This window comes from Vitis riparia, chromosome 19, assembly GCF_004353265.1.
Source record: "Vitis riparia cultivar Riparia Gloire de Montpellier isolate 1030 chromosome 19, EGFV_Vit.rip_1.0, whole genome shotgun sequence".
In the NCBI taxonomy this organism is placed as follows: Eukaryota; Viridiplantae; Streptophyta; class Magnoliopsida; order Vitales; family Vitaceae; genus Vitis; species Vitis riparia.
The window spans coordinates 22,257,329-22,329,417 of record NC_048449.1 but is presented as its reverse complement, the minus strand read 5'-3'; the positions used below and the strand labels follow the sequence as shown (position 1 = coordinate 22,329,417).

Here is a 72,089-nt window from a genome sequence, read left to right as displayed (position 1 = left end):
CCTTAAAAGGGTTCTTATTGATTTTGCCTTTGAAGCCTTTATCAAAGGATTCAATGGTATAAAGAATGACACATGATGAACTTAAGCTCAAAGTGTTGTACCACTCTTTCATCATTGTATACCAATTGAGTAAGAGTGATCTTACCCAATCCCCCAATACCTACAATACAATGGAAACAATAGAAAGATTTTCCTCATCGCTAGATGACACCAACAAGTTTACTATCTCCTTTTTATTTTCATCTCTCCCCACAATTTCAGATTTTAACACGAATGAGTGCGTATCTCTCCAGGTATTCTCTACCCGTGTGTGTATTGTGTCCCGTGGAATCAGATTTAACAGGCGGCTATCTTTTGCAATATCATCTACCCTTTCTTTGATATCCTCGAGTCTACGACTCATCTTAAAACGAAATGCAACTTGGTTTGAAGATGAGAAGAACTCACTCACCTGCCTTGCCAATCCTCCTCGCTGTAGATAATAGGTCGCATAGTCATCCAGCAAGTCATCTGCATCATGCACAACGCCTTTGAGCCTCTGGACCCAATCTTTGACTGCACGATTGTTCTGCTGCTGCTTCTCCTCGGTATCCAGAAGGACAGCTTTGATATATATATATATATATATATATATATATATATATATATATATATATATCAATTTCTTCAATAAAATAATTTCAAAATGTCTGTTGTTACTTCTTTTATTATTTTTTAGATTTTTTTTCCAATATTTTTATGAGTTTTGATCAATTTTCATCTTAATAATATTTTGTGTCAAAATATCCGTCAATATTTCCTGATAGATCTGTAAAATTGAGTTACTAATATATTCATCAAAACCGAGTTAATCCTTGTGTGGAAGCTTTGATACCACTTATTGGATATGCAAAAAGTTCTTATGCAAACAAATTAATAGAGAAGCATAAAAATAAAACAATCACACAAAAAGGTACACAAGGTTTTAGTGTGTTTCGACCAACTATGCTTACCTCCAAGGATGTGAGAAAAAATTATACTATATGATAGAAAATATTATGAAGGATAAAAATGGATACAACTAGAAAACATGAAATTAATTTTGAATATTTGGTAAATCTACGTTAATTTTGAATATTTGAAGTATGAAAAGTAATAAATAACTTTTTTATCATGTCTTTTTCAATAACCTTTTGTCCACATAGCTTCAATTGAGTGTTAATTTTGAATCATAATGCAAAGTGGTTATCATGCCCTAAATTCTAAAACTATGGTTCTAAAATATTATTAAAGACTAACCTACAATTTTAGTACTTGAGATGTGAATTAAGAAGGGAATTTTAGTGTTTGAGACCAAATTTTTCTCATTTAAAAGCTTTTTAAATAAAGCTTGTTGAGTTGGAAAAACATCAAGTCTTTCTTATTTATGGACTTAGTTGTGTTGAAAATTTGACTAAGTATGAGAAATATTTCATTTTTAAAAATTTCGCAATTTAAGATTAAAAAAAATGACAAATTTTATTGTTTTCATATTGGTGATACTCAAAATGAGTTTATGGGATTTTTATCTTCAACAATTTTACTTGGGAGAATTTTTTTTTGAAGAAAATTTGAAAAAAAAAAATTGTTAATTTGTAATTAAATTTTATTATTTTATCATTTATCTCTCCATTTACTTTAAGTTTTCAAATATAAATATAGTATAAAGGAAATAACCATGTTGAGGTAAAATAACTACATGTGCTAAGGTAAAACAGAGAGGTTCAATATAATTGCGCTAGGGTAAAAAGATAACTATGTTGAAGTAAAATAATTGTGTTAGGATAAAAAGATAACTATGTTGAAGTAAAATAGAGAGGTGTAATAACTATGCTAGGGTAAAACAACTATGTTAAGGTAAAAAAATAACCATTTTAAGGCAAAAGAGATAGGTGTGCCACTTAAGTTGTGCACCTATGGAACATAAGGGAAGAAAGGTGCATCAACCACAAGGGAAGAGAGGTGTGCCACTTAAATTACGCACCATTTAAGTTGCACACCTATAGAACACAAGGGAAGAGAGGCATGCCACTTAAGTTGTGTACCTCCAACACCTCCACTAGACCCCCTAAGATTTTCCCACTTTCATATTTTCTTCCTTTTTCAACATATCAAAACCTCTAAAACATCATTCTTAAATTTCCATAAATTTCAATTGAAAAATTATAAACACTAAAAACTCATTTACAATTGAAAATCTTGAGTTTATGCAATCAAAATCAAATTTTATTAACCTTAAAATAAAAACCTTCAACGTAGGTTCCTACACACAACTGTACAATACTTCACCAACTTCTAACTCTCATTTTCCTACCATGTACAACACCAAGTAGCTTTTAATATACATAGTTACAATAAAAAATTACAGTGAACACAAACGATAGAAAATCTTCAAGCTTTGCATAATACTTTAACTATTTTTTTTCTTCTTAATCCCTTAAGCTATGTTTGATATATAGACTTTTAAATAAAGGTAAGTCATAGCTTAGTAGAAAATGATTTGTTCACAAAATGGATCATACAAAATGTCATCTTCATGCTTTTTAGTAACACTAAACAAGAATTCATTCAAAAGTATGTATTATCACCCAAATAAATATATATTTTTAAAATCACTAATTTCTAGTTTATCATATGTCTTTCATAAGACTTTCATATATTGTTTAGGTAGCACATCATTTGTCTGTAGCCATGGGTACCTATATTTTAGGGACTCTCACTGAGGGATATACATCTATGCATGCCCCATATTATATCAACACATGGATCTTCCAAGGATCTTTTGAGTCTTTCACCCTAGGTTACTTTACAATGTTTCTTTTAAGGACTCTCACCTAGGGACCTTGCCCTCTATTACTTTTCATAAGGACACTTATTATGGTACTTTAAATATGAATTATAAGTGCTAGTAACACTCTCCATGTTGCTCATACTGCAAATTTCAATAAGTCTTAATAATAGAGAATATCACAACCAAGAACATATCTACTATTAGCAACAATTATCAATAGTTCAAACAATATTTCAACTAACTCATAGGATCATAATTACCCTAATTGTTGATGCTAGCAATTCCTTTACAAATAAAAAATAAAAAAAATTCACTACATTTAGTACATCTCTAAGCCACTTCACAACTAGTTTATCATCCTAAGTACATGGCTAATTATATCCCCAATTCATCTAAGAATTTCAACTACTATCTCGTTTATATTTATGAGAACATTAATTTCTCTTTAAAGAAACCCAAAAATTCTCTATCAAATTTAACTAACTCCAAACCTCCACCACCATCCCTATAGATCACTATCAGTGATAAATCATTAATTATCATTTTCTCATTCTGTGGCTAATCATTCTATTGATAAGATTATTAATCAAGTTATAAATCCTCAAATTTAGCTAGAACTTTTATACAAAATCTCTACTTCCAACTCTCATAATTTAACATACTAATATCAATGTTTTTAATATTTGTATATATTTTAATACTTCAAGGCTATTACAATTGTGTTTGTTGACAAACTTAAAATCTTGTAATCTTAAATACAACCAATCATAATGGGCTCCAGGCAAGATCACAATCTTTTGGTAGTCATATCATTTTCTCAAACTGCTTCAAAGAATGAGAGTCTCTTTTAGCATGACATAATCACCTTTTAACCCTTGATCAATATGATGTCGAAGGAATATTAAGGCTTTTACGTGATCTTGTAAGGGCATGTCATTTCTTTTCTTATAGGTTATCCCAAGGTTTATGATATCAAGGTGGATTTTAATATCTAATATCCATGACAAGTAGTTTTTTCTTAAGATATCAAGGGCGTCAAACTCCAGTTTGATGAGGTTTGACATTATCAGAGAACTATGTATGAAATATTGCAATAAGAAAATATTAAAAAAAAATAAACCCAAATTCATAGAAGAGTAATATAATTTAATATATATATATATATATATCATACAATAGCCAAAGCTAGATTAACTACAACATAAAATTAGCTTAAACCAATGTTATTGTAGATCAAAAGAGTGCATAAAAATGGTTCACCATATCCCATTTTATTAACCCCAAAATAAACATGTAAGCAACCTAGAATTACATATATTATTACTATAGTAAGTATCCAATGAATATGTTACATGATTTAGTAGGATTGTTTATAAGAATGTTATATTGTTAAACAAGCTTGAAGTTTCTAAAAAGAAAAGTACTAGAAAACCCCATGTAGGATGTTGATCCAACAAACATAGAAGTCCTCAAAAGAAGATTAATGCCTAAGACAAATTTAATTAACAATTGAAAAATCTCCTAGATAATGCTTTATATTTTTGAAAATAAAAATAAAATTATAAAAGTCTATCTAACAATGGATTTTTAATCCTCTACTGGTTTGAACTCGTTATGATAAATAAAAGAAATCACACCATTCAAAATAAATAAATAAATAATCCTAACTAGAGTAGCATGATTGGAAAAATTCAAGTAATGGCTTAGGTGGTTGAATAAGGTCAAACTAAACAAGCAATAAACCTTTTTTTTTCTAATGATTGCATAGGGTTAAAAATAAAAAATAAAAAATTCCTATACCCAAACCTTAATCTCAAGAACCATCCAAAAAATTTTTTAATGTAAGATAATAATAAAAAGTTTTCTTTTGGGTATAGTTTTCACAAAAATAAAATATTCATTTTCATTGATTCATTGAATTAGGAATATATATATTTTAGAATTCCCACTAATAGTTTTAAGTGTAAAATGAAAAAAAAAAAAACATAAAATAGAAGTATCATAATTCATACATAAAACTAGTGGCGGAGCTAGGAATATGCTCTAGGAGGGGCACAAATAAAAGAATTATTTCAGGAGGGAAAAATATGGAGAGATAATTATATATAGTGCAGTGGAAAGCATGTTTTCCCCTTAAATAGAAGATTAAGGGTGTTCAAAACCCTTATTATGATTTTAATTTTTAGGGGCGTTATGTGCCTTTCCTAGGCCTTGGCTGGCTCCACAAGTGCATAAAACTCATTCCAACTTGTATGCACATACGGTAAGCACAGATGTCAATAATTAATTAATTATAACTATTACCATTTTGATAGACATCATACAACAATGAAAAAAATTTAATACTTCCAAGCCACAATTTTTTTTTTTTTTTTTTTGACATAGTCTCTAGCTAATATAAACATTATAAATTAATATTCTCATATTTATAACTTCTTATTATGAATAATAATAATAATAATGCATTGACTATGTATACTAATATAATATTTTTCATATAGCTTTTGACTTCTCATAACTTCTAGTTATGAATAATATTAATAGTTACAGAACTTTTGGTTATCTATAAACACAATATTTTTCATATAGCTTTTTACTATATGAATTTAACAAATATTTTACATAACTTAAGACTATGAATAATTAAAATTTAAGTAACCTTCTATATCACACAAGACAATGAATAATTATAATGATCACAAAAAAAAAAAACTACATTATGAAATACCTTCTCATAATGTTTTATGTAGAAATCTTAGAAGGAAAAAAAAAATGATGTTTCAAACCAGTTGTTATAGGCTTGTGTTGATAACATGTAGAAAAGAAAGTAGAAAGAGAAGAAACTTAGAAAGGCGAAATAAAATGCTAACAAAGAAATTGAATAATATGTCATTATCAAGTCTCCTTTTATAGGAAATTAAGAGATGTGATAAAATGGGAATATTTTTTCCCATTCAATTTCTTTATATATATATACTTTCTAAGGCTAAAATCCTAATTGACCCTAGCAAATACTACAATTTCTTGAATCTGTTGACAACTCGGCAAGATGATTATCCCTAACTTCCTACGATATAATAAATTCTCATATTTTATAATAAAAATATGTTTAAATTTTCAATTATTTATATATTTTTAACTTTTTATAATTATTTTAATTTAAATAATATATAAGTTAAATATTTATGATGACATGATAGTTTGATTACAATTGAACCACTAGTTTTATTGGTTATGAACTATGAGCCAACAACTTTTTCAATGAACTAACCATCTTTATATATAATTGATTTGTAAGTCTATTATCATTAAGATTATAAAATCCAGCCATTGGATTGAGACTTATAGGTTTTAATGGATGAAAAATTTATATAACTAGGAAAAAAAATCTAAATTAACATGGTCGGTTTATACTTGAATCAAAATCAAACTAATCTTTTAGTGATGAATGAAAAACCCTCATTTCTTTTTTCCTTAGCTGTGGTGCACTGTGTTTTCAAAAGCTTCCTATAAATTGACTCCTATTTCAAGTTGTGCTACATCGACAATAAAATCAATCTTGTTTAAGGTCAATTTGATTCAATTTAGACAGTTGATTTCCTGTAAGTTAATTTAGGCTGTAAGAACAACTTGTTTTTTAAAGTAATTGAAATCAACTTGGGTTTGAAGTTGAAAATACATTTAAAATTTAATTTGCCTTTGTATAATAACAATATATTACCTTACCAGAGTATGCAAAATATACATAATAATAAATATTAAAATCTCCATATTTCAGAAACATAAAATTATAAAAGCAAAAGTCATAGATCATATCTCCAGCCATAGCAACCAAATTCACGATCTATAATATATATATATATATATGAGACAATTTTCACTAGTCTATCCGAGATCAAATATCAAATGGATAAAATTACATACTCACTTGTATAGTAGAGATCTCTTATCCCTCGGGTGTAATATTAGAGACGGATAAAATGACATACTCACTTGTAGACTAGAGAACCTTTACCCCTCAATTGTTCATATATTTTTCACTATCTAACATCTTCTTCCCATTAAAGAAGATAAATAAGATATGGATAGGTAATCTCTTCCTCCAGTATGTACACATAATATGATAAAAAATAATTGTTAGTGAGAAATTAAAATTTGAATTCTTTAGTGCTTAACATAGACATTAATTAGCAATAAGAGAGTTTTTTATTTTGTTCAATTTTTTTTTAAATATTGAATATTCAAGAAATGCATTTTTTTTCTCTAATAAATATTTTGCATGTTGTTTAATATTCTTAATCCAACTAATTTATCCATGGAAGAGAATACACATATATTACCTATATTATGAAAAGATAAGAAAAAAAAATCTATGGAATCTTTATCCCTTTTAAAAAACATTTAATTATTCCAATTTTTCTTTTATTTTTTTATTTTTTTCTTTTTCTTTTACATATTTAGATCATTTATAAGTCAAAGAGTATTTTTATTCATGTATATATCACAAACTTCCATATCCTTTAGGCCTATTATATATTATTGAAAACTCCAAAATATAATCATCTCAATATGTTATGCTCAATTAAGGGAACAATAAACAAAAAATAAAAATAAATAAATAAATGAGAATCATGGGATTTAATGAAAATACACTTATATCCATAGAGAGAGAAGATCAAAAGAGTTATTATAATCTCAAAACTCTTAAATCAGTACAAGAAAGTGGGTTTTTGGTAGTTGCCACTAACTGCGACTAAAAGAAAAATTAAGCCCAACTATAAGATATGGGTGCGAACAAAAGAGACACAACAAGGTGTGATCATATGGGGGTATAGAGAAATGTTATAGTTGCAGCCACATGTAAAAGTATGGCCATAAGTATTAAAACTATGACCACAACCTCAATTTACTTGCAACTAAAGGTAGTGTATAGTTGCAGTTAAGAGTGGCTGCAACTATAAGGTTGTAAAAATATAAAAAATTTGAGCCTATAATGCTTAAAAGTGTGAGTTAATTTTGGTCACAACCATATGTGCTAATATGGAGATGGATATGCTTTGGCTGCTACTATAAGTCTTGATATGGATGCAAATTTTTCTTTGTTGCTACTATAGGTTATCATGTGGACAAGGTAATGGCTAGGTGAAGAATGTTACTCAAACATAGCCTAGTAACCATTAAAATGATTATTGCTTTCATTGGTGAAAAATGATATGTTGAACAATAAATGGTCATGATATGACCCCTTTTTTATTAAATATAAGAATATACATGATCCATTTGAGCCTAATATAGAAGTTTAAGCTTAATTATGTTGTGCTGAATCAACTATGATGTTATTATTAGGCAAATGTCATTGCTACATTATATACAAAAAGTTGAATCAACAACATTAAGATAAATCACTCAACTACCACTCCATGCATCTCAAGCCCATCTAGCTTCTTGGGTCTTCTGTAACTGAGCTGCAAATAATACTAACTGAAGATGCTACCATGACATCTAAAGAAAAGAGCCCATTGACATCTGAAGCTTAAATGTAGTAATGTTGAGCAAAAGAAGTGCTTTCATCCTCATTAACATCTAAAGATTTTCTTTCTATATAAAAAAACTTCACATATTAGTATGATGCTCACACATCTAATAGAAATTGAACACCCACAATCAATATGATGTTTTTTCTTTAAAAGAGGAATTGGTGGAATTCTAGTTACGGTTGGTAAAATCTAAGAAAAGTAAATAGGGACTAACTCTAATTATAAAAAAATAAGCATCATTTAGAACACATATTATATTAAATGAAATTCATAAAATGTCATTCAGATATGTTACTTGAAACAACATTGAGAGTTGAAATGGATGGTCTATAATAACCCTAGATTGAATTGCAATAAGTTCTCTTACCAACTCAAGGCAAATGACTTAAGATTGTTTTATAATACAGTAGCATTAAATTTTTTCTAAATTGCTCTCTCAACCTCACCAAGCTCTTTTGACATGTCAAAGTCTTTGAATTAAAGGGCTCCCTACAAAATAAGAAAAGAGATTAAAATAATCAAATGGGATTGTAAATGAAAGAAATTTCATAGGATTGTTGAAGTCCAAATGAGGATGTTAGATTTTTGGCTTTTACAATTGTTACATGAAGGTAAATATCAAAACACACATTCCTAAACCTTCCCATGTTTGTGTATCATTATCCTTAAACACTGTTTTTGCAAATTCCAAACTTACAATGTAAGGTCTTGTATTGCTAAGTGGCCATTTTTCTATACTCATTACATAATACGATGTTATAGGGAATCCTAGATCTCTATGTTCCTTATCCTAAGCTCAGGTTGGGTACATGAATACTCTTTAGGGCATTTAAATCTTATACAATGAAAACAAAAATTACATTTTTAACAAAAAAAAAAAAAATCTAGATGTGTGCATTAGAAAACTTTACCTCTTATTTGGATGTTCCCAAATCAACTCTTTTGATGAAGAATAGTTTCGTAGTGTTGACATCTTAGATCTAAGTAATGGAAGCAATACCAATTTTTCAAAAAAAATTAACCTTTAGGGTTAAAATATTAACCTTTAGGTTTGGATGTTTCCAAACCTTGAATACAAGTATTGAAAAACCAAATCAAAGTCGTTGGAAGTATCATAGACCCATGATCTTCCACTCGATAACTCAACCTCATTTCTTTGCACACAAACAATAAGGAGCTTGGAATAGTAGAGGATATGACTTTCTCTTCTATCTAAATGGTGGAAGATAAAAAGTTATGGAAATCCTAATCCCTAGGAGGTATTTATAGGGTTCCTAACTAGGCTTAAGTAACTTGAACCCACATGAGCTTAAGTCACTTAATCTAGTCCAAAATTGGGTCATAATTGATTAATTAACCTAACGGGACCTACTAATTAATCAATTAACCCAATCTAGAAACCTTGTTCACTTACCCTTATGTAACTTTGCATAATTACCAAGACGTTCTTATACATAAAACTGAACCTAGAGTCAATTCAACCCTCATAACCCGTGCCAACAAGGTATATGTGCTTAGAGCGGGGACCATGGGGACCATAGTAGTACTGGCTCCCTTAGAATCTAATTCTTAAGTTGATCTAACATCCCATTACAGAGAATCAATTGCACTCTAGTATCCTATGTAAATAACAAAAAGACACTAAGTGTTCGGATCTGTGACCTGCTATTCATTACATTTACTCTCCCCGTGAAATGGCATCTATAATCTAACAAGGTGAAAGCTATCAACCTTTCAAGACTACCTCTACTATCCTTAAGTTACAAATCCTCCTATTGTGTGTTTAATTAACATATCTTAGCTCTTCAAAAGTTTATGTCAAGTTCCACTTAAGGAACTACTATGACCATAGTTTTCATGAACACGCCTCTTTAGGATCACCCAAGGGGACACTCTTATCTCAATCCTATGAGATATCATGGTACCTCTTTTGAGAATACTTATTGCTACGGGCTTAATCAACACTAACCCAATTCATAAGGAATATATGATTAGTTTACGATCTCACTCGTAGGTCAAAGTCACTACTAGCTTTAGCACAAACTCAATATTCTCTCAAGGTTGAGAGACAACACAATGAAGTAGCTTGGTGAAGTCATGACCACTTGATAACCTTACGTCATGACTCACCATAGGTCATGTCCAATGTGTAACCATACACACTAATGTACTCATCAGGGGAAACTCATCTCTATGGTCAAGACCAACCATCCCTTTAATTAGGATGTAGTATACTACAACCTCTAATGGATTATCTAAGTCCATGAACCGGTCATGAACAAGTAATCTACTTGTAAAAACAACCCATGACTTTGATCTTTTGTATAACTCCTAATGTACCTAAGTCATGTACAATTCAAGAGATGCTAGACAAGAATGCTTATAAAGTATAATGCCTGGAATAAAGATAGATAAAATTGAAACTAGAATATCACTAAATAAATAATGAATTCCTAAATTAGTTACATCATGTCATGCATTTAAGGGCTCTACCCTAACATGTAGTTGCAGGAAGTCTCATAAACCCTAGATCTTCCACTCGATGGCTCAAACTTAATCTTGGCACACAACCAATGGGGAGATTTGGGAAGATGAAGGCTATAGCTTTCTTTTCTCTCTAAAGGTGGAAGACAACTCATTGGAAATCCTAACCCCTAAAGGGGTATTTATAGGGTTCTCCAACTAGGCTTAAGTGACTTAAGTCTACCAAGGGTTTGGACTATTTAATCTAGCTCAAAATGGGTCCTAATTGATTAATTAACCTCATAGGATCATCCAATTAATTAATTAATTAGCCCAATCCAAAAACTTTGTTTGCTAACCCTTGTGCAACTTTGCATAATTACCAAAATGCCCTTATACATAAAAGTGAAGTTAGAGTTAATCCAATCCTCATAAACCGTGTCATCAAGGTATATGAGTTCAAACGAGGACCATTGGAACCCATAGGAGTATTGGCTTCCTCAAAATCCAATTTTGAAGCTGATACAATATCCCACTATAGAGAATCAATTGCATTTAATACCTTATGTAAATAACAACAAGATGAAGCTCAAGTTCGTGACCTACTATTCACAACATGTAGACTCCCCATGAAGTGGTATGTACAATCTAACAAGGTAGTGTTATTACCTATCAAGATCATCTCTACAATCATTAAGTTACAAATCTTATTATGTGATCAATTGACATACTCTAACTCCAAATAGCATATGTAAAAATTCCACTAAAGGAAATGTTATAGCTATAGTCTTTTAGATTACAAGCTCTTTGGATTATGCAAAGGGACACATTGTCTCAATACCATGAGATATCAGGTGCCTCCATTGGGAATACATGTTACCACCAACCTCCATCAACAGTGACCCAATCCATCGAGATATGTGACCACATTAGGATTTCACCGTAGGTCAAAGCCTCTTATTGACTTTGGTCCAAGCTCAATATTCTCTTTAAGGATAGGAGTCCATACAATATAGTAGTTTAATGAATCATGACAATCAATAACCTTACGTTATGATCCATCATAGATCTTGTCCAATTTGTAATCATACACACTAATGCACTCATATAATGAAAAACCCATCCCAATGACCAAGAGAAGTCATCTCTCTTATTTGGAGGTAATACACTACAATCTCTATTAGATTGTCCAAATGTATAAACTAACTATGAATAACTTATCTACTTATAAGGAACCCATGACTTGTATCATTTATACAACTCCTAATGCACTTAAGTTATGTACAGTGTGAGATATATAAGTATATATGCTCAGATAACAAATTAATGCAAATAAGATAATAAAGAGAAGCCAAAAAACATAAATAAATAAATTTATAAATGAATTTCAATCTATTACATCATGTCATACTTTTTAGGATTTAATCCCATCATATGTCGCTTTAAGAATTGAGTTTTTAACCTCATATAGTATGCCTTTGGCAGTTCTCATCTATGAGCCACCACACTTGATCAAGAAGTTGGTGTCTACCATTACTTATATCTTATTGTTTTCTAAATGATTGCTTCTATGTTTATTTTCATATTGTTTATGTAAGAGATAAGAGACTTACAGCTAGTGTGCATATTCTTATTGCATGAGAAGTTTCTCTGAAGACAATTCAATTCTGGCAAAAGACTACAAGCACAAAGAATAAGTATGTCTCAACAATTTTGGAATCTATTATGCTTCTCATCTATGCTATTCCTTGACTTAAATTATATTAAAGAGACTATAAGTCACCTTCTGCTTGAGCCATCAAATGTGAAGTTGTTGGCCACTAAATTCTTATATAATTTCCATGTAATGTTCAGTCAATGACAGTGGAAGTTATGCTCATAAAATATTCAAGTAAAGCCAATTCAATATCATTTTCATGTCAGAGAACCTGGTTTCAGAGACACAGATTCAACTACTACTAAAACTTGATTTGATCAAAATACATGCAACAAGAAAGCAAATGTTCATTCTTTGCTATTTTTTCGGGTCTAAACTAGAGCAGTCCAATGACAGTGAATATAAGTACAAGGTAACAATTATCCAATAAGAGCATAATTTAGCATAGTCAAACAATTTATTTCTCCATGGAGGAGGAATACATCAAAATCCTCTATAAAAAGATAAATTAGATAGGGTTATGAAAATATATATCAACATCTTGACTCCCAATAATGATGTGCATCTAATAATACCCTAGACTTACACATTTGCCCTATATAGCAGGCCTTATTGTCTCCCCCATGAATTTCTTGGTCAACCGATACTCAAAACACTTGCACTTTAATTAAGCAACATATTGTTCAAGTTTTATGTCAATATTAGTGGGATGTAATAAAGTTGAAGGTAACATGAGAAGTGGCTCTTGAAAAAACACTAGACAAAATTTGATACTAATGATGACAATGAATTTAGGATGTGAAGGATCTATTTAAGAATTTAAAATGTTATTAATCTATTTTCTATGTTTATATTTTCTAAAAATGTCTTTTATTGATAATGTTTTATTTTCAATCATTCTCTATATTTCTTACAAATTATTATAAATATTTTTTAAAACAATCTATGAAAAACAAGTGAAAACACCTAAAAACAATCAAAATTTGTTCTTAGGAAATACCCTATTTCTAGAACAAGTTCTCATAAAATTGTTTTTCATCAAAAAAAAATACAAAACATGTTTTTGAGTCTTGAAAACAATTTTCAGTTTTTAAGAATAGAAAACTATTTTAGAAACACCTCATTCTACAATAAATGGAAGGAGACATGTGGAGGTTGATGGCCAGTGGTTGGATAGGGTGGCTTAAAATTTAAAATTTAAAATTGAGTTTTGAACAAAAATAATATATTAAAAAAAATCTACAAAATAAATTTCTTATCAAAATAGTTTCCAAACTAATGCATCTAAATTAGCCACCTAGGCATCCATATGGTGGCCTAAGAATTTTTTATTTAATTTTTTGTACATCACAAAACCGTAATTAGTAACTACAATTTTAAATATTTTTAATTATTTTTAAAATCATTATCATTAACCACGGTTTTAAGTTTAAATTTAGAACTATAGTTGGTAACTATAGTTTTAACCATTTTAAAATAAATTTAAAACTGTAGTTATCAATTACGATTTTATGACATGGATATCCACATAGATGAGAAGTACTAGTTTAAGAATTATTTTGCAAGAGGATTTACTTTGTAGAATTTCAAAAAAAAAAAAAATTAGTTTTAGTCAAATTTGTAAGGTAAGAGAGCCTAGATAGCACATGATGTACTAATCTTGACACCCATCTCTTTCAACAAAACCAATTGCTACTACTGGGCCTTGGAAGTGGACTGACCCGAATTCAAGAAAACTTCTACCATATTGGTGATTTTGCCACTTTTGTCTCGGGACTTTCTCAACCTCATCCATGAATCCCAATAGGTGGAGTTTCTTTTTACTTTATTTTGTATTTTGTCTTTCTAAATTCATTTTTATGACCGATGAATTAATGTTGTTACCAACCCCTCCTTTCATTAACTAGGTACAACCCGGCATGTCTGCTCTTCTGATAAGGCAAGTTCCTTTTATGCTTCCTCTTTTTTGTTATATTAATGAAAAATTTGATAAAAAAAATATCGATAAAATAAAAATCAATTAAAACTTATAAAAATGTCAAAAAAAAAGAAAAAAGAAATGAGACTATAAAAATGTCAGAAAAAATATTTAAAAAATGAGACTATAATAAAATTTGGGATAATTGATAATAATATGTCAAACTTGAAAATAAAATAATTATCCATTTAATTCAAATATTTTTCATGATATAAAATAAATTATGATATATGATTTTTTTAATTAATATAGAAATAATATAAAGAAAAACTTCTTAAGAAAATTGTCATGATTTTTTATATTTTTTTATAATCAATTAAATGAAATTAAAAAATAAAATGATTAAAAATAAAGCTCCGGGGCGAATCCTTCTTCCACTCCCAAACGGCAGCAGAAGAAACCTGCTGGGGGAGAACTCGAGTGGGCTCTCCCAATAGTTTGGGTCCCTTCCCATAGCCCACACATTAACTAAGATCTCTGTGTTTGCAGGAATGTGATAATCCGCAACAGTGCAGTCTTGGGATGATTGTCTACTGAGTACAGTAAAGCCGGGGTGAAGCCTTAGTGTTTCCCTAACAATGGCTTGAATGTAAGGAAGGTTGGGAATGTCTGATTCTTCCACAAGCTACTGGTGTTGTGTGATTTGTTTTAAGTTTAACATCTGCTTTTTAAAATTGTTTTCATTTATTCATTAAAATAAGGATAACGTTAACAATTCCAAAATTGAAGTAAATAAGAATCTGCTTTCCATATCATATTTTAGGAAAAATGGGGGTCTCTTTAGGAAATGTAGGGTCTACTTTTGAGATTTCTATTTCAAACAGTCTAGAACTACGACCTTCAAACTCTCCTTTTAAGTGTTTAAGAAGCTTTCTCAAATAAAGCTTTATTCAAATGTTTTAGTGCAGGTTCTAGAATTGGTTTAACCCATTGGTCTTGCTAATTGCATTTGGGTATATGGGGGCATTAGTATTTAGGTATTTGCTATGAGTTCTACTAGACTCCTTAAGGCTTGAATTAGGTCAAGGAAAGTATGTGAAAAAGAAAATTGGGAGGAAAAAGAGAGAAATAAAATGTGAAGGGCAATACAAGAAACAAGTTCAAACCCAATAAAGTTACTCGCTTCGTCAAATTTATTTTTCTATCATAGAAAAACTAAAGAATTTGAACGTATAACGGTTTTAAGTAATTTCTACTATATTTTATTTTTCTTCATATTTTTCATGGTAAATCAAACAAGAGAATTTCATGTTTCTTCCTATCTTATTTCCTTTCCATAATATAGGCAATTCAAACTGAAGCTAAAAATTGGCATTGACATAATATTGAGGATGAATTAGCCTAACAAACATGAAAATAGTTCCTAAAGGCTCCATCAGAGTAGCATGTGCTGCATAAGTTATATGCTAATTGTTAATGGAGTTCTTTGGGTAACTAGGGGAGTTGGGGATTAGAGAGTTACTCAATGACCACTTTGGTTTAATAATAAGAGAATTCTCTATATACTCAAGTCAGAGTTTAGCCATTGAGGCAAAGATCCTAACCTTTTTAGAGAGTTAATTGCAAGCAAAAGCTTTAGGCCTCTCCAATCTCCTATTAATCTCCTATTAGAAGTAGCTTCTACCATTGTAATATCACGGATGACCAAGAAAAAAAGAACCCTAGAAGCTTGAGGGGTCATAACTCCAAATTATTGATATTAGATCAGAATTGATATGGCCATTTTGTTAGGTTCATTGCCAAAGCAATGGTGCAGGGAGTGTTAGCAAAGCCTGGAGTAATACATTCAGTTTCTTCTATAAGAGATTTTTTACCTTATGGATCTTTAGGGAGCATTGTCCAAACCAGTTTGGCCTATAAGATAAATTGATCTTTTTGGACTAGTATACACCTATTTTCATAAATATTGCACAAGGGTGTTTTATACTAATTGGGAAGATTTCTCATCTTGCTTTGTACCTACTATTTTAATATAATAAAATGGTTGTTTATGATGTTTAAAAAAAAAATTAAAAACTAAAATAAAAGGGAATACAACTGCAAAAGAGCAATTAATTACTATATTTAAGGTCAGGCATTGTTAAAATTATTCTTTCTAGTACATTTTCCTTATTTTCCTTGAAGTGTTTCTCCCATTAAAGCTGGTTTTGAATGCCTAATTTCCCAACTGTAACTAATTCAAACTCTTGTTGATAATTGTAAAATGTACAAGGTAGGAACAAAAAGAATAATAATAGAAAATGTCTATAAGGAGACTTACAAGAGAGATAGTAAAATTAGGTTGTCAGCATCAGAAATCTCATCTAAGAACAACCTTCAACTTGCTCTGCACTTGCTCCCTAACATTCCACTGCACCCAGAATCATAGCCAAATTTCAGGTTATTAGTCATTACCCGTAATCAAGACGAAATACTAATCACTTGTACAAATCCCCTAAACATGAAATACCTGCAACTCGTTTATCTCATCTGTAAGTGAACGCTCCATGGACCGGTATGCTATCTGATAACATTGACTGGTCATTCCTTTCTTGTTGGTGAAATTGTCGATCAATTGCACCTGGAAGTCAAAAATGAATCTCAGTTTAGAAAACTTCAGAATGGAGCTTCACTTTCAGGCACTAGGAAAATAGGGACTTATTATGGCCACTGTTTCACTATATATCAGATTGTTAACAATCATCTTGGAATATATGACAAATTTTGAACGAAAAATTGACTATGATCCTATTATTTAGAGAATAGTAATTTCTCAATTTTAACCTCTTTATAAACCTTCAATATTGGAAACACTTTAAAAGAATATCAACTTCCAAAGCCTCTCTTTATCACAATTATATGTTTGGCATCAATGAATCAGAGTGGAGGTCTTCGTAAGTCCACCATCTGGAGCCCTCCCACTCATATTAGCATATCCAATTCCTGATGGCGCTTAAAGCTATGAAGGAAGAACATGTTATTTCCTATACGGACACAGCAGCTCTGCAACCTATGAAAAATGATGCAGGGGACCCACACCAGTTACCCACCCTCACAAAGGAGAAAAGATACTGGATGCTCCCAGAGACTATTCAGGTTGTCAATGACCAGATTTTCTAAGCTTGGCTTTGTGCAAACTGGATCTATTACTGCAACTGATGGTAGATAGAAAAGAAGAGAAGAGAAAGGATCTCTTTTATGAGCAGCTTCAGAGGATGGAATTGGTCCATAACTGCCTCAGTAGCTTCATGACAACAATATTATTTTCATGGAAAGTCCAAGAACTGAAAAGTGAAATAAAACTAGGGGTGTGTAAAAAACCGATTAAATGGACAAAAATGATAGAACTGAGCCACACTGGCCTGAACCAATCAATTTTTAAAGATTTTTCAACAATTTTGGTTTTCTAAAAAAAGCTGAACTATGCCATTTAGAAAACAAATAATAAACCAAACCAAATCAAAAGTTATATACATACACCTATAATATACAATAACCATTGGTTACGTTATTAATTTGGTGCACTTCTTTCACACTCGATAGAATCCCAAACCAAACTTAGTATGATAAGCATAGACTATAACAACAGTTATTCATGTGGCTGTGTTAAAATAATATGATTTGAAATGAGTTACAATGATGTAATTTGAGCAAACTCTAAAGCAACTTGTTGTAATAAACTATTATAAGCTTTTTGACCAACAATGTCCTATTATGAGCTTTTTGGTTTCGACCCAAATTGATTAAAAAAAAAAAATCATTTTATTTGTTGACCGAAATATAGTAAATTAACTTATATCAATTATTGTTATTAAACTGAACTGAACCAATCAGTTCCCTCTTTAAGTTCAATTAGTCTGGTTCCTAATACATAAAACCGATTAGGCTGGCTTGGGTTCCTAATACATAAAACCAATTAGACTAGTTTGGTTTTATTTTAAAGTTCGAAACTAAACAAACCAAACCCTGAACACCCCTAATTAAAACACAAATTGGTTCGGTGCTTTCAGTGTAACTATACAAATGGTTAGGAAAATTCTACCAAGTGAACCATGAAGAGATCTATAGCTAATGAACAATTTACAAGAAGAAACATAAAAAGGCATACCTCCTGGACAAGATCTCCAGCAACTCCTCTTACAACCTCACATAAATTGTTTTCTGTGAACGACTCATTAATCCAAAAACTCATGTCCTTGTAACAAGGAGGATACTGCAAAAAGACAATAGTCAGTTTCTAGCAGCCAATAGAGAAGGTTACAAGGGGCTCTAACAGGTATAAATATTTAGTTATTATGTTGTGTGTAATTAATCTTTTCGATTTCAGAATGTAAAAGACATATTTGCATAAAGGACTTTTTCTGGTTATACTTAGAAATGCCGGCCCCCAAAATGTCTTGGATCCTTTTGCATGAAAATTATGCAACAGTTTCAATTAACACAACATCAGAAGAAGATACTACTATTATCAAACTGAGAAAAATATAAGCAATACCTTTGAAAATGGCTTGAACTTGACCCCAAGCTGGTCCTTTGAGAACTGCATACAAAGCATTTAAATTAAACATTCAGGAACCTAAATCAGACATTAAGAATGTCAACAAGGTCAATTTTCAGCATGCTTTATTTTCCTAAGGATATCAATTTTGGAAATGATTACTTAACCACAAAGACATAGAAAAGGAGAATAAAATAAAATACAGTATCATTTACTGAATTGGGGAATTACTTGAGAGGTCAACCGCTCATCAGTTGACCAGAAAAACCGAATATCAGGTATCCCAAACAGAACCATTGCTAGCCGTTCCAATCCAAGCCCAAAAGCCCAAGCAACATTACCTGTTTTACCACTTTTCTGTAATATTTCTTGCTCTGTCACCCCACAACCTAAAACTTCTAACCATTTCTCCTGATAAATTATCAATGGATGTTGCTTAGTGAGATCACAGTGTTCTGCCAAAAAACTATAGGCAATGATTGTCAAATAATAAGTTAATGCAAAACTATTCAAATTAAAATAATTCATTTGGAGATGTCAATGTAATGGCATAATGGTTTCACAATTCAATGGCAATAAAAGGATAATGGTTTACTACTTCAAGTAGATAATCATACAATAAAATTTCATTGAGGCATTACAGAAATGCTAGTCCAGGGATTTGAAACTTTCTTCTCTGATACATCCCAACTCATGTTCTGAAGTTAAAAATTTCTATCATAAGGTTCACATATTGTGAATTTAGAGTGGAAAACAAGAGTCAAATATGATTATGTAACTAAAAATAAAAGAGAAATCAGGAAAAATAAATAAATTCCTAAAGTTGAATCTAAAACCAATCTTGACTAATGATGGCCTCTAACAACCCCTAGTCAAGTGACTTGTTACAACCCCTTTCCAAGTGGCCCAGTTTTGGCTCATGGCCCTGGGAAGTGCTTTTTAGCAGCCCTTGGAGGTTCTACTTAGTACTTACTCTTTAGTCTTTTCCATAGATTTCCTGAACAGTTAGTCCTAAAATAGGAAGTTAATACTGGTAAATTTATGAAAATTCCAAGAAAGGATATACACAGGACCCTAATTGTAGGTTCTTCTGCTGAAGAAACATAATCAAGGCACCTATTCTGAGAATGCATCTTTTACAACCTACAAGATAAAACATTTACTTCTTGGAAAAGTAGCCTGACTTTTCAAGGGATCACTTCAATAAAAATCTCAAGAAAATTGTATTATAAACTGGCCTCCTGATCACTGAACCAGCTGCATACTGAACACTAAGACCAATTAAAAAGGTATTATCCCTTCTAAAAACTCTCTTTAACTCGCCCAATCCTGTTCACACAAACACACAAGTTGCATTCAATGTAGCTATGTCACTATGAATTCATTCATTTTCCTAGAGTTTCTCATTCGGTCAACCAACACATTTGGATAGCAGGTTCAGTGTAACCATGCAAGCAGAACAGGAGCACCAATGCTCATGGTTAACACAATAATGTAGTAATTGGATCCCTGAGGTTAGCTTGTAAAAAGAACTTTTACTGCCAGATTTGGGGACATGGCTCTTCTCTGATGCTATAATCGTGTTTGTTAGGGATGAAGACAAGTGGCAATCACCTGTGAAAGGTTAACAAATGCATAGAGATTAGACTCTTAAGGCCCAAATTATGATTTGGCATACTTTGGATGATAATAGGCCCAGTTGGGATTTTATATGCTTCAATGTGGATTTCAGTCTAAGTTTTGTTTATGAGTCTAGTCAAAGGATCACAAGTGTTCTTATTTCCAAAATCATTAATGCTTTACATTTTCAAGAGTCTTTCAATTTTTTTTATCAGTTCACATTGTTGATTTTCCAACTTCATTAGTATTGCCATTAGCTCCAAAAGAGTCTAAGGTCTAGAGTTATAGTGTATAAAGTTGGTTCATTTATCTCATACAAAACCTTCCAACTTTCAATGTAATCAATCAGGTGCAGCCTCCAGTTTGAACGATCACAGGTTGCCTCCACGAGAACCAATTAGATGACACCTTATTATGAACCAATCGTACTGTGACAGTTCAACTTGTTTGTGTGATCAACTTGTTTGTGTGATGCAAACTGAACTTAAGTGTGAAGCCTAAGATTTGGAAGTGATTCCTAGAGTCCCAACATGTTTTCTATTACCTTTCTGTTCGGCATCAATTTTGGCATCAGAGCAAGCTGAGATCATGATTACAAGACCTAGGAGGAGTTTCAAAATAGATTTATCTAATAATCAACATGATGAGATACTATTTTGGTGATGGAACAGCTTGATAGCCTTCATATTCAACTAAGCAACATTGAGACACAAATATCTCAGCCCACTAATGATTTAGCACGTTTTGTGCAAGGAGAATTATCTCAAATTAATAACAACAAAAACTTGGAGGAACATCGGACATGCACCACAATATCCTATATCTGAATGGGCTAGAGGACTACCTGAAACAAGGTGTAAACCTTGTGAAACTGCTGAAGATATCACAAGGAAAGTAAAAGGAGAAGTTCCTAACTTGAAGGAAGGGCGATGCTACTCAATTTGTTGATTGGCTAGCTACAATTGAGGACTGTTTTGATTGGTATGTATGAATGATGAACAGAGAGGGCGGTTTACTAAAATGAAACTAGTAGGCTTAGCAAAAGATTAGTGGATAGATGTTGAAAGAGATACTAGGAAGATGGGAAGATGAGGCTACCACCTGTCAGCACATGGCAGGAGATGAAGGATAAGCTATGTGAAAAATACATGCAGGACCAATTATTGTAATAAGTTATGTAATCACCTCATTACTATGAATCAGAACATGTCTGTTGCAGAGACCAAAGTACATGCAAAGATTACATGAGCTAAAGACTTGGAGTCAAATAGTATAAGACCCAAGGGCAAACTCTTGCATGATTCAAAGCTGGATTGAGACCTAAAATGAGAAGAGAGTTGATGCATCATCCATTATACAGCCTAGAAAATGCTTTTCAATTTGCATTAGATATGGAGGCGTACTTGGGATGTGAGTTTCATCCATAGAATCAGTGCAGAGAAGGTTCACTGATGTAGGTTGCAGTGCAAGAATAGGCCAATCCGAGCCATTTATCCAACCTACAGGGTCTAAGTTATATTCTTCTAATGCCGCTAATCCTAAGGGTAAGGTTAATAGGTGTTTTAAGTGTCAACAACCTGGCCAAATAACCTAAATTGTCCAAAGAACAATTTGTACATCGGAATGGAGCATGAAGAACAACAAGAACAACAAAAAGATGAAGAAACCGAAATTCATTTGATTATAGAGCCTATGATCCTGATGACTATAGATGTTGCTCGAAAAGACCTACCATAGATGTTGCTCAAAAACTTTCCTCTCTGTGCAACATCCAGCATGCTTATAGATTTTATGGCAAGGCCTCAATTGCCTAATCTTCCAGCCTATCATATGAATCCAAGTGAGCATGAAGCACTAAAAGGACAATTGGAGTAGCTGCTGCCCAAGGGAACTATTCATGAAAGTTTAAGCCCTCGTGCTGTCCCTGCCTTGCTAACACCAAAAAAAGATAGTAGTTGGCAATCACACTACAAACAAGATAGCCATCAAGTATCAGTTTCCTATCCCTTGATTCAATCACATGTTAGATATGACATGATGGCTGGCTCTTGCATATTTTCAAAGATGGATTTAAAGAGTGGATATCATCAAATAAGCAGCACACTGGAAAATGAATGGAAGACGGACTTTAAAACAAAAGATGGCCTCTATGAGTGGCTAGTCATGCCTTTTGGCCTTTCAAATGCCCCTAGCACATTCATGTGCTTCATAAATCAAGTACTTCAGCCATTTATTGAAAAGTTCCTGGTTGTTTACTTTGATGACATCTTAATTACAGCAAGACCAAAGGAGATCACATCTCTCATCTATCGCAAGTTATGACAGTTGTTCGCCAAGAAAAGCTCTACATAAATTTGAAGAAATGCTCTTTCATGATCTCAGCAGTAGTATTCTTAGGCTTCTTGTTTTGGCAAAAGGATTGGAAGTATGAATGAAGTAAAAGCCATCCTAATTCCCAACACATCACAATAAGTACAAAGTTACCATGGGCTAGAAATGTTCCATGGACATTTCATCATAAGTTTCAGCAATGTTACAGCCCCTATAACTTATTCTATGAAGAAAAATCAGTTGAATTGGACCAAGGCAAAAACGTTAATTGAAGCACTGGTTTTGCAGCTTCCAATTTTCCGGGAGGTGTTAGAAGCGGCATGCAATGCATCAAATATAAGAGTTAGAGGTGTCCCTACTGCATTTCTCAGCAAAAATCTTAATGAAGCAAAGCAGAAATATTGTATCTATGACAAAGAATTCTTTGCAGTGGCTCTTAGCAAATTGGCATACACTCTTTCTTCTATTGCCGTACAAGTTGTTGGATTTGACTCGTTTAAGAGACCTTATCCTTCTTGCGAAGATTTTAGCACTATATGTGTTGCTTTAGTGCCTAGAAATTCGGGAGAGTATGGTGATCTTTTACATGATTGATATTGCTTCAAAGGGACTCGGCTTTGCTCACCCAAAACATCATTTCATGAGCAAGTAATATTGGAACTTCATGCTGGAGAAACAACTGGTCATTTTGGAAGAGATAAAACCATTAAAATGGTGGAAAATCATTTTTATTGACCAAGTCTGAAAAAGATGTGGCTAAGAATGTCTCCAGACATATTGTTTGCAGTGTATCAGTGATATTATGCTAAAATAGTAATGAGAGATGGTTGGAATTGTGTCTTTGAATGTTCTTGACTGCAGCTGGGTTGGGTCTGAGTTTCAACACTCTATAGTGTTTTGAATCTTGTTTGGATAAGATGATTTGTAATCAGTCGGTTGTAGTGGAGAGAAAGGTTTTTCAGGTGAAGTCTGAAGATTGCAATGGAGGAAAGTGGATTTCAATAACAGAGAGAAGCCGAGGTTTTGTGGTTTCTTTAGGTTTTGGAGAGGAGGAGACGGGTTGGTTAGTGGAGCAGTTAGAGAAAGCTGTGGATTTGGAGGCTTCTAGGGGTTTCGTTCGAAAAATGAGGGGCAAGACTAGGACTCATCTGATGGAGATATGCTTTAATAGCAGAGGGAGATATATGAAAATCACAGAATATGTTGCAAAGAGAAAACCTTTGGTCTTAGTTGTTCCAAGAGGTGTTAATGGCTGTGGGTGGGAAAATCTGAGGAAGGTGATTGTTTCAGTCCAAGAGTTCTCTGTTCAAGCTGAAAGAGATTCGAAGGAGAAGCAAAAAAAGCCTCAAGAGTGCAAAGGAATGTATAGAGGTGAGAGGTCCTATGCTGATGTGGTTGCAGAGAAAGGAATGAGGATTGGTGCAGAGATGCCAGTTGGAAAATGGGCAAGAGCTGTGGTTTGTGAAAGTAAAAGGAAAATACGAGACTGGTATGAGGTTGGAAAAATTATAGCGAGAAGAGTGGGGATAAAAGGAATGGTGTCTGTAACACCCATTTCTGCTTACAAAGGGTGTTTTTTTGTGGAATCTGTAAGGAAAGCTCAGTGGATTCAAGATCAAGGGAGCTTCACTGCGAGAGGAGAGGTTATTGCTCTGAGGAGATGGTCGCCAAAAGAGAATACAGTCGTTAATGGAAAATTTAAACGGGGGTGGTTGGAACTAAGAGGTCTCCCTTTCCACATGTGGGATGAGGTGCAGTTGAGACACATTTTGCAGCAGTGGGGGAGGGTAACAAGGTGGCGAGGAAATCTTTAAAGCTTGTTGATTTGACGAAGGTAACATTGTGGGTGGAGATGCTTCCATATGTAGTGCTTCCAGCGCTATTAGAGGTAGAAGATGGAGAGTGGACACACATGGTTGCAGTTACAGTCACCGGAGAAGATGACGGAGAAGACTCTATCAGGCTGAGTCGAATCGCAGCAAGGACGAGCTGAGGTCAGCTGGGGGTTGCATCTTTCAGAAGCCACAGAACGCTGAGGGGCTACGAGCTATTGACAGGACCTTTGAGAGCCATAGCTGGTTGCCTCGTCATCGTTCCCATTTTCGTTCTTCAGATTCAAAATCGGCTAAAGGGGAGAAAGGAAAGGGAAGGTGGAGGCTGGGCCCAATGGCGGGAAGCAATATCGGGCCAACTCCAGACGCCCTTGAAGCCCGTTGTGAATGGGCCCAATTTGAGGCGCAAGATTTTGGGCCCCTAGCGGGTCCAGCCCATAAAGGATCCTCTAATGGCGGCCCAGGTGCATCTTCGTCTTCAAAGCTCCTAAGACCAGGGCTCACTGCAAAGAATAAAATGTCGGAAGCTCTTCTTCACGTGTCGGCAAAGCCGAAAGGATCTTCAGTCTCCGTAAGGCGCAGAGCAAGAAGTGGGCCGCCGAGTTTTGAGGAGGCGTCTTCTACCCCGAAGCGAAACTTAGAAGGAGGTGGCTCACTGGAGACAAATCGAGACGCTTCTCGGGGCAAATCTCACTCCAGAAAGAGGATCTCTCCACTGGTTTTGAAACACCCAAAGATTCTACCGGCGAGGCAGAGGGAGAAGAGGGGATTTTGCAATGCGATTTGTTCAATGAGGTGCGTACCCCTTTCTCAGCTGTTTCTGAGCGAGATCTTCCTCTGTCTGGGGCTTTTGAGCCAAATCTTATTCCCGAAACCTCTGTCTCTTTGGTTCATCCTTCTCGCTGTCAGTCTTTCTCTTCGATTCCGTTGGAGTCAAGCTACGCCGTTCAGCGTGGTTCCGTTTCTATCTCTCCTGTGGTGTATAATAACCATCGTGGTGGTGCGTCCTGTTCGGAAGGTGTGGTGGTGCCCCTAGAAACCTCTAACCGTAAATTTAAAGACCAGCCTCTCCTTAGGGAAACTCTTAGCAACCCTGAGGTGCGTGGTGTCTCAGGTGAGGCCTCGTTCCCAGTGCTAGAACCTTCCACTCTCCATTTGGAAGGTTTTCAGGTTGAGGGGCTTACGCCTCGGAAGATGATCAAGGTTCAGTCGGTTCTGGAGAGTTTGAGGGTTAGAATTGTCAGGGATAATGGAAAAGGTATGGAAGGAGAGAACAAGAGTGCTTTCTCTGAGGACAAGGTTTATTCCAGAAGAAAGAAGAAAAAGGACTTTGGAACTGGAGGAGAGGATTAGTTCTGGGTGTAGATTGTGTTGGGTTGTTTTTGTTTTCATGAAGATCTTAAGTTGGAATACAAGAGGTTTAGGATCTAGGAAGAAAAGGAGGACTGTGAGAAGGTTTTTAAGTACTCAAAACCCAGATGTGGTGATGCTTCAGGAAACAAAGGTGAAATTTGGGATAGGAGGTTTGTGAGCAGTGTTTGGAAAGGTAAAAGTCTGGATTGGGTTGCTCTTCCTGCTTGCGGGGCGTCGGGGGGGATTGTGATATTGTGGGATTCAATTAAGTTCAAGTGTTCAGAGAAGGTGTTAGGATCTTTCTCTGTTACTGTAAAATTGAACTCTGATGAGGAAGGGTTTTTTTGGTTAACCTCAGTGTATGGCCCGAATAAGGCTGTGTGGAGGAAGGACTTTTGGATGGAGCTTCAAGACCTGCATGGTCTGACTTTCCCAAGGTGGTGCGTAGGAGGGGATTTTAATGTGATCAAGAGGTTATCTGAGAAGATGGGTGATTCTAGGTTAACAGCCAACATGAGGTGTTTTGACGAGTTTATAAGGGAAAGTGGTTTGTTGGATCCCCCTCTTAGGAATGCGGCTTTTACATGGTCAAACATGCAAGTCGATCCTATTTGCAAGAGGTTAGATAGGTTTTTGTTCTCTTCTGAGTGGGATTCTTTTTTCTCTCAAAGTATTCAAGAGGCCCTTCCTAGATGGACCTCTGACCATAGCCCAATTTGTTTGGAAACTAATCCTTTAAAATGGGGGCCGACTCCTTTTAGGTTTGAGAATATGTGGTTGCTCCATCCTGAGTTTAAAGAGAAGTTTAGAGATTGGTGGCAAGAGTGTACGGTTGAAGGTTGGGAAGGTTACAAGTTTATGAGGAAATTAAAGTTTATTAAATCAAAGTTGAAAGAGTGGAATGTAGTGGTCTTTGGAGATTTAAGAGAGAGGAAAAAGCTCATTCTTACGGACCTAGGCAGAATTGATCGAATTGAACAAGAAGGAAATTTAAATCTTGATCTGGTTTCGGAAAGGACCTTAAGAAGGAAGGAGTTAGAGGATTTGTTATTGAAGGAAGAGGTACAATGGAGACAAAAATCTAGGGTTAAGTGGATTAAAGAAGGGGATTGCAACTCTAAGTTTTTTCACAGAGTGGCCACTGGAAGAAGAAGCAGGAAGTTCATAAAGTCTCTGATTTCTGAGAGGGGGGAGACTTTAAATAACATTGAGATTATTTCTGAGGAGATTGTAAATTTCTTTGGGAATCTCTACTCCAAACCCGAAGGTGAATCTTGGAAGATTGAAGGGATTGATTGGGCCCCTATTTCTGAAGAGAGTGCAATTTGGTTGGATAGACCGTTTTCTGAAGAGGAGGTTCGAATGGCAGTTTTCCAATTGAATAAGGAAAAGGCCCCTGGCCCTGATGGCTTTACTATAGCAGTTTATCAAGAGTGTTGGGATGTGATAAAAGAGGATCTTATGAGGGTGTTTTTTGAGTTCCACACTAAGGGGGTAATAAATCAAAGTACAAATGCGACATTCATTGCTATGGTGCCAAAGAGAAGCCAAACTTTTAAAATCTCAGATTATAGACCTATTAGTTTGGTTACAAGTTTATATAAGATAATTGTAAGGTCTTATCAGGGCGTTTACGCAAAGTTCTTCATGAAACAATCTTTGGCTCTCAAGGAGCCTTTGTGGAAGGGAGACAAATTTTGGATGCTGTATTGATAGCCAATGAAGTGGTGGATGAGAAAAGAAGGTCAGGGGAGGAAGGGGTTGTCTTCAAAATTGATTTTGAGAAGGCCTATGATCATGTGGATTGGGGCTTTTTAGATCATGTGCTTCAAAGGAAGGGGTTCAGCCGAAATGGAGATTTTGGATGAGGGGCTGTTTATCTTCTTCTAGTTTTGCTATCCTAGTTAATGGGAATGCAAAGGGTTGGGTTAAGGCCTCTAGAGGTTTGAGACAGGGAGATCCTCTTTCTCCTTTCCTTTTTACTCTAGTAGCAGATGTTCTAAGTAGGTTGATGATTAGAGCTGAGGAAACTGGGTTAACTGAGGGTTCTTAGTGGGGAGGGATAGGACTAGAGTGTCCTTGTTACAGTTTGCTGATGATACCATATTTTTCTCTAAAGCCTCTTTGGACCTTCTTCAAAACCTTAAGATTATCCTTTTGGTTTTTGGGCAAGTATCTGGTTTAAAAATCAACTTAGAGAAAAGCTCCATTTCAGGTATTAACACTAGGCAGGAGGTGTTGTCTAGTTTGGCTTTGGTTTTGGAGTGCAGAGTATCAGAGTGGCCTTTGTCTTATTTAGGCCTCCCTTTGGGAGGGAACCCAAAGACAATAGGCTTTTGGGATCCAGTGATTGAGAGAATTTCGAGGAGGCTGGATGGGTGGAAAAAGGCCTATTTGTCTTTGGGAGGGAGGATTACTTTAATTCAGTCTTGTTGTCTCACATCCCTAGCTACTTCCTCTCCCTTTTTAAAATCCCTGTATCTATAGCTTCAAAGATTGAGAAGATGCAAAGGGATTTTCTTTGGTCTGGTGCCGGGGAAGGGAAGAAAGATCACCTAATCAGATGGGAGGTTGTTAGTAGACCAAAGGAGATGGGAGGTTTGGGCTTTGGGAAGACTTCTATGAGAAATATTGCCCTCTTAGGGAAATGGCTTTGGAGGTTCCCTAGAGAAAGGAGCGGTCTTTGGCATAAGGTTATTGCGAGTATATATGGGACACATCCTAATGGATGGGACGCCAGCATGGTGGTTAGATGGTCTCACAGATGTCCTTGGAAGGCTATTGCTCAAGTTTTCCAGGAGTTCTCCCCTTTTGTCCGCCTAGTGGTGGGCAATGGGGAGAGAATTCGGTTTTGGGAAGATCTTTGGTGGGGAAACCAAACTTTGTGTTCTCAATTTGTTGATCTCTACAGAGTTATTTCTGTGAAAAACCTCACTATTTCAAATGTTCTTGGCAATTCCTTACCATTGTCTTGGAATTTTAACTTTCGCCGCAATCTAACGGATTCAGAAATTGATCTCCTTCAGGATTAATGTCCTCCCTAAATTCTGTGTTTCTTTCCCCTTCTTCATCAGACTCAAGAGCGTGGTCTTTGTATTCGTCAGGCTCGTTTTCAGTGAAATCTTTTTTCTATGCCTTGTCAAGAGTTTCAAGTTCTTTAATGTTCCTTTCGGCCAAGTTTTTATGGAGCTCAAAAGTCCCTTCAAAGGTTAAGGCTCTCGCTTGGTTAGTAGCTCATGGGAAGGTAAACACTAATGACAAGTTGCAATTGAGAAGACCCTACAAAGCCCTTTGTCCTCAATGGTGCATTCTTTGCAAAGGAAATGGAGAGTCGGTTGATCACCTTTTCCTTCATTGTCCAGTTACCATTGGACTTTGGCACAGGTTGTTCAATCTAGTAGGTATGATTTGGGTCCCTCCAAGGAGCCTTGAAGACATGTTGGTTATTTCTTTTAAAGGCTTGGGGAAATCTTTAAGAGGCAAGACACTTTGGCAAATTGCTTGCCTTACTTTGATTTGGATGGTGTGGCAAGAAAGAAACAACAGGATCTTTGAGGATAAAGGGAGAACGGAAGAGACGGTTTGGGATTTGATCCGGTTTTATTCTTCTCTTTGGGCTTCTTGTACTGAAGCTTTTAGAGGAGTTCCTCTAAGCATTCTACAACTCAACTGGATTGGAGTTTGCGTTTCAAGAGTTTGAAGATTGTTGGGGTTTCTTTTGTTTTTAGAGTTCTATTGTTGGGTGTTTTCTTTGGTATTTGTGTAGGAAGGACCTCTCATCCTTCCCTTGGTTTTTTTTATTTCTTTTGTCTCTTTTTCTCTCATGTATTTGTTCTTTTATTAATATAATCTTCTTTGTTTCTGATCAAAAAAAAAAAAAAGAATGTCTCCAGACATCGAACCTGCAAATTATCAAAGAGGAAAAGGAAGAATACAGATCCATACATGCCACTTCTGTGCCACATGAGCCATGGCTAGACCTATGCATGGATTTTGTCCCTGGTTTGCCGAAAACTATCAGAGACATGATTGCATACATGTAGTGGTAAATCATTACTCCAAGATGGTACAATTTATCCCATGCTTAAGGACTAAAGATGTTGCCTAATTGTTAAACTCTTCTTCAAGGAATACCTATCAAAAAAAAAAAAAAAAAACCCTCTTCTTCAAGGAAATTGTTCGCCTTCATGATTTTCCTAAACTGGATGGTAGGTCCATGAGTTACTTCTGGTGAACTTTATGGAAAATACTGAATGCCAAACTAAAGTTTTCTTTTGCTTTTCACCCTCAAACAGATGGCCAAATAGAAGTTGTTAATTGAAGCTTGGATCATTTACTTCACTGCCTAGCTGGAGATCAGATCAATGGCCGAATTTGCAAATAATAGCTCCCTGAACAGGTCTATTGGTCACAGTCCATTTGAGATTGTGACTGAATCACTTCCTAGAAAGCCTATGGATTTGGTTCCTTTACCAATGGATGCATGACCTAGCATTGAAGCTGATGCTTTTAGTGAGCATATAGATGACATACTGTAGACCCCCTTTGGTGGTGAGGACCCGGGGGGGTTTGTTTTCTTTGAATTTTCACTATCTTGTTGGAGGGGTAGGGGCCCCCAGCTGAGTTTGGATGTCGTCTGCATGAGACGTGCAGATGGAGAGGGGCAGAGACGCCATGTTGCTGATGAAGGAGGCCATGCTGCTGACTGCTGAAACAGGGAAGCAGGTGATGGCTTGCCCGAGAAGGTAGGAACCGGCTGGAGAGAAAGGGAAGAGGCAGAGAGGGGTATTTGGGGAGGAGGTAACAGTGAGGTCTTGAGGGTAGTGCTAGGAGAAGGAGAGAACAGAGAAAGAGAGTTGGCTACAGGTGAGCCTAAGGTGAGTTCCTTGTTTACTTTGCTTTTTCTTCTTTATACTCCTCATCTCCTTCCGATTTGTTTGCTTCGTATTCGTTTGTTGATTTAGGTATGGATGACGAGGGTTATACCTTGAACTCCATTGATTTCTAGATCATGTTCTTACTTCGTTGTTGTTGGTTTTATTGCCATTCTTGTGGTTTAAGTTTGGGGCTCGTATGACTCCGCTTTGCATGCACTGTACTAACCCGATTTCAGGAATCCCTCCTGTTTTGAGCCTCCTGAAATGAGGCCCTATACAATCGTTTGAGCCTCCTAAACTTATGTTCTTGCTTTCATCCCTATGTCCTCACTGTGATGGGTGGATTATTTGATCTAGGGTTAGAATAAAACGAACCGAGCGGAGTCATACCTGTGGTTTCGGGCTTATCTTGTTGATAGTTTGTGGCTCAAAAGTCCAGAGAAGAGCTAGATGTAAGCAAAGAGGGACCTTCGGAGCATTAGTTACATTGCCGTGATTGCAAAAGTGGAGAATATTGGCTCATTACAGAAGTTGAAGGAGATCATGGATTTGTGCCTTGGCATTATCAGAAAGCATGCTGACCATGTCCACTTTAAGGCTTGGAGACAAGGTCGTACTGGTTACCCATTAGTAGATGCAGGAATGTGAGAGTTTTGGGCGACTGGGTGGATTCATAATAGAATAAAAGTGATCATAACTTTCCACCCTCAACCCCATCACCATGCTCGTCCATCATGGATGTCCCCATCTACCATATCCACCACTTTCAACTTCATCCCATTATCTCCATGCACGTATCCATGTTGATACCCATTTTTCCATGACACCCAACAAGCCCATCCTCCAAGTCCCACGCACAAGGACACCCTCACATCCTCTCACCCACATATCCATCACCAAGACCCGACCTCCATTTCTTCTTCATACCCATCTTACTAACCTTCACACTCATCTTTCTCTCTCTACACCACGTGCCATCTCAAACTCGTTTTCTTCACTCCTCCAACCCACTTCCTTCCTCAATCCTCACACATGCATAGCATCATCACTCTTCACACTCCCCGAACCTGCACCAGCCACCATGGCAGCAGCGTCTTCTGGGCGCCGCCACAGCTCCCCTCCTCATCACGCCACCAGCCGCCATCACCCGCTCTGGCTATGCAGACGTCTGCACCAGCCACCATGGCAGCGGCGTCTTCTGGACGCCACCACGGCTCCCCTCTTCATCGCGCCGCCAGTGGTGGAAGGCTCCCTTCAAGGTTGACGTGCGGGTGGAGAGACAAACGGAGAAGAGAATAGCTACTTGAGGTTTGCCCATGTTGGCTTCAGGCTTGGGTTTGAATTTGGAGCCCAGGCCTAAGCCTATGTTGAAGTTTGAGATTTGTCCATGATGATGGATATGGGCCTGATTAGAACTCAAGCCCATTTGCATTAATGAAAGGCCTCATTCCCCCCTATGCTAACCACCCTCATTAGCCCATGTCCATTTTAAGATAGCCCATTTGGCCACTCCAATTCTAAATAATTTTTTTAAAAAAAAAAAAAGAAAAAAACCTCTAAATATCCATAATTAATTAATTTATTCATTCCCTTTTATTTGTTATCCCATTTTATTTTACCAATTTAGTTAACTCAACTTAAAGGCAATTAAAAAAAGACAAAGTATTAAGGTTGAACATTCTTTTCAAAATCTAAAATAACCCATATCTTATCTTCCCTCCTTTAGTTATGTCTAATCACCATATATGAAAATTTTCGTATAAATTAACTTATGTTGGTCTCGATAAATTTGTTGCATTCTAAACTTTACGTACTATCTTCAAAACAAAGGTCCTTAAGTAATTTTTCAAAACCCTATGTCATAATTTAATCTTTCAATCCCAAAAATAGTATAATTCATCTAAATCTTATTTTTCATCAATTAGAATTAGCATCCCATATTTATTTACTTATTTAAAGTCCAATCCATCGAAAAAAAAAAAAACCAATGTCATAATTTATCTTTCAATCCTAAAAGTCCCACTATTCGTTTAAATGTTATTTTCTTTAATTAGAATTAGTATCCCATATTTATTTACTTATTTAAAATCCAATCCTTCAAAAATCCGATGTCATAACTTAATTTTCAACCCTAAAAATTCTACTATTCCTTTTTTATTCGTTTCAAGTGTTATTTTCGTTAATTAGTATCATTATCCTATATTAGTTTATTTATTAAAAATCCAATCCATAAAAAAAAAAACCCAATGTCATAATTTATCTTTCAATCCTAAAAGTTCCACTATTCGTTTAAATGTTATTTTCTTTAATTAAAACTAGCATCTCATATTTGTTTACTTATTCAAAATCCAATCCTTCAGAAATCCGATGTCCTAACTTAATTTTAAAACCCTAAAAATTCCGCTATTCTTTTTATTTCGTTTTAATGTTATTTTCGTTAATTAGTATTATCATCCTATATTAGTTTATTTATTTAAAATCCAATCCTTTAAAAAATCCAATGTCGTAATTTAATTTTTAATCCTAAAAATTCCACTATTTGTCTAAATGTTATTTTCTTTAATTAGAATTAGTATCCCATATTTATTTACTTATTTAAAGTCCAATCCTTCGAAAATCCAATGCCCTAACTTAATTTTTCAATCCTAAAAATTCTATTATTCGTCTAAATGTTATTTTCGTCAATTAGAAACTCTATACTTGTTTATCTCTAAAAAAAAGAAATCTCAATCATTGAACTTAATTTTCAACCCTAAAAATTCCACTATTCTTTTTTTTTATTCGTTTAAACGTTATTTTCATTAAGTAGAATTATCATCCTATATTTATTTATTTATTCAAAGTTCAATTCTTTATAAATCTGACTTCCTAATTTGATTTTTAATCTCACAAATCTCACTATTCATCTTCATCCGTCCAAATATCGTTTTGATTAATTAGTAACGTTATTCTATATATATTTATTTGTTCCTTTTAAAAATCGCAATATTTCAAATTTAATTTTTAATCTCACAAATCTCACTATTCACTTTCATCCGTTCCAATATCGTTTCGATTAATTAGTAGCATCATTCCATACTTACCCACTTATTTTTCTTAAAAATCTCAATCATTAAAGTCTAGTTCTTCAAAATTCCGATTTCTAAATTTAGCTATCTGAAATTCCAATTGTCCTATCTCCGAACTTAATTTTCAGTTTCCCATGCCCCAATTCCCGTATTTATCCCGCTACTTATTATTATCATTATCACTATCATTTTATTCATTATTTCTATAAATTCTACCTTCGAATGATTTCTAAGATTTCCAATTTTTACACGTCAACTATCATAATTTCTACTTCTCAAATAACTTACGATTCTGATCCCTTTCAAAATTTAACTACCATAATCCCAATTTTCGTAACTTAATTTTTCTTAAATATCCTGAACTTTCAAATAATTCTTCAAAATCCTAATTTTCTTTCAAATTTAATTTTTAAAATTCTCATTCTCACATTTAATTCCTAAGAATCCAATTTTCAAATAATCTCTAAGATTCCGATTCTCAAATGAATTTCAAAAATCCAGTTTTCCTTCGAACAATTTTAATCCCTGTTTAATGATGCATGTGATATGTTTCGTGCTCTATATGGTGCACTAACCCTCTCTATTGATAGCGCATGGTGGCTCGTTGCCCAGGTATGTACCCATTTTCCCTCTAATCGTTGTCTATGCATGTCTCAATTCTTATGTGTGCATGATCATTCAGGATATTCATTGATTTACTCATCAATTGTCACGTCAACTTCATTTTATTAGTAGAGACCCGACTTTAGGGACTTAGAGGGGTGCTATGGTCTTTACCGTACCTTCCCAATAAGTAACCTGACCCCCGAGCCCGATCCAGTTTTTCGTAGATTACCTTTTCCAAAATAAGGAGTCGCGCTTAGGGTTTTCTTTCTTATTTTGTTTACCCTTTTAAAAATAAAACAAAAATAAGTGGCGACTCCAAGTCATTTTCTTAATCAATAAAAATCATTTTTTTTTTCAAATCAAAATCGAGCTCGCCATTCGAGTGGGAAACGCATGAGCCGAAATGCGGGATCCACTCATACATTATCATGTTCAATGAAACTTGTTTTCATCAATGAAATTATAAGTCATATGATTACATGTTTTTCCCGCTTGCCTATCAAATAAATAAATAAGTCATACGATGATGTGAAAAGAAAATTTGCTGAACTTATTGAAGGTGATATGGTTATTGTGTGAATAAGGCCTGAACAATATCCTAGAGGTGCCTATAAGAACTCCACTCAAAGAATGTTGGTCCCTATAAAATTCTCAGGAAAACAAGTCCCAACGCTTATGTACTTGACTTGCCAGAAAATATGGGCATTAATAAGATCTCTAATATTGAAGACCACACCCTTTTTCCTAATCCTAAAGCTGCTACATCAATTAATGGTCCAAATGGTCATCTTCTACCAGCCCCTTGATTGAAAGAGAAGATTGAAAAGTTGTTGGTCACTAAATTGTTTCAACCAGAAGAGGAGGTTATCAAAAGCATCTTGTGGAATGGAGAGAAAGGCCACTTTGAGATTGTATGCGGATCACAAGCAATGAATTTCAGCAGTTGAATTGTGATCGTTATGAGAACTTTCATGCCTTTAACTTGTCAAGGTTGAGTTTTCCGAAGGGCGTGGGGGGTATTGGAATGTTCTTATTTCCAAAGTCATTAATGCTTTATATTTGCAAGTGCCTTTTAATTTTTATTTATCAGTTCAAGTTTCTGATTTCTCAGCTTTATTATTACTGTGATTGGTTCCAAAGAGTGTTAGGGGTCTTAAGAGTCTTAGGGGTCTTAGGGTTGTAGTTTACAAAGCTGATCACTCTATCTTCTAAAAGGATCAATGAATGAAAACACAAAACCTTCCAGCTTTCAATGTTTTCTTTTTTGTGTGATGCAAACTAAACCTATATGTGAAGCCTAAGGTTTTTGGAAGTAATTCCTAGACTCCCATCATTTTTTCTGGTACTTTTCTGTTCTGCATCAATTAGGGCATGAAGCACAATGCATCAAATATGTAAGAGCAACTAAAGAGTACGCATCATTCACTACAAACAAAGGGGAAAGGAAAACATTCAATCCAAAAAAGTGTTGCCAGCATTCCATCTGCTGGCAAATAGTCATTGGCATGTTGCCATTTGACATGGACATGAGTTCAGGAAAAAGATACTCCTCAAAGCAAGAATTTTTTAATTACTGTGTGGAACATCAGTGTTTGTGTATGCCCACTAGCATGTGTGTATATATGTTTATGAATTTCTCCTTCAATAGTGATGCTAAAAAATGCTGCCATAAAATAAAATGCAAAAATGTCTTGAAGTCATAAATGCCTTCATAATAGGTCCTGTAAATCCAAAATAAAAGGACATAATGCCTCTTCTTTTTCACATTTGGCGACAACAAAGAGCCCCACACCCCCTCCCCACATCAGAGGGGTAAGAAGAACAAAGAAACTAAACGAAAAAAAAGGGAGACAACTAATTTTGTTTCTACTTTTATATTATTTTATCATCAACATTACTGTTATTATAAGCATTGGAATATTATCAGTCTATGAATCTTAGTGTCTTCAATAACAGATGAAAGCCACACATGCCAGCAATGGAATAAACTGAAGTTGACATTTTTGAAATGATTTTTACCCTTTCTTGCAAAAGGTGAAAACAAAAAAATGAAATGGAGCCTGTTTCTACTAAAATTAGTTCAAAAACAAAGTTTTAAAGAAATTCAAAGTATATAGTGCTAAAATGTAACCACCAGCCAGATCAAAAGCATACCTGACAATATATCTCAAGTTCAAATAATGGGTTGGTGAAAGGGAAATATGTATCAATCCAGTGCATTTCCACATTACCTGCAAATTTCAACAGATTTAGCCCACGCAGATTCTATACAGTATATGGTAAACCCCAAGAAGAAAACTACCTTTCTGATAGATTTCAGAAATTTCAAGAATAATAGCACTCTTAAATGTTTCTTTAGGTAATTTGTCAATGATTCTTAACAAGTACCTTGAGAATCACAAATAATTCCCTATATTATTATGGACTATCTTGATTTGACTTCTAAATGACCAACCTGTACTGCTTTTGCATAACATGAATTGCTTTCCCCACTTAAATTTAGTATTTTATTATTTCATTATTTTCCTCCCCTTTTACTTGATGTATTTCCCAGATTTTGAATTATTAGACCTGGTAAATAATTCCTTAACCCATATTTCTCACTGCAGCATCAACTGATAGTATTAAGTTTGTATCTGATTAAGACAATCTCCTGATCTAAGTTTACCAAACAAGTGCTGCGCCAAACCGTCAAGACATTTCTTTAAATCCTCAGCCGCATAAGACGTGCCATCCATTCCAGATGTCTCCCAATCACCTGGAAAGAAGACACGAACACCTTCCATCTGCATGATCAGGAAGCAAAATTATTGAACTGAAGAAAACATAAGAAACTTGTTAATAGAAAACAATCATTGATAAAATCAGAGATAAGAAACCTGATGAAAAACAGGGTAGTGAGTTGAATCAATGAAATCTCTACAATAAACATCTCCAGTCACAAGGAAATGAGTGTGTCCCCTCCTCAACAGCTCTGCTTGATGAGCACTAGTGTGGCACCTCAAGACAGTTTGAGAGTCAATGTAGTATGTATCATTGTAACTCCTACTGACATGATCAGGAGGAACCAAGACATCATCAAAATTCTGCAAGAAGTAGACTTTCTGGCATAAGAATTCATAGAAATATGGATAAGAATTTTGGAAGCAGACATTGACCAAAACTCCCATGCCTTATAAATAGGATCTATCTTGAGGATTTAGTAGGCTGTTTCGTTGAAACTTAAATACCCAATCTTAATAAGGGGGAAACGGTGATGGCCAAGAGAATCGATTAAAAATAGAAGCACAACCATGAAGAACGTTAACAAACAAGCTTTAAATCCAATAACTATTAGTTATTAGTTTGAATATGCTTGTGTGAAGAGAAAGAGGAAACCAGTGACCATTTAATCTTGTTTTGCAGAAAGGCTACGATGCTTTGGAGTTTGATTTTCTCCCTTTTTGGTGTGCAGTGGGTTTTGCATTCTTCGATTAAAAGGAATTTGCTTGGTTGGCATGGTGCCTTTGTGGGTAAGAGAAGGGAGAAGTCTTGGAGGGTTGCCCCTTTATGCTTAATGTAGAATTTATGGAAGTAAAGAAACGAAAGAGCATTAAATGATATCGAACAGTCCGACCAAGCTTTAAAACATTCCTTTTTGTATACTCTTGTAAATTGGGCTAGGGTGTTTATAGAGGATCATACTTTGTCTATGATTGATTTTATAGAGTGGTCATATGTCAAGTTAGGGGAAAGGCTTTTTGTCTTCTTTGCCTAGTTTCTTGGGCGATCTGTTTGTATACTTCATGTGTGCTGTTTTCGCCACTTTTAGACTCTTCTAATACAAGCTCTTATTTACCTATAAAAAAAAAAAATTAGTTTGAGTGTTAGCATGGTAATAACCATTGAAGCCATAAATTTTAACCCATTGAAAGTCAACATAAGCAAGCAAATGGCTGAGTTGACTCACCTGGTATTATATGCATTAACAGCAAGAGTTAATGCAGGACATTCTATTCCGGATAAGCCTGAAGACTCGTGACACAAACTTTCAATTTTGAATGTTTATTTTGAAAAATAGATAAAATGATTAAAATTAGTTAATAATTTTGGAGATATAGATACAGAAATGCATAACCGAACTCCAAATTTCAAACCAAAATGCAGCTCATTATCCAGTCATGCCATCACAAAACACCTCAAAGCTTCATGGCTTATGGAAAGACTCTTTGATGCACACATCACAACCTAGATTCGGATTAGACCTCAAGACACTACTACAAAATCTCTAGTCAGATTTGTGATCTCAAGTCAAGCTAAAGTTGATGCTAATTTGTTTTCTTCCTGCTTTGCCAAAGAATTGAGCTCCAAAGAGGTATGGAGCAAAAAGTTTTGGAATAAAGAACCCTAAAAAAAAAAAGAACAAAATTGTTAAGGAGACGTTATTGGGGTGGAATGGGTCTTTTGTGGGAAAAAAGAGGAAGGGTGTTTGGAGAGCAAGTCCTTTGTGTCTTTTTTGGATGGTTTGGAAGGCAAGGAACAAAATTGCCTTTGAGGAAGAAGAGCTGTCTATTCAAAGGCTTAAGTATTCGTTTGTATATTTTCTTTGGTCGGAGATGAAATTGTCTATAAAAGATGGTCCCTCGACCTTAGTTGATTTTGTTGGTTGGGTGAGAACCCGTTAAGGGTGTGTGTTGGGCTGCTCCTCTGTCCTTGGCTTTTAGCTAGGGAGTGGGGGGTGTGTTCTTTCTTGTATTTATTTTTCCACTACATTAGTGGTTTTTATACAATACTTTTACTTATCAAAAAAAAAAAAAAAAGAACCATAAAATAGTGAACCTCTCCAAGAAGTTTTGGAAATCCATAAACTTCATTGGTTCATTAGGTAATATGATGCAACATATCTCATTGGACCCAGGCCTTTAAATTGTAAAAAGTTTATGAATCATATGTTGCTCAGCCCTCTTTCCAATAATATGCAATCAGTGAACCACTCATATATTTTTGGCCTTTGGCTAATGTAATTATATTTTCTCATCAAGTAATATGTGTGATTCTTTCTCCCCTATTAAGTAAGTTCCCCTGTTCAACAATTCCCAACCAGTAAGCTTCACAGTGTGTAAGTCATAGTGTCATACAAATAAATTAATTACCTTTCTTTCTCCTCCTAATACCTAGCTTCACATTTCATTCAGTAGTAATTCCAATTTATTAAAACTAGCAAATTTATTTTATCAAACACTTTACACTTTACACTTTAACTATCCCCACAAACTAAAATCCATCAAAATAGGCATGTTCCAATGAGCCTGCCTTTTGACACCATAGCGCAAGCTAAGTACTGTTACATGTAGTTGTGCTTAGAAGAAGTTATCTTGAATAGTAGTAGATCCTTCCAGTAGTTCATTGACAGTTTGGGAGGTAGGGGCACTTTCTTGCTGCTTTTCTTCATTGTTGTTTCTTTCAATTTTGATGCCCAGAGTAACTTGTCGACTACAAGTGCACTTGGATTATATCCTCCTTTGTGTCCTTTTATAAATAGTATCTACTCATGACTGGTCAAAAGCAATAGCTGATAACATACATTTGCACCATATAAAGTCCAAGTTCCTAAAGTTTCAGTCAAAATAGGGAAAATTAAAGAGTTTTTCTTACTCATAAAATTAGGGAAATTACAGTTATGACATGTGAACACATGTGAAAACTAAGTCCCATAAATGAAATTACATGCATAAATTATAATGATGGGACTGTGAAATTCAGTCACTATTCCCATAACATAAAACAATGGTTAAAATGTAGAGCAGTTGTAGCTGAGATCCATTAAGTTTACTTGATTCAAGCACATGATTACAAAGTTGTGAGTTTATAAGCTACCACTACTGCATAAAAGTTTGAGTGAAATATGCACTTGCTCTGTAATAATTTTCAGTTCCATTAAGCATTTGCAATGGACTTCTAATATTTTATCAATCATCTATTTTATGACATTGTTATATTTCATGATAAGACATGCAGATCATGCTTTATAATTATGCTTGTAAGTACAAGACAAACATGGGGTTTATAACAATGACAATTTCTCATGCCTAAGAAGAAAATTTCACATTTTGGGTTCTTTATAAATCTAATGGCAGTTAAAAATAATTTGATAAATGCTATTTGGATTACTGAATATTATTTGAAGTGAAAAGTGATCAATTAGTAGAAATTGCACTAGTCATGAGCCTGAAGATTATATTGAAGAACACAAAAGGGGGCACAACCCAAGTACGCTCAGAGAATACAAGCTGCAACTGAACACCTATAAGAGAGAAGAGCAGCAAATACTAAAATAGATAGCAAACAGCCCCATGCTTTAGATCCCACCTAAGCTCTCCATGAAATCCAAGAATTTTGTACTCCTATTCAAACTATTTCCAAAAGCTATTATTTTTTAAAATTTTTCCAATTACAAACTTATATTATTCTAATTAACTATTATCATTATGACAATTGCGTTTAACAAAAATTCATAAATATTATTTTTCTCCTGCAATACTATTAGAGAATTTTTACAATCTCCATCAATGCTAATTACCAAAATAATGATAATAGTAGGTGTTGTAAATATATTTTTTGCTTGCCTACAATAAAGAAAAAAATTAAATAAATCAATTTAAAAGGATTAAAATAACCTGTAAGTGATTGAGAATGCTATGAATTATATTTTCCTAAAAGACAACATGTCCCTTTGAATCCTAGGTTGTCTAATGTCCCTCTCAAAACATAAATTAACTTTCAGTTTTTTATTAAAACAAAACAACTTTCCTGAATTTTTTCTCACTTGTGTCATGATAGAGAAATATACACCTATATAATACATATCTGCAAGACTATCCTTGAATTTTTTGTACAAAAGCTAGGTCAAACAAACCTTTTCCTTAATAGACCACTATAAGTACCATGCCTTTATTTTACCAAAGGAATTTCAAATTTGGAGTATGTCCAGAATACTGCATTTAAGAGTTGAATAAACACTGGAGAGAACTGATAAACCTGGTAAACCGAATGCCTGTTCTGGACTTTTTTTATATGTAAGTTTGGATGGAAGTTTGGATACTAGGTTCCCTACTTAGAACATCGTCAATGGAATAATTGGCAACATATGCAAATACCACTTTCATGGATTCTTAAATGTTAAAAGACCTAGGATAGGACAAAAACCAACAGGAAATGGGCAGCAAAATAAATAAAAACCGCAACAAAATGTCAGGCACCAGTCATAGCAAGATAATACAAGTTCCAAATAGTGCAATGTATAGCTCAAAATAGTGAAAAAAAAACATGCATACAATTTTTATTTTATATCTTAATGGTCAAACCTCTTTTGTGGAGACTATTGGGCAAAGGTCATCCAACTTATCAAATTTGTTAGAGTAATTGGCATTGAAATAATCATATATTGCATTCTTCAGAATTCCAATTGGGTGTTGATCCCTCCTGTGAAGCTGCATTCCAAGTTTCAAAAAAATTGCATCCGGGACATTGTTTGTAGGATCATCCTTCACCACATCTACAAACCCCACAACCAAATATATCAAGCCAACCAAAAGAACTTGAAAAAGGTTCAGTACATGAATTCTAATTCTACCAAATATTCAGAATAGAATAACCCAAAAAATTTTAAAAATACAAAGACTCCAAGTTGCATTTCACGCTCTGACGAAGTATAATCAGAGATATAGCTTAGTGAATATAGTTTATTTTTTAAGGCTCTGCATCCCAAGTTTATCAAGGCAATCAGCAAAATCCAAAAACTCGAGTACATCAATTCCAATCACATAGACTCCCAGGTCTTCAAATTGAAAAAATAAAAAAAAAATTAAAAAAAATTGAAATTGACCCTAAGTTTTAGAAACAAAATCCACCATTCAACTACATTAAACCAATCCAAAGCAATAAAAAACAACCCATTAGATGAATTTTGACATCAACCAATATGCAAATAAGCATAAAAAAATATAAATATAAAGGAAATCAGAGTTGTAATCGCATTCTTACTTTCAAAAAATTTGCATATCTTCCCTACAAAACCCACATTCACATATATCAAACCAATTGAAAAAATGCCATAAACCCAGTACAGAATCCTCATTTCACCAAATACCCAAAACAAATACACCATTAAAAAAATAAAAAATAAAAAGGGAGAAAATTTAACCTTTATCAGAGGGCGAAATTGCAAGCCTAGTTCTATAAATGCACCAAACACCTCCAACAGCACAACAAATACAACAGAAACGTAACCCGCTAAGCTTGTAAAACGCAAAATAAGTTCTTGAATTCCAATTTCACAAAAAAAAAAAAAAAAAAAAAGAGAGAGAGAGAGAGAGAGAGAGAAAGAAGTGAAAGTTGGAACATGCATTCTTAATTTCACATAAATGACGTCTCTAACTGTGTAAGTCTCAAAAGAGAGAAGGAAGTCTGATAACAACAATTGCAAATTGAATGACACAAGTTGGGCATAAGACTACCCACAAAAACGCAAATTGGATGCTTGAATTCGAACCTAGCAGGAAAAAAAAAACGCACAATAGAAAAGAAATCAGATTGTGAAATTGCAAACAAACGACACGACTTGAGTGCAAATGTCTGCAAAAACGCAAATTGGGCACACGAAATTCAAGCTAAAGATCCTTTTTAAACACAATTTTGGGATGTGGGTATGTTACCATCTCTGCCAATCTTGACTCCACCAAGCTCCAGAAGCGAGTCCACCGGTTGCCTCCACTTGTGAGTCTGAATCTTGTGAGCAGAAGAAGAGGAGAAAGGAATGGGAAAGGAGAAGCCAATGATGGCATTTCTGTGGAGTAAAATGGAGGGTTTGGAGAAGAGAGTGACTTGGGCAAGTGAAATGGCCACAGCCATGAAGTGGTGGTGGCGACTGGCGAGCAGTGGCCTCTCTGAAGTAAGTAAGCATCTCTGCTTCTTCTATTTTCTCCCCCAAACCTCTACTGAGATGTGTCCAAAATATAACCCGTAATTTTGCTTATTAGGCCACATTAGGGCAATTTGAAATAAGGTTATTTCATTCAAAGAAATAAATCATCTCTCATCTGTAAATCTATTTGACTCTACTTAATAACTGTTCCCTGAGATAAATGGATGGTTTCATGAAGAATTTTTGGTAAACTGATTTCTCCTTGGCCCTAAAGTTACAAAGGGAGCATTGATACTCTGGTCTATCACCCTCTTATAGCGAAACTCCATGAACACTCAAATTAAATACCTCTGTTTAGAGGTTGGGCTAAACATAAGTCAATTATTTATTAATCCCTATTAAATTATTCAGATTAGCTATGAACCCACCAATTTGTCCAAGTTGTATGTTAACCATCCAATTTGTTCAAGTTATGACCCTAGTTAGAAAGCTTAGAGGTTGAGTTGAACTTAAATTAATTATTTATTTATCACTATTAGATTATTTAGATATGCTATGAACCCAACAATTTGTCCAAATTATGACCTTAGTTAGAAAGCTTAGAGGGAATAAAATAAATGAAAAATTGAAAATTTAAAAAATAGATTTAAAATTAATAAATTATTATTTTTTATGTGTTTATTTAAATATATTGTAATTATTTTTACTCTTCAATATAAATATTAAATAATTTTAAAATAATAGAATTTTAATTAATTTTAACTTTTTTTTTTCATTTTCTTGTTCATGCAACCAACCGCAGTTACCTTTTAATGGCATCTTTGCAAACCGATTGCAACCAAAAAGGGGAAAAAATGGGTTTTAAAACCAACTCCTAGGACGTGTTTGGAAGCCGCCTAATTTCAGTTTCAATTCTTCTTACTTTGCGTACTCATAGAGGGGGTCTAACAAACAAAGCTCAGTCTCTTTTTCTTAAGCCTCTGTTGTTTTGGCTAGTCCGATGAACTACGATCAGGTAAAACCATTTTCTTGCACGGTTGCACCAGAAGTAAACTCCGTTGGGTTTCCGAGAAATTCAAAGAAAAGATAAAAAAAAAATAACAAGGAAAGTTCTGTTTGGTTACAGGAAAACAAAGGATATACTGGACCCTCACTCAATTGAGAAAAATTCTGTTTGGTTGTGGAGAAACCAAGGGAAAGAAATCTAAATTGTATACAACAATGCTTAATTAAAAAGTTCTATTTGGTTGCCGAAAAAAGAAAATGCAAGAAAAGAAAAGGAAAAAAAAAAGACTGTTTGATCGAGGAGGCACCGTCCTTTTCTTTGCTTGTCCTATGCTTTATGAGCAACCAAACACAAGAATGTTTATATTGTTTTGGTCTCTAGAAAGTGGGGACTGAATTGAACTAAGGCAGGTGGTTGGATTAGGCTAGTTAAATGAATATTCCCATTTTGGGGTCCCTAACAATGTAAAATTGAAATTCTGAATTGTATTTATATTTTATTTGAGGGGTTTTTTCCTCATTTTCTCGGTAATCAAACGGAGTTCTTAGTCATTGACACCCTTCGTGTTTGAAGCCCTAGAAAATCAATGTCATATCAAGTCACTCTGTGGAAGGATGATCTATCATCTTGATTGAAACCAAAGAAATTCAAGGATGGTTTATCTAATGAACCATGGAATTTCAATATATAACTATACAGTATCTACCATATCAAAATTCCTTTTTACGCCTAATTTAAAGTTGTAACTGGATAAAAAAGAGGGCTATTTGGTTAAAGGGGTCAAAATAACCCCCATATTTGCAAATATAACCCACCGGTTAAAAAACAAAACAAAATTGTTGATTGAGACAAAAATGCCCTTCTTCTTTTTTCTCTCCAACACTTACAACTTCTCATCTTCTGCTTCATTTACAGAACGACTCCTCATATTTTCCAAAAAAAATTTCTCATCATTTTCTTCTACTTCATTATCTTCCTTTGGTACACAAAAAGGAAAGCTCATATCCTCTTTCGCTTCATTTATATAACGAGTCTTCATCTTTCATCGTCTTCTTCTATTTCATTATCTTCCTTTGATGCACAAAACGAAAATCTCATCTTTCCTTCAAAAACCCTAGAAAATTTCTCGTCCATCATTTCATCCTTTGTTTCATTCTGAATCCTTAGAAAAATTGTTATTCTATTTTTTTCAAGTTATCTCATATTGTATCTTCAAACACGAAGGAAACAATGAGTTCATTGAAGAGTGATTTGATAAAAAGATTAAAAAAAGTGACGAAAAAACAAAAATGCCAATTGTGAACAGAAGAAAAAAGTGAAGCAGAAGAAAGTGAAGCAAATGAAAGCGAAGCTACTGAGCAAAAATCCCAATTACCAACAGAAGAGGTAAGTGATTCTGCTAAACTGGTGAGTGTAGTCTTCACATTTAATAAATTATTGAAATTTTTAGAGATGTTATACAATAATATTTGAGTATGGTTAAGTTTATTAGTTAAATGTTTTTAAAAATTTAGGATTTATTGAATTGTATTCAAAGTATAAAATTGTTATATTTATAATTTTTTTTTTTTAGTTCTCCATTGTTATCAGTTATGTATTTTGAGTGAATAAATTTAGGTTTGTTAGTTGATGTTTGAAAATATTTGGGAACTATTACAGTGTGTTGAAAAATAATAAATTGCATATTAATATTGTTTTAGTTATTTGTATTATTATCAATCATGTGTTTAGAGTGAATTAGATATATTTAATGTAATAGCTTCTAATTAGGGATAAGTTTGCAAATAATTTATGAAATTTTAAGGATTTTTGGAAATTTTAGGGGTATTATACAATGGTGTCTGAGTAGGTATATGTTCTTTACTTGATACTTTTAAAATAAAAACTATGGATTTATGTATTTTAAGAAAGAATTTTGCAAAAAATAAAAAATAAATAAAAGGATAGGAAGTTAATGAATTGTAATAGAGAAGCAACCAAGTATTTGAAAAAGACAATATATATATATATATATATATATATATATATATATATATATATATATATATAGATATATGAGAGTAATAAGAAGTGTAAGGTAGACTTAAGAGAAAATATTGCAAAATAATAATAATAATAATAAAGAACAAGAAGTTACATAAATTCTAGTGTAGAAGTAAAAAAGAATATTGAAAAAAAAAAAAAACTAAAAGTGTGGTGAAAGGCAATGGTATTCCTAGGTGGCTAATATAAAAAAAGAATATTAACATTACAAGTTAACTTTCTAAACAAAAAGGTTTCAACTCACAATGCTTTTTGATTGGGAAAATGAGAAATATGTCTTCGTAGGTATTTATATTGAGTTGGTAATACATATGTTTCAAAGAACATAAAATGTTAATTTATAGCTTAAACAATGGGTATGGCAATATTATTATAGAGAACTAAGAAAGAAGAGACAATTTAGAAATTTATGTTGCATTTGGTTTGGGATATGTTATTTATCATGTTATATATATATATATATATATATATATATATATATTTACTATATTTTTATTTTAAAATAGTTTAGTAAAATATTCAAATATACTTATAATTAAGAAAATGGTTTATTCTAATATAAAAATATATTCACTGAATTAAGGAGACCATGTGTGGTTTATTAATCAATCATGCTCAGGCCAATCTTCACTTTTTCCTTTTAGCATTCTTAATAAGTGGCAAGAGTAGTAGATTATGAGTTTCTATAGAGTCTCATGGGTTCCTTCTAGTAGTGATTTTAATTCAGGGCATTTAGCAATTTGAAGTTGCCTATATAGTCTAATAAAGTTGCAAAACCATAATACTTACACTTCTTAGAATTTCCAAAATGGTTACATGTTGAAACCCCAATTGTATTGACAGCTTCTAAAGCTTCAAGGGTAGTGAGGCACTAAAGCACTTGAGCTGAATACTTTATACTACCAAACTTCTAAATTTTCAACAACTTAGAGAGAAGTCAAGTGTGGCAGCAACTGAGAGAGGCATTGGTCCATGAAAAATCCTCACTTTCCTATTTTGCTTTAACTTGGAAACAAGTACATTTGCAATAAAATAATTAATACATATGACAAGTAAACAACATTATAGAAAATAGAGTATAATGCTCTTAACACATTGATAGTAAAATAACAATACAATGTTCAAAATAGGAAACATGTTAGAATTGCAAGCAATACACCTGACTTGAAAGAAAACAGAAACTTTGAATGCTACTAAATTCTTTGGCCATGTAGTAGATATGAATTTCTTAGACACGAGAAATGATTGTGCCAAGGGATAATCACAAGATTCTTGAGTAAGGCAAAATCTGTTATAAAATAGTAGTTCAGTCAACCCTAACATTTTCCCAAACTCTTACAATGCAAGACTTAAAGTAATATGATCAGTTTGGTCTTTAATTACTAATTAATTGAGGATGCAAACTTTTCAAATTAATCATCTAAGTCCTTTTTGATTTATATGCTAATACATACAAAAATTACCATATAGAATGTAAACAGAGCATATTGATAAAAACAAAACTATAAAAAATGAGAAGAAAGATTGGGATTTCAAACTTGAACTAACTCTATATTAGTCCAATCTTCACCAAATATCAATATCTAGGACTAAAGATTATTGGGCCAATCTTCACTTATTTCCCTTTTAAGTCTTTTTAATATACATGGACGATAAAAGATCACAAGTGTCTGCAAGGATATGAAGGAACCAATCTCTTGTAACAATGATGTGAATCCGAGGTAGCTATCAATTTTAGTGTATGTAAGTGAAGTAGGGATGCTTATCAAATATGTTATCATTGCCAAAATGGAGAAGTCCTGAATTGTGGGTGTCAACTGAGGTTTGGATGAACCATCTAGTTTGAAAGTGATGTCAATTCAAGATAGCCATGAATTTGAAGCTCTGTAAGTGGTGCAAGGTTACCTATCAAGTCTGTTGAATGTTTACAAACCATAACAGTCTCCAATTGTGAGTGGTTATAAGGTGCTAAGGATGCACGTCTTCCAACAGTGATGCTAGTTCGGGATAAATATAAATTTAAAGGTTTTTGTTAATGAAGATAGGCTGCCTATCAACTCCGATAATGTTGCCAAACCAGAATTGTCCCAAATTATAGTTGTCTGTAGAATGCTGAGGGAACTCATCTTGTGGTAGTGATGCCAGTTAACAACAAAGATGAATTTTATGTCGTGTAAGTAACTTGAGGCAACATATCCAGTGTACTAATGTTGCCAAACCTAAACAACACATAATTGAAAGAGTTTGAAGCATAATAACATGTTGAAGCAGCTCAACTAGGAAAAAAATTATGTTATTTATGTCAATTCAGGACAACAATTTGAAAGCCCAATGTGATATCAGAATACTACCACAAAGTTCCTTACTTTCCAATTACTTTTGAGAAGTTGTTGAAACCACGTCATTATTCAATTTTGCTTTAACCTGAAAACAATTATATCTTCAATAAAATAATTACTTTAATAAAGCTCTTGAACATATAGAATGCAAACAGGAAGTAACAAGAGGATACATTGATCATAACCATTAAAGTAAAAGCACTAGAAACTTATGTAGTCTTCAAGAGGAGTAAGGGACTTAGAATTGCAAACATCATACCTGAATTTAATAGAAACCAAAAGTTCTAAGCATAATCAGATGACTTAGTCATCTTGAAAATGTGAATAAATGCAAGCTTTTTAAGAAAGGTGATATCTACAAGAAAATATTACAATCAAATCTAGTTGTTTCCCAAACTCGAGAATGAAAAAAACTTAAAAAGTTACGGTGGAAGTTTGCATTAGCTACATAAACATATATAAACACAGAGCAAATGGAAGGAAAGCAATGTAAAACTTTTCCTTTCCTGTGTGCTAATGGATGAGAATTAGGTAAACAAAATACAACATTCTTATAACATTGACCACAAAGTAATATAAAAAAAAAATGAAGTTATTGAAAGCAAGAAGAAGGTTTAGATCATGAACTTGAAGTACATTATAGATGTCATTATCAAAGATCCCTTCAATTCTTCATGAATTAGCAACAAATATCTAGTCAATATCGGGAACATGGGAATGTTGAGGGCACATACTTCTAGCAGTGATTTATATTCAAGGTAGACAATGACTTGGAGCTCATTAAGAGATTTGAAGCTGCCATGGAAGAGACAACTCAAGCTTTTAAGTCCTTAGGATTACCCTTACTATGTAGTAAATGAAGCTTTTTGCGATATTTATTGTAAGGTCTCCATAGTGATGAAATGTAGAATCTGTTGATATAGAGACCTAGTTTATAGAAACCCTCAATTTAACTATTCAAGGAAGGTTGTGCCCAAGACCCACAATCGTCCCTTTTTGCATTGATTTGAGAACATTATATCTGTAGTAAAATTGCTAGTCTGACAATATTTTGAAACATGAAGAATGCCAATACAAAATAACTTGAACAAAATAGTTCTTATGCTACCTACTGATTAACACAATAACAAGCATGATTTCTAGGGAAAAAAATAGCTAAATTATGATACATAACAATAAAGAGCACTGACATAATAGGTTTGTTTTAGTGATATTTTAAAAAAATAATTAATAGAACAATTGATACACACAAAGCAAATACAAGGGAAGTAGTTAAGAAATTTTCTGCTCTACAAGTTGCATCTTTCTCAATCCAGTTATCGTCTTATCATATAAAAAATTAAGAAATATAATCACAACTTGTATGATGCTCTCAATAAACAAATAGCAGGCAATGATTACTTAAAATACAAGGCAGGAGTGTTTTTTGCTTTAGCCATCTAGTAGATATGAATTTCTAGGCCATGAGAAAATTTTGGGTCAATGTAAAACTTTTTATTGTGATTTTAATTTAAGGAATGGAAGAATGCAGGAACTCATTTTAAGATGGACCAAAGAATAATCACAAACTTCTAAAGTGCGGTTAAATTTTCCAAAAATAAAAAATAAAAATTCAACTTTTGAATGTAAAATTTAAATTGATTTGAAGACAAAAAAAAAATTCAAACTTACTTGTTTAAGCATTCTATCAAATGGATAAGGTGTGAACATAAAATAAAAAAAAAAATAGTTTTGTTTTATATGCTAATGTAATTGCAATAAACTTTTGCTCAACGACATGGATGCTATTATTTTAGGAACAATGTGCTTAATGACCCTCAAGAATTTTTTGCCCTTACTTGTAAATAGACTAATAATGTCTTATTTCATTTAATCTAGTTCTTTATTCCATTCTCTACAAGAAATTTTAGTCCTTATTAATAAATGAATGGAATATTGCATGGGTGTAGAAAAAAATAAAAATGGTTTGACGCCTATCTTGTTGAAACCAAAAATTTATGAACCTCAAGATCATCTGAGACATTAGTTATCCTAGGGAATTCCCTTTTAATCACCTTGAAAAATACGGTACACTAGTAATGGTATAGAAAGAGTGACAAGAAAAACACAAAAATCTAAAATTCTACCTTAGAAATAGGGTCCTCATATGTGGCCAACCTTCCTTTGATATCTTCTAATATATTGAGAATGCTGCATTAGTTTCTTTTCACCTTGTCATGGTGTAAGTGGTTCCGAGGGTTGCTTATAAGGTGGAAGCAAATTAATGAGAAAGGATTTCAAGTGTGAGAAAATAAAGGCTATGCTTAAATGAGAAAAACACCTAATAAGGGGGTGAATTGGGTTTTTCAAAAACTTTTTCAACACAACAAATTCAAGCACAATATAATAAAAAATAAAGAGATAGAGTTAGAGAATTTAAACTCGGATTTTATAGTGGTTCGGCATTTCCTTGCCTACGTCCACTCTCCTCAATCTCCTAATCGAGTGAGGGTTCCACTAACTTGAAGCTTCAATAAAGCTTCCAATCTCCTTTACACTTGGATTCTGGCTCCAATGAGCTCTTACATAATCTCTTCAAGATTCAAACCTCTTGAAGGCTTTAACACTCAATTTTTACAAGAATGAATCCCTCAATCTAGCTCAATGAAAGCTCAAATACAAATCAAAGCTAGGATGATTCACAAGGGTGCACTAAAGGATATGCAAGTGAGGATATAATGCACTAAGAAATAAATGAGAGCTTTTAAGGCAAGAACAAGTGGGTAGAAAATTGATTGCAAGTGTTCTCTATGTCATAAATGAAGTGGAGCTCTCAATTTATAGGTTTCTAAGTTTGGGAGCCAAAAAAAGCAAAAAACAGCCTCGACCGGTCGAGTTAGGGGTCGACTGGTTCACTAGCCGTTGGAGCATTTAATGCTTTGGCAAGTTACCGTTGCCTCGACCGAACCTCGACCAGAGGTTGATCAGGAAAGAGAGTAACTCGACTAGGAAGAGAAGGCTACTGGATGAGATAGAGTGTTTTTGACACTCCTCGACCATATCTCGGTCGGACAAGAGCAACTGATCGTCCGGTTTCCTGGTTGGTTGAGCCGATTGGCCTGTGCCTCGATCGGTTCAGTCTTTTGGCCCCGAAAACCTATATTTTTCAATTCTTTTCCTTTCAAACACTTAGGCAAGGTCTTTAGGTAAATTGATATGCCAATTTTGAAACGTTTTGCCTAATATACAATTGATAAAACTCGGGTTTTAATGAAATCGTAATTTTAAGGAATAAATCGAGTTTTCAAATATGCATGAAAAGATATGTAAAACCTAAGTGCACCCATGCATTCATCTTACATTTTTTTCATATGATCAAAAGTCTTCCAAAAGTCTCGATCTTGTATCCATTTGGTCATTTGATGAATTTCCAAATTTATACCTAAGATTCTTTACCATTCAAACCAATTAGTCACTTAACCATGGTTTGTTATTATCAAAACCTGATTAGGAGAACCCTTGGGCTAACAAAGTGCTTAAATGTTTCTTTGGGCTTCTCTGTATAAAAGCATGCCTTGTGTTATTGATGATCACAGGTCGGGCCTCCTCGCCCAAAATGCCTGCATGCAACAACAATCTCAATAGTGAGGAAAACATAAGCTAGTGTTTATATTGTTGTGGGCATGTAGATAGGTGATATGAGTTTACTTTTTCAATCTGTAAGCCAGTTCTACTAGGAAGACCTTATCTTGGTCTTCCCAAATTATTAAGACAGGTTGCATAATAAGTAAAGGCAATTTGTAACATAACAAAAATGATATAAGGATAATTAGTGGATTGTAAACTGGGTGAATCAAAATTCAACCCGTGAGATCTTGGGTAGCTCTAAAAGTTTCTGGTCTTTAAGAATAGCTTAGATCAAATCTTTATTCTCTTTTACAAAATCTATGCACATTAGCTGCCAGTCTTTTGTCTCTATTAGAAAACAAATATATCAAATAACCAATAATAATAATAATAATAATAATAATAATAAACTTGAATTTTAATCACTCAACTGTAATCAAATTTTGTGAACCGTTAAAAAAGACATTTTGAATTATTCTAAAAAAAACACTAAAGAAAATGTGATATCCAAAGAACTTGAATGAAATTATTGAGTGCAATAATGTAAGAGTAGTGTTCAATTTGAGTTTGGATCATATCATCTGTGCATCCAATAGATAGAGATTTCAATGAAGAAGTAGAGGCAAAGCATTAATTAACATAGCACCTCAGCTCACTAAGAGATGTGAGGTTGTCTATCTAATTTGATGAAACTACTAAACTAAAACATTTAGGTTATGTTTGCTTCCCTAAAAGTACTAAGAAAAAAAATGTTAAGGAAAATGATTTTCTCATATTTGGTTGTCTTTTGGAAAATACCAAAGAAAATCAAATATAATTAAAATTAATTAGAAATTTACACATTTTTCAAATCATTTAATCTTTATATTGAAGAGTTAAAAAGAGTGAAGTGAGTTTGAAGTAGCATACAAAAATAATTTATTGACTTTCACTTTTTTTTTCCTTCCACTTTTCCTCTCTATTTTGTTTTCCTTACATTTTCCCTCAAATTTTCTAAGAACCAAACAGAGCTTATATGATTTTTTTAAGAGTATTTGGAACAGTGACATGATAAAGCCAACCCCGCACTCATTATCAACAGAAGCTGCTAAACTACAAGTCTGCAACATAGATGAACTACTGAATTCATTAACACCATTCTCTATTTTGCATTTACTCGACAATTATTGCTCTAATAAAACATTTAGACTACATCAATGGCTAAATTGAAAAGAGAGCAAAATTTCTTTTGTATCAGGCATCTAGTAAATATGAATGTTTGGACCATGTGAAATTTTCAAGCCAACCCAAAGTTGTTTCCTTTTGGGATCCTTTGGCCATTAGGTCAATGGTAAGCTTCTTAAGAAAGGAAGACTCTATGACCAATACTATTTATATTGGAGCTCAGTATTTCCTCAAACTCTTAGAATGCAAAACACTCAAGCAAAATGATTTGAAGATGTAAAAATTTTCAAACTTACTGGAGTAAGCATTTAATAAAATAAATAAGGTGCAAATAAAAAGAACTACCAAAACAAATGAAAACAGAAGATTTTTGAATGTAAGATAATAAAAATGAAGTCATAGAAAATAATAAGAAAAGTTAGGGATTTCGGACCTGAAAGGCATTCTGTATCAGTTCAATCTTCATGGATGTATGATATCAATTTGTGGGATATGAGCAATCTTTGGTTAGTATTCACTTTTTCTTTCAGCAGATTTCCTCTAAGTGTGAACAGATTCAAATTGTTTAGTGTCTACAAGCTTTTGAGGGAACATATCTTCTGGTAGGGATGTCAATTCAGGATAGCCATGAATTCCAAGTTCTGTAACAGAGGTGAGGGCATCTATCAAGTGCAGTAATATTCCAAACACAAAACAACATTTAAGATTGAGAGTTGTCATATCAGACCTTAGTTTTTTCTCAAACTCTTAGAATGTAGAACTCCAAGTAAAATGATTAGTTTAGTGCACAACATTACAATTTGTTGAAAATCTGGAAAATATTTTCAAAGTTATTGATGTGAGCATTTAAACAAACATATGAGGTGCCAATATAAAAAAACTTTTGCTCAACAACATGGATGCTATTATTTTAGGAACAATGTGCTTGATGACCCTCAACAATTTTTGGCCCTTACTTGTAAATAGAATAATAATGTCCTATTTGCATGTAATTTAGTTCTTTATTCTATTTTCTACAAGAAATTTTAGCCCTTGTTAATAGATGACTGGAATATTGCATGGGTGTTAAAAAAAAAAAAAAAATAGTTGGCACCTATCTTGTGGAAACCAAAAATTTATGAACCTCAAGATCACTTGAGACACTAGTTATCCTAGGGAATTCCCTTTTAATCATCTTGACAAATAAGGTGCACTGGTAATAGTATAGGAATAGTGATAGGAAAAACACAAAAATCTAAAATTTGACCTTGGAATAGGGTCTTCATATGTGGCCACCCTTCCTTCGATATATTATAATATATTGAGAATGTTGCATTAGTTCCATTTAACTTGGTCATGGTGTGAGTGGTTCTAGGTGTTGCTTGGGAGGTGGAAGCAAATCAATGAGAAAGGATTTCAAGTGCTTAAATATTTCCTTGGGCTTCTCTATAATAAAAGTATGCTCTATGATCACAAGTTGGGCCTCCTCACCTGAAATGCCTGCACGCAATAACAATTTCAATAGTGAGAAAGACATGAGCTAGTGTTTGTATTGTTGTAGGCATGTAGGCAGGTGATACAAGTTTACCTTTTCAATTTGTGAGCCAGTTCTACTAGGAATACCTTATCTTGGTCTCCCCAAATTATTAAGGTAGGCTGCATAACAAGTAAAGGCAAATTATAACATAACAAAGATGTTATAAGTAGAATTAATGGATTGTAAAATGAATGAATTTGAATTCTACCTGTGGGATCTTGGGTGGCTTTGAAAGTTTCCGATCTTTAGGAATATCTTGGATCAAATCTTTCTTCTCTTCGACAAACTCTATGCACATTACTTGTTAGTCTTATTTTTTATTAGCAAACGAATATATCAAATAACTACTAATGATAATAAGAATAAACTTGAATTTTAATCACTCAACTATGATCAAATTTTGTGAATAGTTAAAAATGACATTTTGAAATTATTCTAAAAATAAAAAAAATAAAAACCCAAAGAAAATGTGATATCCAAACAACTTACTTGAATGAAATTATTGAGCAAGCAAGAAAATATAATATCTAAAGAAAATGAACTTGAATAATTTCAAATGGATATTGAATAAAAATGAAGTCATCAGAAAATGAGAATGGAGGATTTCATACTTGAAATGGTTCTCCTTACTGATGAAACCTTCACCAAGTGTGGCCCTTTGTATTCTTGGGCAAGTATTCACCTATTTCCTTTTGGTGTCTTGCAAATAGGTGCATATAATGAAAGATTTTCCATGTGGAACACATCTCTTCTAAGGTGATGTCAATTCAATGCAGTCACCAATAAGTAAATTTATAAGTGAGTTCAAGTTGCCTTTCTAGTACAGTAATGTTGCAAAACAAGAGCAGTGTTCAATTTGAGTTTGGATCATATCATCTGTGCATCCAATAGACAGATTTCAATGAAGAAGCAGAGACAAAACATTAACTAACATAGCACTTCAGTTGAATAAGAGATGTGAGGTTGTCTATCTAATTTGATGAAGCTGCTAAACTAAACTAGAACATTTAGGTTATGTTTGGTTCCTGAAAAGTACTAAGAAAATAATGTTAAGGAAAATGATTTTCTCAAGTTTAATTGTCCTATGGAAAATACCAAAGAAAATCAAATATAATTAAGATTAATTATAAATTTATACATTTTCAAATTATTTAATCTTTAAATCAAATGGTTAAAAAAAGTGAAATGAGTTTAAAGTATAACATAAAAATAATTTATTGACTTCCACTTCTTTTTTTCCTTCCACTTTTTCTCTTTAGTTTTTCATTCAAATTTTCAAGAAACCAAACAAAGCCTTGATGATTTTTTTAAGAATATTTGGAATGGTAACATGATAAACCCAACCCCATACTCGTTATCTAACAAAAGCTGCTAAACTGCAATATAGATCAAGTATTGAATTCATTAACACCATTTTCTATTTTGCATTTGTTTGGCAATTATTTCTCTAATAAAAAAGTTATATTAATGGCTAAATTTAAACTACTTTTTGTATCAAGCGTCTAGTAAATACAAATTTTTGGACCATGTGAAATCTTCAAGCCAATCCAAAGTTGTCTCCTTTCGGGATCCTTTGGGCATTAGGAAATGGTAAGCTTCTTAGGAATGGTGGACTCTACTAGTTATATTAGAGCTCAGTATTTCCTCAAACTCTTAGAATGCAAAACACTTAGAATAAAATAATTTGAAGATGTAAGCATTTAATCAAACAAGTAAGGCACAAATACAAAGAACTACCAAAACAAATGAAAACAGAGCATTTTAAAAGTAAGATAATGAAAATGAAGTCATAGAAAATGAGAAGAAAAGTTAGGGATTTCGGACCTGAAAGGCATTGTGTATCAGTTCAATCTTCATGGATGTATGATATCAATTTGTGGCATATGAGCAATCTTGGGTTAGTCTTCACCTTTCCTTTCAGCATCTTTCTGTGAACAGATGCAGATTATTTAGTGTCTGCAGGTTTTTGAGGGAACATATATTCTGACAGTGACGTGGTTTCAGGGCAGCCACGATTTCCAAGCTCTGTAAGTGAGGTGAGGGTATGTATCAAGTGTAGTAACGTTCCAAACACAAACCAACGTTTAAGATTGAGAGTTATCATATCAGACCTCAGTATTTCCTCAAACTCTTAGAATGTACAACTCCAAGTAAAATGGTTAGTTTAGTGCACATCATCGGAAAGCGCATCCCAGCTGGAAAAAAATTTCAAAATTATTAATGTGAGCAGTAAAAACACAATAATAAAATGGAAACATAGCATTTTGATTCTTAAATAATAAAAATGGGAAGAAAGGTTAGGGATTTCGGACCTTATATTTCATAAATCGATCACTTTGGAAATTAATACGTGGGATATGATCAATCTTGGCCCGGTCTTTACCTGTTTCCTTGTTGTATCTTTCCTCTAGGTGTGGATAATCACAGAAATAAAATGTCTGCAGTTTTTTAAGGGAATAGATCTCTTCTGGCAGTGATGTCAATTCAGAGCAGTCATAAATAATAAGTTCCGTAAGCGAGGAAAGGCTGCCCATCCAGTGTAGTAATGTTGCCAAACCAGAGCACTTAACAATGTGGAGAGTTTCGAGAGTGGAAACATATTGAAGCGGCTCCTCTGGGAGAGATATCATACCATCAATCTCCCATATACTCAGAGACTTCAATGAAGAAGAAGCAGAGATAAACATGAACTGCCTCAGTACCTCTGCTCTGACTCCACGCAGGCTTAGTTCCTCAAGACGAGGTAATGAAGCCACAACCACATTGGAGGATGCCAAGTTAGGGCATTTTATGATCTTTAATTTAGAAAGACAATGGGACGACGGCAGTTCCAAGGATGCCAAGTTATGGCAATTTCTGATCTCTAATTGAGAAAGAGAAGGAGAAGAATGCAGTTCCAAGGATGCCAAGTTATGGCAATCGATGATCTCTAATTGAGAAAGACAAAGAGATGACGGCAGTTCCATGGATGTCAAGTTTGGACAATCATGGATCGTTAATAGAGAAAGAGAAGGAGATGACGGCAGTTCCATGGATGTCAAGTTTGGGCAATCATGGATCGTTAATAGAGAAAGAGAAGGAGATGAATGCAGTTTCAAGGATGGTAAGATATGGCATTTTCTGATATCTAATTGAGAAAGACAAAGAGATGACGGCAGTTCCATGGATGTCAAGTTTGGGCAATCATGGATCGTTAATAGAGAAAGAGAAGGAGATGACGGCAGTTCCATGGATGTCAAGTTTGGGCAATATATGATATCTAATTGAGAAAGAGAAGGAGATGACGGCAGTTCCAAGGATGTCAAGTTTGGGCAATCATGGATCGTTAATCGAGAAAGAGAAGGAGATGAATGCAGTTCCAAGGATTGCAAGTTAGGACACTCACGGATCTCTAACGTTACCAAGCCAGAAAAATGTTGAAGTAGCTCCTTCGGGAGAGATATCATATCATCTATGCTTGCAATATACAGAGACTTCAATGAAGAAGAAGCAGAGACAGACATTATCTGCCATATCACACCATATCTAACTCTTGACAGAGATAGTGTCTCAAGAGAAGGTAATGGAGCCACTTTGAAGGATGCCAATTTAGGGCACTTTGTGATCTTTAATTTAGAAAGACAATGGGATGATGGCAGTTCCATGGATGTCAAGTTTGGGCAATACTTGATATGTAATTGAGAAAGAGAAGGAGATGAATGCAGTTCCAAGGATGCCAATCTATGGCAATAGCTGATCTCTAATTGAGAAAGAAAAGGAGATGAATGCAGTTCCAAGGATGCCAAGTTATGGCAATTTCCGATCTCTAATTGAGAAAGAGAAGGAGAAGGATGCAGTGATGCCAAACCAGAGCATTCATAAATATATAACTTCGAAAGATGAGAAAATGAAGGACCTTCCTCTGCTAGCAAGTCCATCCTCCACAATTCCTTCAACTTTGGCATGTTAAAGAGTTTGAGCGATTCAAGAGATGGGAAGAGTGTCGTTGCTGATGAACCCTCATTCAACTCCACCACTTCTTTCATAACTTCAAGCTTCAAAGACTTGAGAGAAGGGAGTTGAGAAAAGGGTGGCAGAATTTTGCATCTTGAACATCTCCGAATTTCAATTTTAATTAGGTAGGGAAGCAGGGAACCCAACCCATCATTCATCATCCAACTTGGAAATTCCGTACCTCCATAACCTTCTATAATGATATCCTTTAGGTGTTGGTGTGGTTGAAGGCCTTCCATCACTGACTTTTCACCCTCATACCCCTCATCTTGGACCCACCGTTTCCATTTCAATCTCAAGGACTGAAGATATTGTTTTCCTTTCAAAATTTCCCCCCTGGATACCAGTTCAACATCCCTCACGTTTTGAAGATTACTTATGAATAACCCTTCTCTTAGTTGGTTAAGGCCTTTCAATTCACTCAAGCCACCAATTTTTTGATTCCTAGACCACCCTATATCATTCCCAACCACAAACGATGGTAGACTTTGAAGTAAAGTCAACTTGCCGATTCCATGTGGCATATGAGCCAACTTATAACAGCTATCATTCTCCAAGTGTCTAAGATTGATCAATTCCCCTAATTTTTTTGGAAATCTCTGCAAATTCCAACACCTTTTGAGTTTTAGTGTTTGCAAATTCTTTAACCTTGTAATAGCATTTGGAAGTACCTGAAAATCATTGTACGAAAGATCAAGATACCTTAAATGACTCAATTTGCCTAAACACTTTGGCACCTTCTCTACACCCATACGACTTAAGTTCAATGCATGTAAACACATAAAACTCGGAAAAAATGAATTTACAATTGTACTATCCTCAAAAGAATGTTCACCAAGGTTTAGAAAGGTTCTTATGGGTTTTCCCTTTAGAGCCTTTATCATAGGACTTACCTCTTCAAACAATGATACATGACGAACTTCTTCTGGAATGTTATTTACATCACTTCTTAAAACAAGGATCTCAGATCCTACAATTGATTGTGCAAGATCATGTATAAGGTCATGCATTTTAAAATGATTGGTTCCCGCCTTCTCCAACAATGACCTTGACAATAATTCCTCAAGATATTGATCCCCTATATCCTCTAATTGCTCATTATTATCATTTGTAGATTGAATGTAACCTTGTGCGTTCCATAATTGTACCAACAACTTTTTCTCAATTGCATAGTCTTTTGGAAATAAAGCACAATATGTAAAACATTGTCTCAAATGAGTTGACAAATTATCATAACTTAATTTCAGCACCCCTAGAACATTCTCATTTTCATCTCCAAGTGACAGCAAATTTTTATTGTTTCTAATAGACAACCACTGCCCCGGTTCTCTTTTAGACTGCAATATCATTGCTAAAGACTTAATAACGAGAGGAACTCCCTTGCACATTTTTGCAATTTCTTCTCCAATTTCTACAATTTCTGGCTTCAAAATCTCCTGTTCTCTAAATGCAAATTTTGAAAATAAATCCCAAGACTCGTTTTCTCCTAGACCTTTCAAACTAACGGGAGACTTATCTTCCATAATGGATGTAACATTAAGTTTTCGGGTGGTTACTATAATTTTACTACCTTTAGCACCAACCGTCAACAATTTTTTCACTTCATACCATTTTCCAGGATTTTCGTTCCAAACATCATCAAGTACTAACAAGTACTTCTTTTGACTTATTTGGTCGTGAAGCTTGTCTTTCAAACCATCCAAGGTCAGACTCTCCACATCCTGAACTCCCATAGATTTTAAAATCTTTTTGACCCACAGTTTGACGTCAAGACCATCACCAGAATCATCAGAAATGCAAACCCATGTCTTATGCTCAAAATGTTTTACTCTTTCGTCATTGTATACCAATTGAGTGAGGGTGGTCTTACCCAATCCCCCAAAGCCAACGATGGCAACAACGGAAAGAATTTCTTCATTGTTAGATGACAGCTTCCTTATTATCTCCTCTTTGTTTTCTTCTCTTCCTAAAATTTCAGATGGCAATGAGAATGAGTGGGTTTCTCTCCAACTATTCTCTACTCCTATGTGTATTGCCTCCCGTCGAGTCAGATTCAACATGGGGATTTTTTTTTCGATAGCGTCCAGCCTTTCATTGATATCCTTGAGTCTATGACTCATGTTAAAGCGAAAAGCAACTTGATTTGCAGATGAGAAGAAGTCACTGACCTGCCTTGCGAATCCTCCTCGCTGTAGATAATGAGTTTCATAGTCATCCAGCAAGTCATCTGCGTCATACACGGCGCCTTTGAGCCTCTGGACCCAAGCTTCTATTCCACGAGTTTTCTGCTGCTGCTGTTCCTCAGCATCCAGAAGTACACCTTTGATGACGTCCAGGTTGTCCTTGAGCTTGGTTAGCTCCTTTGGAACACCATACATGGATTCAATTTCTTGAAACGTCGAGGACCCCAAGTTGGTCAAAATGTGCTCCACAACACCGAATGGAATTTGGTCAGCCATTTCGGAACAACTCAAAGTAGCAGAAAGCCAAGAAAATACAGCACGTAGAAGATGAGAAGCTGAGGGAATTGTGAGAGAATAGAGAACAAAGTAAGAGATATCTTTATAGGGGTGGATGGGATAGGCCAGGTCACAAGGGTATTGATTAATAATATGGATTCCGTGGACAAGTCATGCCAGGCCATGCCAGTTGTAATTAAAGGTTGTGGATGTATTCAATAATATAAAATGTGGTGCCATCTACATGTTCTCATTCATTAATTTTCAACAATTTTTAAATCACTCTGGGAAGCATGCTCCAACTTGTCCACTTTATATTATATATCAGGTCAGGGCTACAAATCAGTGAACATGTTCACTAAACTATTCTAACTCCCATGTGGCCTGACAAAAAATGGACCGTTACTATTATTAAATTAATTAATTTATCCATTTTTTAATTATAGATTAGGTTAATTAAGATTCCAAATCAATTAACGTATCTACCAAGAACCATCCTAAGTCCCATGTGACACTATAGAAAATATGAACATTTTTTATTATATCTGTTCTGCTGATCCTCAGTATCCACATGTACAGTTTTGATAGTCCCCAGTTTCTTATGATCAGTTCACATGGGTACTAATATAAAAAAACTTTATATAAAATGCATTTCATTTGAGCATATTTCGTTTATTATTGTAAAACAAAATCAAATATTATCAAAATTAATTAAAATAATTATATATTTTTTAATTATTTAATCTTTAGATAAATAAGGAAAATATATACAACGAGTTTGAAGAAACATGCAGAAATAATTTTAAATTTTAAATCCATTTTTTTATTTTTTATTTCTCATTATAACATATGGATTCTCAATATATATAACATGTGGACCCAAAGCTTTGGTTGGATTATTAATTCATAATTTTTATGAAAAAATATTATATATTTATGAGACTAATTTATTTATTTATCTTTATTTTAATTTTTCTTAATTTCACTATTTTTTATTTGGATGAAAAATTCAATTATTAATGTTGTTAAAATTTAAAAAGAGAAATCTAAAAATAATTATTTATGTGGAAATTTTTATTGAAAATTTGAAATGTATAATGTGTGAAAAAAATAAATTTAAATGATTATTTGTTAGGAAGGTGTCTTAAATTCCTATTTAGAATATCATAAAGTTATGAATATTTTCTAACTCTGTGATTGTAATTAAATTCCTTATAAAATAAGAAAAATTAGTAGAAATATCTTTATAAATATTCTAAATTATAAAGGAAAACAATTATGAGAGGAGCAAAAAACACCCAAAGTGAAAACATCTAATAGATCGAAAGGATTCATGATTCAAAGTGAAAATAAACCTTATTGTCATTTTTTTATATTTTTTATTGTCATTTTCCAATAATCAAATATAACCAAAAAGATTTGAGGAAAGTTTGGGAATAGAAACTACATTGCAAAATAATAAGATAATTTAATTTTCTTTTTCTTATTTATTCCATACACATAATTTTCATGTCATAACCCTTATAGTGGTAAAAAGATTTGTAGCACATTAAGGATGAAAAGTTATGAAATATAAGAGTAATATTTTAAAATGAAAAACCAAAAATTAAATTGGTTATGTTATTTTTATTACTTAAATGTTAAGTACAAAAATATTAATTTTTAGTTTTTTTTTTAATTTAAAAGATGAATTTAGTTGTAAGGGTGCATTCATCTTGTGTATTACATACATGGATAATATTTTCATATAAAATATGTACGGGAAGCCAAGATAAATAAATATAATTATTAATTAATTTATAAAATAAAGCACAATCATGTAAAAATCAGAACAAAAAAAAAAAGAATTAGAAGATTTTATTATTTAAATGAGGTTAGTGATCTATCCAACATTTTATAGTATTATACAGTATGTAAAGTCTCCAAATTAATGAGGTAACATGTTCACTTTAAACTATTCAAAGTCCCATGTGACATGATAGAAAATATGGACATTTATTATTCATTAGATGAAGAACTTAAATTAATGGGTGAAGATTTCAAATCTATTAAAATATGGACATTTATTATTGCTCATGATCAGGTCACATGTGTACTGATACGAAAAATAAATAAAAAAATGTGAATTATTATTATGGATACAACATGATATTCCAACTTTATATAAAATGTATACTATCTTTAGCGGTTTTTTCATTTTATTTTTCTCTAAGTTCTCTCTCTCTCTTTCTTTTCCTTTTTGTTCCTCCTGGGTGTTTGGTTGATTAGAAAAAGGTCCATATTTTATGGGATATTTCTAAAAAAGAACAACCACATATGGAAGATATATAGAAAAAAAAAAAAATTAAGAAAAATTATTTTCTATATTTGATTTATAATAGAAAAATCAAATCAAAATAATTAAAATAATTATATATTTTTAAATTATTTAATTTTATATATATATAAAAAAATATTATATATTATGTGAAAGCTCCAAATTAATCAGGGAACATGTTCACTTTAAACCATTCGAAGTCCCATGCATGTGGCCTGGTAGAAAGATAGTAGAAAGATATGGACATTTATTATTGATTAGGTGAAGAATTTAAATTAGTGGTTGAAGATTTCAAATCAATTATTAACTTGTCTACCTACAACTATTCCAAGCCCCATGTGACATGATATAAAATATGGTTGCGTTTCCTCAGCATCCAGAAGTATTATTATTATGGATACAACATTATTAAGAAAAGAATATGGAAAATATATAGAAAAGAAAAAAATTAAGAAAAATAATTTTATGATATTTGGTTTATAGTCAAAATAATTAAAATTAATTAAAATAATTATATATTTTAAATAATTTAATATTTTATATAAATAAAAAAATATAAATGAAACAAATTTGAAAAAATAATTAAAAATAATTTATTAATTTTACATCTATTTTCTACTTCTTCTTTTTTTTTTTAACTTTTTTATATTTTATTTTTCTCCCTATTTTTTCCTTGTATTTTTGTGAAAAGTTTCCAAAATAAAACTCAACCTTTATAAAAGCAATAGAAAATTACAATAAAAAGTAAAAATAAAAAAAATAAAAAATTAGGCAAATTGAACAACTTCATTTATATCAAAATTCAAGCTAATTTGGATTTCCTTTGACCAAGAGGAGAAAGGGCCATTCATAGAGTAAGGCTATATATATATATATAAGGAAAAAAATGATTATTCCTTAAATAAAAAAAAAAAGTAAAAAACTTTTAATTGTGTGAAAATTGTGATTAGCATTATTCTCAATTCTATGTCAACATTTTAAAGAAATTTAAACTTGTCGATTAAAATATAGATGAAGAAGTTGGAAGAGTTGGGAAAGAGTGTAGTGACATATCACATGGGGGTCACATGCAGTGGATGTGGTCATTTGATGATGCATTCTTGGTAGGAATTTTATAATTCCATAGGTAGAGACGTGGGAAACACCATGCTTTGTACAACTCAAATACAGTTGTATTATGTCTTCATACTTTTTATTTATGATCGGCATCAATATATACTCAAATATACTTTTTCAAAAATAGTTATCAAACAGGATTGAATACTCCTTCTAGAAGAAAGATATACAAATAATTTAAATACAAAAATTGAATCTAAACTACCACTCAATATTTTATAGAAAATGATACCATCAATTAATTACTAATGAATACAAATCACAAGGTTGTAACAGAGACCAAGCATTGAAGGAGGGGAAAACCAAGTGGATAAACTTATATTAATTAAAACTCAAGTTACCTAATTTGTTCATTTTCTGCAAAATAGTCCAAAAATGTTAATTAGAAGGCCTTTAAAATGAGAAAAAAATGGAGAAGCTTCATTAATAAGCACTCACCCACAATTAAATATTAAAACTTAAAACTAGCTAATATATTATAATAATATACATTCTATGTCATGTATACTTGTTTTAATAATTTTTTTCACTATAACTATATTTTATTTTGTAACTTTTGTAACAAAAAATATTTGCCCAATACCACTAAGGATGGAAAATTGTGAATAATAAGAGAGAATTTCTAAAAATATTTATAGTAGACTTTTGTGAATAAAAAAATGACAACACTGGTAATACATTATTTTTTCAAACGAAATGGTTTAAATACTTTTTATTTCTTAAAATATTTTAAGTAAAATATTAGTAAATTCTTCATGCATATCACATGAACAATAATTTTATAAAATGTCAAAGGAAAGCGACAAATACATAAATATAATTAACGAATCAATTTATAAACCAAAGTGTGATGATATAAAAATTAGAAAATAAAACAAGTCTACAAGCTCACTATTATTAAAATTGAAATCGATTAATTTGTTATCTGTTCGAAGAATGCAACAAAACTTTTAATAAAAAGAAGTATATTTAATCAAAATAACAAATTCGTTAAAAGTAGTGAATAAAACTATTTCTCATCATCAGGGTGCAACAATAATGTCATTCTTTAAGTACAGTGATGGACAATCAAAATGATGGTGGTTGAAAGCCATAAAAAATTTAGTTTATTCTCATTGAATATAATTGGTTTTGAGAAGAAATGATAAATACCTGATCCAAGAATTAATATTGGAGTTAAGAGTTATGGGTTCACTCCATAGAAGTGGAAGGATTGTTAGTGTACAACAATTTTACTCTTTAAGATTAGGAATAAACCACTTAAATGATGGTAATTGAATGTAATACAAAGTTTAGGCTATACACGTCAAACATCAATTAATATTTTAGATGAGATGGACAAAACTCATTCTAAGACTTGAAATTATCAAAAATTAATTCAATAAGATAAAACTAATCCTTTTTGTGTTATTCAAATCACATCAAAATTTAAGTCAACACCAAATCTCAAGCACACATAATCTCCGACTTACTTTTTTAGACATATTTTCTCAAAACCAATATCAAATCTCAAGCTTACCGAATCTTGAGCCTTACATCTTATGCCATCATTTTCGTTGGGAGTGAAAATATTATCGACACAATAATCTTTATATTGATTAATGTTCAAATATCAACTACAAAAGAAAATATTTGGGAGAGAATTGATAATGATTTTAAATTTCAATTATGCTCGCACTTGGCCATAAATTAGATTACCAAAATATCAAAGTAATGGTAAATAAATATATGTTATCGATAATTCTTTGAGGATGAAAATTTATAAGTGTGAATATTTGAAGAAAGATATGAAGTTGGGTTAGGTTTTGGTCAATATGGTGCCTCATAAAATTTATTATTGTTGAATTTATCGATTTTCTATTTTTGGATGAAGTTTTGTTGATTTAATAATTTCATTTTGATACAAAAGTTGAACTTCTAATGTTATTAAAAAGTAAGAGGTGATAAGAAAGAAAAAAAAAATATAAACTTAGGTTTATCAAGACAATATAATACGTTAACTTGCCCATGTTATGTTATATATTAGGTGAAGGCTACAACTGAGACGTTGATTCGTTCATTGAAAACTCCCATGTGACCTAATAGAAAATATGGACACTTATTATTCATTAGGTGAAGACTTTCAATACTTATTTTATCCTAGTTTTGATGGTGTCCATTTTCTTATTATCAGGCGACATGAATATAAGAACGGATGATGGGCGCCGCTCCTCTTGCCCCCTGTTGGATGACCCAGGATGGTTGGATGCTTTGAAGCTTTTGGTGGCTTCACTTTTAGCAGTCTAGCCAGTTACCAGAACCTGCTGTGTAGCGGCGCGGATGTCATCTTCTAGCATGGAGTATTTACTTGCACGCCGGAATAATTCGTCCATGGTTGTAGGAGGCTTTTTGGCGAGAGACTCGAAGAAAGTGGTCCCTGAGCTTATGCTCCGCTTAAAAATTTGGCGAATTGCATCCATGCTGTACAACTCGACTTGAAGGACAGCTTGTCTGAAGCGCTTCACGAACTCTCTCAAAGTTTCGTTTTCTTGCATTTTAAGATTCTGCAAGGTGCTGATATTCTGCTTATGTCTGGCTGAGCATAAGTATTGCCCTACGAAGACCTCGGACAAATCCCGAAAATTGTCAATCGAGTTCGCGGGCAGTCGGTGAAACCACGATAGAGCCTGGCCTTGTAGGCTAGCTGGGAAAACCTTGCACAATAGCATATCATTCCCTATGTCAAGGGTCATGAGTTGTCGATAATGCATTATGTGATCAAAGGGATCGTTGGACCCATCATATGTGGAGAATTTCGAGACGATGAACCCTCGAGGGGGCTCATATCCAATAATACGCGAGCTGAAAGGCGTGGAGAGCATGTCGTCCAGATGCCTGCTTATAAAGCTTGGAGCGGCTGTGTGCAAGGGATTTTTACCACTCCGCGCCACTGGGGGGTGGGCGGTATGTCCCTGTAAAGTAGGCGAGCTTGAGGGCTCGGAGTGTACCTCTGGCAATACGGTGGCGTGAGGCCTGTTTTTGTGAGATGTTTGAGGTCCCAAACGTGCATACATGACGTCAGATATTTGGGGCCTTTTCTCATGTCGTAGTTTGGATGAAACTCGAGTGGAGCCTGAGCTTTCGTCTCGTTGGACACGGTGGGTGTGCACCGGGGTTTCGACAGGCCATACTTAGTGCGCCTTGAGGGTTGGGCTTGCCTCTCGGGGGAGTGGAGCTCCTTGACTATGATGGGGGCCCTGTCTCCACTGGTGGTGTTGAGGTTGAGGAGAACTTCGATTCCTCAAATCATTGTTTTCTTCCTTAAGCTTCCTTTTTTCTTGGAGCATAATTTGCATCTGCCGTTCGTTCTCTCGCTGTCGTCTTTCCATGGTGTTCCGCCATTCAAAGTGACTTTCGGCACCTTTGGCTAAAGCTCGACTCCTTGAGGGTGAAGTCATCTTTACAGTTGGAAGGTTTAAGATTTACTAAGAAGAGAAGACGTTTTCCCACAGATGGCGCCAATGTTGGTGGCGAAATTCCCCTCCTACAGTGATCGTCAACAGCAGTGAAATCTCGATCAACGCAGAGTAGCAATTCCTCTTTCTTTTTGCAAAAAAGGTATCTGGACGGGATGTCCGGATTCACCCTCCGATGATTTTGTCAACCATGGATTAAGAAATCAAGTTATCAGGTTAATTTTTACTTTTTCTCAGGGATGGCAAGCTTGCCTTCCTCCCTTTGTGAAGCCTCTTCTATATAGTGTCAGAAAGTATGGCACCGCCTTGTTGGCGGGTCCCATTGTCATGATTGTGGCTCATAGGGAGGCTAAACAATCATGACATTTCTGATGTCAAGTGGGGGTTGTCAAGAAGGTATTCTGGCGGTAGACGTCGCCGCAATTTACGACTTTTAAATATCGGGGGTGTGTCAGGAAGCTTGAGAAGACATGGGAATGTCTTGTCAAATGTATCTTGCATTTATGATGAGTGGCAGTTCTGGGGACTTGGTTGTCAGTGTCGTCAGAGTTATCTTTTTTATTGTGGATGGAGATGGATCCGGCGAATCGCGAGTGTCTGGCGAGTTAAGCTGCCCGGGTATGCTATCACTAGAGTAGCCGGATATGCATATCCGGGGAAGTCGAATCGTCATCCTTCTCCACCCGGTTGTGAAGTATCCGGAGAAGGTGGAACGTCGATTAGATATAATGGCGGCTATGAGTCATTCGGATGGAATGTGCGATGATTCCCGTCCGGGTGGAATTAGCTATGCCATGTGTCCGGAGGGGAGTTGTCCACGTGGCCAAAGGAGAGAGAGCCACGTGGCACTTTTTAGTGGGGATCCCACAATTACCATTTTTTTTACAAATAGATTATTTTGGTCTTAAACTCTCATTGTAGACCAATTGAGAGCAAGGGTGGCCTTACCCAACCCCCAGTACCAAGTATGGCAACAACTTTAAGATTTATTCTTAAATGAAAACAACTTCCGTATCACACCCTTTTTGCTTTCATCTCTTCCAATAATATCAGTAAAGGAATGGGTGTTTCTCCAACTACAGTAAAATAATACTCTTGGAACCAAGAGAATTTATCATTTTTGTTGGATTATTAATTTATTGATAAATAAATAATTTAACTTATAAATAAAATTATATTTTTACTATAAAGTAGTTGTAAATGTATAATTATTAAATCTAAAAACAATGAATATGATAAAAAATTAATACGTAAAAGTCTAAGAGACTTAGAAAAAATAGATCGTTGCTGAGTCACATGGGCACTGAATAATATTATGTAATAGGTGGACAAGTATTAAATAATACTTCCCATAAAATGCGGTCGTTGTCAATATAAAATGTGGTGCCATCTGTTCTCATTCAACCTTATAACCAATGTATTATTTATGCTCCACTGCTTTATTCATTTTACTTTTTTTCCTTCACGTCCAAGTCTTTTGGATGGACATTTGGCTGATTATGAGGAGCCAAGATAAAGCAAATAGGAAAAAAAAAGAGAAGAGAATGTAACTATCCATATCCAACAGTACACATATTTTTAAACTATTTTAAAGTTTATCTATATTATTAATATGAACTCACGCTTATATAATGTTAGGAGTTTTCTCATATATGCTATGTGAGATTTCATAAAAAAAAAAAAAAAAAGAAAAGAAATAATGAAGAAAATAAAAAATAATTTTAAAATAAAAAAATTATGTTAATAATTCCCATATAAAGATTAAATAATTTAAAAATACAAAATTTTTAATTAATTTATTTAGTTTTTCTTATTTTTCGATAGTAAAACTAAATATCAAAGGATTAGTTATTTTTAAAAAAATATTTCAATAATTAAGCATAATCTAAAAGATTTTTCCCTTTTATATTTCTTTCAAAAAAAAAAAAAGGATGAGAAAATTTTGTGAATCCAAAGTGTATTCCTCTGTAATTTTAATTGTTCTACTTGTAGTTTTTCCTTGGCAAACGAATAGGAGATAATTTTTTAGAATTTTTTTTTTACCTTTTTCTTTTTATTTTTATCCTTAATTTTTTAGTCAAACATGACCTAATATTATAAAAATATAGAAGTTTTAGAAAAAAAAAAAGTGTAGAATCTTTTTGTTTTTTGGTTTCACAATTGTTTTCAAGAGCAATTTTTTTTTTATTTTTTCTTAAAAAAAAAACTAGAAAACATGTGTGGTAATAAAAAAAAAACTATTTTCTATTTTCTATTTTTTTTATAAAAAAATAGAATGTTAGATAACATCTTTTTATTTTTTTTCACTTGCTTTTTGAAAGTTGCTTAAAATAATAATTATATATATATATATATATATATATATATATATATATATATATATATATATATATAATGAATAAAAATAAAGTTTTATACAAAAATTATTTTCAAAACATATTTAAAAATATTAAAAACATGTTAAAAACATTTCAAGTTTCAAATAGATTTTTATTTTACAAAATATCATAAAACAATTTTAAAAAACTATTGTTAAAAACTATTTTTCAAAAATAGTTACCAAACAGGATTGAATACTCCTTTTAGAAGAAAGATATACAAATAATTTAAATACAAAAATTGAATCTAAACTACCACTCAATATTTTATAGAAAATGATACCATCAATTAATTACTAATGAATACAAATCACAAGGTTGTAACAGAGACCAAGCATTGAAGGAGGGAAAACCAAGTGGATAAACTTATATTAATTAAAACTCAAGTTACCTAATTTGTTCATTTTCTGCAAAATAGTCCAAAAATGTTAATTAGAAGGCCTTTAAAAAGAGAAAAAATGGAGAAGCTTCATTAATAAGCACTCACCCACAATTAAATATTAGAACTTAAAACTAGCTAATATATTATAATAATATACATTCTATGTCATGTATACTTGTTTTAATAATTTTTTCACTATAACTATATTTCATTTTGTAACTTTTGTAACAAAAATATTTGCCCAATACCACTAAGGATGGAAAATTGTGAATAATAAGAGAGAATTTATAAAAATATTTATAGTAGACTTTTGTGAATAAAAAAATGACAACACTGGTAATACATTATTTTTTCAAATGAAGTGGTTTAAATACTTTTTATTTCTTAAAATGTTTTAAGTAAAATATTAGTAAATTCTTCATGCATATCATATGAACAATAATTTTATAAAATGTCAAAGGAGAGCGACAAATACATAAATATAATTAACGAATCAATTTATGAACCAAAGTGTGATGATATAAAAATTAGAAAATAAAACAAGTCTACAAGCTCACTATTATTAAAATTGAAATCGATCAATTTGTTATCTGTTCGAAGAATGCTACAAAACTTTTAATAAAAAGAAGTATATTTAATCAAAATAACAAATTCGTTAAAAGTAGTGAATAAAACTATTTCTCATCATCAGGGTGCAACAATAATGTCATTGTTTAAGTACATAGATGGACAATCAAAATGATGGTGGTTGAAAGCCATAAAAAATTTAGTTTATTCTCATTGAATATAATTGGTTTTGAGAAGA

At 33.4% G+C, this 72,089-nt stretch overlaps 2 protein-coding genes and 1 long non-coding RNA gene across 6 annotated transcripts; all 3 read right to left on the bottom strand.

The window, feature by feature from the left end:
- Positions 1-16,603: 16,603 nt before the first annotated feature.
- LOC117909287 (phenylalanine--tRNA ligase, chloroplastic/mitochondrial-like) lies at positions 16,604-43,681 on the bottom strand. Of its 3 annotated transcripts, none has more exons than XM_034823250.1 (10): positions 43,302-43,681; positions 41,952-42,142; positions 37,488-37,712; positions 37,277-37,394; positions 36,763-36,839; positions 19,153-19,332; positions 18,919-18,963; positions 18,532-18,636; positions 16,894-17,004; positions 16,604-16,794 (listed from the first exon to the last, which is right to left on the bottom strand). In XM_034823250.1, exons 1-10 carry the CDS (start codon positions 43,495-43,497, stop codon positions 16,744-16,746), a joined length of 1,299 nt encoding a protein of 432 aa, XP_034679141.1. In that variant the 5' UTR covers positions 43,498-43,681; the 3' UTR covers positions 16,604-16,743. The 3 variants fall into 3 exon arrangements, with proteins under 3 accessions (XP_034679141.1, XP_034679142.1, XP_034679143.1); XM_034823251.1 differs by having other exon boundaries at positions 37,488-37,694; positions 43,302-43,680; XM_034823252.1 differs by lacking the exon at positions 19,153-19,332.
- A 9,368-nt stretch (positions 43,682-53,049) lies between these two features.
- Positions 53,050-57,205, bottom strand: LOC117909292. 2 transcript variants are annotated; one of them, XR_004650327.1, is made up of 6 exons: positions 57,009-57,205; positions 55,393-55,472; positions 55,236-55,303; positions 54,915-55,147; positions 54,102-54,309; positions 53,050-53,085 (listed from the first exon to the last, which is right to left on the bottom strand). It is a non-coding gene; the product is annotated as an uncharacterized LOC117909292 (long non-coding RNA). The 2 variants fall into 2 exon arrangements; XR_004650326.1 differs by lacking the exons at positions 53,050-53,085; positions 54,102-54,309 and having other exon boundaries at positions 54,783-55,147.
- Positions 57,206-57,481: 276 nt separating this feature from the next.
- On the bottom strand, positions 57,482-61,721 carry LOC117909291 (putative disease resistance protein RGA4). The gene is made up of 2 exons (XM_034823256.1): positions 58,863-61,721; positions 57,482-58,580 (listed from the first exon to the last, which is right to left on the bottom strand). The coding sequence occupies exons 1-2, from the start codon at positions 61,634-61,636 to the stop codon at positions 57,482-57,484; spliced, it is 3,873 nt and encodes a 1,290-aa protein (XP_034679147.1). The 5' UTR covers positions 61,637-61,721.
- Positions 61,722-72,089: the final 10,368 nt, after the last annotated feature.

Coding starts and splice junctions, on each gene's coding strand:
- LOC117909291 (XM_034823256.1), bottom strand. CDS start 61,636: ATGGCTGACCAAATTCCATTCGGTGTTGTGGAGCACATTTTGACCAAC. Junction 58,581..58,862: donor TCATCTCCTTCTCTTTCTCA/ATTACATATCAA, acceptor TGGCTTGGTAAC/GTTAGAGATCCGTGAGTGTC.
- LOC117909287 (XM_034823250.1), bottom strand. CDS start 43,497: ATGGCTGTGGCCATTTCACTTGCCCAAGTCACTCTCTTCTCCAAACCC. Junction 42,143..43,301: donor AGTCAAGATTGGCAGAGATG/GTAACATACCCA, acceptor TGGGGTTTGTAG/ATGTGGTGAAGGATGATCCT. Junction 19,333..36,762: donor AACTTGAGATATATTGTCAG/GTATGCTTTTGA, acceptor ATAATTTATCAG/GAGAAATGGTTAGAAGTTTT.